The 72,089-nt window shown below is 44.7% G+C and overlaps 1 protein-coding gene across 2 annotated transcripts; it reads right to left on the bottom strand.

The window, feature by feature from the left end:
* Positions 1-12,311: 12,311 nt before the first annotated feature.
* LOC147624470 (double-stranded RNA-binding protein 3-like) lies at positions 12,312-61,356 on the bottom strand. Of its 2 annotated transcripts, XM_086819472.1 has the most exons (6): positions 61,338-61,356; positions 61,164-61,263; positions 61,048-61,085; positions 13,598-13,863; positions 13,255-13,480; positions 12,312-13,074 (listed from the first exon to the last, which is right to left on the bottom strand). In XM_086819472.1, exons 3-6 carry the CDS (start codon positions 61,052-61,054, stop codon positions 12,617-12,619), a joined length of 957 nt encoding a protein of 318 aa, XP_086675598.1. In that variant the 5' UTR covers positions 61,055-61,085; positions 61,164-61,263; positions 61,338-61,356; the 3' UTR covers positions 12,312-12,616. The 2 variants fall into 2 exon arrangements, with proteins under 2 accessions (XP_086675598.1, XP_086675597.1); XM_086819471.1 differs by lacking the exon at positions 61,338-61,356 and having other exon boundaries at positions 61,164-61,324.
* Positions 61,357-72,089: the final 10,733 nt, after the last annotated feature.

Below are 72,089 nucleotides of genomic sequence, written 5' to 3'. Positions count from 1 at the left end.
GAATAATTTTTATGGTATTTAAGTAGAGAAAGAATTGAATTAATTTTGGGTGACAAAAGAGGAATTTTTCACCAGATTTCTGCCTAGAGAATTAGGGTTGATAAATTAAGTGGTAGAAAGAATATCTTTAGATATTTTATGTGGTTAAATCACTAAATTGGTATTTACCCAAAAATAGATTAAATGGAAGAGTATTTCCATTAAAATCCAATATTCTCTAATAAAACCATCTCTTAATCTACTATGGAAAAGAAATAATGAAATTCACAAAGTTGGAATTTCCTTACGATTAGAAGTTCAGTAGATAATTATTTGAAGAAAATCCTTATTAGAAACTAAACCGAATGATTTTAGTTAGACTACGAGAGGGACGGACAGTAAACCTACTTGTCCATCTCTCAATCTGAATCAAGCAAAAACTTCGTGACCAATTCTAGTTCTTAATACAAGGAATAGACTACCATTGAATTAACCTAGTTTTCCCTTGATCGAAATCACCAAGAATCTAGTTGGACAGTCAATCAAATGATGGGTAGAGTACCCTGATGAGAGATCAAGGATTCTCATTATGAAATTGTGGATTAAGGAAAAAGGGTTTTGGGGAACCAATCTCAAACTAGGAATTTTACTTGCATAGAACCTCTGTTTTTATTTAACCACTCCCAAAACATCTGACTTTTGTATTATTTGCCATCCTAACTCTAAACTCAAAAGGTGCACTCACCTTTAGTTTTAAGGCCTCCATAGTCTGCTGCATCATTACACAAACCTAGGCACCACCATCAATGTATACTTTGGGAACTTTAAACTTGTTAACCTAAGCATCCATGTGACAGGCAGATAATCCTTATCTCCTTTAACACGTACTATATTTAGCTAACCTCCTTTCTTCTCCTTTTTGGAAACCCTAGTGTTGACCAGTTTACTCCATGTTCTTTTGAGTTTAGGGCACATCTGCAGTTGGGGCCAAATCAGAGTGCGTCCCTTCTGTTGGAGATCCCTTTCCAAATCATATTCTTCCTCCTAAACCCCTAAGGGAAAATCTTGCATTCCAATCCATCTTCTGGGCTTGCTCTTCCTCTTACCTTCTTTGAACTAGTCCTCCACTTACTTTCCCTTTTTCCTCCTAGATGATCCTACTTCATCTTCACCCGTATGACTTTTTTTGGCTAACATGTCAACTTCTTTATCCATACCAATCAGATTAACCTCACCTGGTCTAGGCCCATTTGCTGGTTGTGGTTGAACCTGAGGTCCCTATGGATTTGAAATCTCCTCTTCCCTTCTAACATCTAGACTTTCCTCCCTCCTAGGTGCTAGAGGATACACATCTCCCATTCTTCTAGGGTAAGGACATTGAGGAGAGATATGACCCCTTTCCATATTCAAACATTGGACATTCATGTTAGGTCCTCCTCTGCCTCTCATTCCTTCTCTATATCCTACCCTAGGGGCATTTCTACCTCCTTGCAACAAACTCAGATTTAAATTCTCCATTTGTTGAGTCAGCTTATTAATACCTTGCATCAATTGATCAGCAGCTACTGGAACTGGAGCAATCCACCCTTCCTCTGTCCTTCTCTCTCCAATCATAGTAGGTCTGTTCTCAGCTACTAGAACCTCCCTTTGTTTCTGAGCCAACCTTTGAAGCTTCCATTCCTTCTCTCTTGCAATCCTAAAAGCTTCATCAAAGGTACCTGGTCTTTTTAACTCTTCCTTCTCCTTCACATAAGCATGAAGGGATTGAATGAACATGTCCTATTCAAGGAGGACAGGTGGGTGCTCTTCTCCTAATGAAGCATCCCATCTTCCCCATAGATTCTAAAAATGATCTACAAATATATCAAACATATCAGATAAACTATGCTTCAATTTTTGTATCTCCTGCCATATAGCATCCGGGCATTCACCTTTCTTATAATGATGAACCAAAGCTCCTTTGACATCCTCATATGCATGGCACTGATGTGGCTGGCCCATCCAAGTCTGGAACCATCTCTTGGCATCCCCTTTCAACAACATGGGCAGCAATGTTAATTTTTCTTCATCTCTATCTTTTCCAAATGTAAAAGCTACCAGCTTCATCCCGACCAAAAGTCTTCTGGGTCCTCATTATAGCATGACCATGGAACATGGGATAAGACATCATTGCAGCCATCTCAACATCTGACACTTCTCAGCTTCTGTCAAGTGTTTGAAGGGTGCCTTGAAAGCCCTCCTCCGTGGAGGCACCAAGACAATGATGTGTCTGGGAGGACCTGCCTTTATAGCCTCGTCCAAAGCACACCACGATGGGGAGGAAACTATCACAATTACCACAACCCAATAGAAACACCACTACAGGGCACCAACACACCCAGCTAACGTCCCCAAGTCCACATCTACCCCAATTGAATACTCTCATACCCTCCCAACCTTCCCTAATCAATCTAGTTGCTTACACAGATTGTCCTCTTAGGTCATCTCGCACTTCATATACCTCTTATCTACCACCCAAGAGCTCCTCCTAACCTCAGCTGACTATTGCCGACCAATAAACTCTCATGACTGCCTCAAACAAGTCAAATACTCACTATTTACCTGCTTCCAAATTTTGATGGATTTCTTGAGTCAAAAAATGGACCCTTCAGTATCCTCTACGATACGTCAGCATCAGTGGACTTTATAGCCACAATCCCTAGACCTTCCTGGTTGTCCTGCCAACCCTCTTCCGACCCTTCTTCAGACTTCCACTTGCTGAGTTCTGCCTCAAAAATATCCCACATAACCCTCTGCCGCCTCAAAAGCCTTTAGCCGAATCAAAAACTTCCCCTAAATGTCCTCCTATGCCCACACCCCCTTAAGTATCTCTTAACTTGAAGGGATATCACACAATCAACTCTTTAACTAACTACAACTAGCCCCCAACTACCTTTGAAGTGATTGTCCTTAACCAATGAACTAATATGACACAACTGATGCACAAGCATCCTCTCCTCTGTGTTAGCTAACACCTCTAGGGTCTCAAAACTCCTTAAACCAAACTAGAATCCAAACTTAGAATCTCTTAGCTCACAACAAGTGTCTCCCTACTGCCACAGAAACCCTGTCAGACTTCAAAGCCTTGTGGCAGCTGGCAACTGTCCTCAAACAAATCTCCAACTGTTAGTTGAGCCTTACAATCACTTCCTCGCAACTCAAACAAGTCAAATCAAGGTCCCTATACCCCCTGCTGATGATTTTGATGTATAGCTGACTATGATAACCCCAACACAGGATAATTGACCCGGCACAAACTTGACACCAGAGTTAGAACTTCACTTATAGCCTTGGCTTTCATAGAACCCCATCCAAACAAGACTGATTGAACCAAATCAAACAGAAGGACTCTCCACTTTCACACAACTTGACCCTCTGTGAATTAAAGAAAACTACGCAAACTCACAACAAAACTTAAGAATTTGGGAATTGAGCAGATAGTACACGGCAACAATAGATCAAGAGAATTGTCACACAAATAAAATCAAAAGAAACCATATATGTATTCCCAAATCCAACAAGATTGACAACAACTATAAGATCTGCAGCAGCAACAGATTGCAGCCTTCAACAATCCAACATAACTAGGAAGTGCTTTGAGCAATCCTTAATCTTATCCAAGTTCCAATAGTATTGCAATCTGAGAGGTTCTGGGACACCACTTTCCACTCAAAACCCTTTGTCTACTCTACAATCCCTACTTTAGACAGATGTAAGTCTCCTCTACAATCCCTCGTCGGCGTCTTCACAAAACAAATATAGCCAACAAGCTTCACAGCAAGTTTCACAACCAAAGCTAGCTCCCTTGTCATTCTCTTCGTCTCAACACACACACTCACAAACAACTTTCCCAAAACATACAAGCTTTCTCTCTTTTTCCACTACTTGCGCTCCATCTCCATGTATACCCTCAACTACCCTACCCAATCTAGTCGGCTATTCGCCATGCAACAGTCCTACAGCAGGTAATAACAACTCGTTTACAAATGTGCAGATATCCATGTAAGAATCCTATATTTCCTAAGGTCCCTAAGCATGTCCATTTTTTCCTTTTTTCTCTTGGGGTTAGGGTAAGCATCTCCATTGAGTATATTCCCTTGGCCACAAAAAATCAACATAAATCTTTTTATTGTAGTAATATGTAAAAATAGTTTCCTTTTAAAAAAACTTCCTTAACCAGACCCCGAAAACCACGTAGCTACCCTACTCACATATAGACCCCTACAGGCGCCAATGAGAACCATCACCCGCCGTATAGCTTTGCTAGCGATATCATCACCTTCATCGTCTCCATAGACTATTGAGCCACCCCAACATCATCCTTGCACCTCAGCACTATCTACCACGGGGTCTTAAATACCCTTGTTACGTGAGATCAATAGATGGAATTAATCTAAATTGCAACTAAGCGATCATAGTCTACTTTGTAGTTTACTAAACGTACATAGTTTACTTCCTAGTTTATTAGACGAATCATAGTTTAGATCAATTCCATCCATTGATCTCACTTGACAAGGTTCTTTAAGATCCGTGGATAGTGCTAAGGATCGTTGCATTCCCACTAGCATCACGAGCCGTACTATCCATTGTTGCATAATCCTTCTCCATTTATTATACAAGCTCATTGTCATGGGTAAGGCCCTACCTCCTCATTTTTGCCAGCTCCACCTTGATTGCCCTTGGCATTTTCGGTCTTGTTAACACCCCTTACACCCCCACTTCTGTGTCATCCCTTTGTTAACACCCCTTACACTCCCACTTCCGTGTCATCCCTTTGTTGAATTTTGTTCTCCATTGTTTCAAAACCTCAGAAGTTGACACCATGCTGGTGATGGTCCTCCCACTCTAACTAGCTACGCTGTAAACCCCACATCTATTTTTTTGCTTCAAGATCTACCCATTGCTTGCTATAAGAATAACAAACAACTTAATATGAAACCCCCACCCGGTAAAACAGTCTAGGGTGCTGTCCTTCTCATGATTACACTTTGCACAGTCCCTACACACCTTGTTCTCACAATGAACCAACTAGGAAATCCATCCCCATCCACCTCAATCTTAATGGATAACATGGAGTGGCCATGAAACCTAGACCTCCATAAGTCACATAACCCTACTCATCCCAAGCACCTTACACTTGCAAACACACTAACTTGCACTATCCTCCACTTTTAGTAGATAGATGTGCCCACTTCCAAGGATGGTGCAACCTCTAGGAAGGGGAGCATCTGGATTTAGAAGGATCACACAAAACAACGCCACCCTCGACCTCGAGCATGTGGTGTACTACCACTTTATTACATCTTGTAAAATGATGAACTAAAACCAAATTTTCAAGATAACATGTACACAAGCATGAGTGTTGCCCACCCACGTACTACCTATCTATGAGAATGGAGTGTTGGTAAATTAGGCGAAATTCGGGCTCCAAATGGGCCCTTTAAGGGCTTTCTCTCTCTTCTTGGAATCTAGGAAAAGTGCAAAGAAATATTATTATATTGGGTTTCTCTTTCTTCTTTTAAAATCTTAATTCACCTTTTTTCATATTTTCTAAAGAGATTCAATGCTTATTTTATTCTAATGTGCTTAAATTCCACGTAGCTATGAGTTAAATTTCATAAATGTGAAAAGCTAGTACTCTATAAAGTAAGAAAATAAGTACGAGAATACTTCTGACATAAGTAACTATATAACTTCAAGTACAACATGGAATACAAAGATGTTGATTGGAAAAGTGGTATTTTTAAAAAAAACTTGAATATATCTTAAAGCAAACTTAGTATTTCGAAAAGTTTTTTTTCCCAGCGCATATAAACACGCTTAAGTTCTATTCTAGTGTATTTTCATGAAATTATAGTAGTTGTTCTTGGGCGAGTTTTCCTCATTCAATAGCTATTCTTCTGGCGTAGCCTCCATTTAAATTTCCCTCCATTCAAAACTTCAATCTCTCAAGTAAGCCTCTAAGCTTTCACCTAAATCTCTCAACAAGTAAGCCTCTAAGCTTTCACTTGAATCTCCTCTTTCACTCCTTTGGCCTTGCCTTCATTTTAATTTCCCTCCATTAAAATCTTCAATATCTCAAGTAAACGTCTAAGCTTTCACCTAAATCTCTCAAGTAAGCCTCTAAGCTTTCACTTGAATCTTCTCTTTCCTCACATACCAATGGTATGGGCCAAAGGCCATGGTTAAGTGTAAAAGAACATTAATAAGTGTAGTATAGAAAGGGACCCAAGTATATAAGCCTATGGACATATTCATATACTAACTTCTAGAATATACAATCTCTCTTGAAGCTAATTACTCAAGGTTTCATGGTGGTATGTCTACCCATGTGTGCATTCCATGAAATGAATGCTAGGATGTGTGCACTCCATCCCCATTGAGTATGTAACTCTTTCTTGCATTGTTATCAAAGCCGTTGCCTTTGATCCATCTTTTTCTTCTTTCTTGCTTTCACTTCTTACAAAAAAATCAAGAATTGGCATGGTTTGTTGATCTTCTTGATTCTCTTGATCTTTCTCAAAATTTTCTTGAAAATCTTTATTCAAGCATGGAAACATTTCAAGTTGGGATGCTAGGAATCGTGGCTATGGTGATCTTGAAATCAAATGGTTAAAAATTGTGCAAGATTGGACAAGTTTGGCCAAATTTTTACCAAATGGGCACCCTGGACATGGGAAAATTGAGAGTGGATTATTTTTTCCTTTACCCAAGCGCATGTGAAACGAGTTCAAAATGGGGGAGATATGGTTGTCGCCTATGTTTATGTGTTGCACTTGTGCGCTTTAGGGTTTTGTAGCTTCTTGCAAACGCTTTGCTAGCCTTGTGGAAAGGTTGTGGGAGGGGAGGGGGGGAATGAGCAAAAACAATGACTTGAAGAAGTAAAATCTAGTCGATAGCGTTGGTTTTGTGATTGCCTATAGCTTCATGATTCACCCCCAAGACGTGTCACTTGCCTTCTCCATTTTCTTACATGAGATGAATGAATGCATTTCTTGCAATCTTCCTTGAAACCTTGGTTCATGGTATAAATGTTGCATCAAGATTTAGGGTTTTCATGAAGATTAAGTTTTCTCATCACATCGTAATCTTGGATTAAGAACATTAATAATCTATCAACCCAAAAATCATATGCATTATTGATCATATGAACTCCCTCGCAAGTTTGGGGCATATCTTCAAAAATCAAGGTTTACTTTCATCTTTCTCACTAATTATAGCCCCAATCATCATTAATCAAGCTTAATGGAAACATCAATGCATAATCATTTTCACTCATTTGATCAAGAACATAAGTTTCTTCATGGATTTGTGCATGCATTTGATCTCTATCGTGCATATGTGGCATTGAAGGGTTGGTTTTTGCATTGGGAAGTGCATGAAGCTATTGCATGGAGTTTGTGTAAGGAAGGGAGCATCTCATTTGAGAAAAGTAAGCATTGGGAAGTGTATGAAGCTATTGCATGGAGTTTGTGCAAGGAGCATCTCATGTGAGAAAATTAAGCATTGGTAAGTGTACAAGGCAAGTACTTGAGGTTACATCATTGGCAAGAAGACTAACCATTTGGAGTTTACCTTTACAAGCTTCTTCACCAGCATTAATCTCATGTAAACACTTGATGGATACTGATTAATGCATTATTGATCAATGGATCATTGCCAACAAACAAAGCAATGCTTCAAATGCATGATTTTAGGGTTTTGGCAATCTTGATAGTTTTCACACCAAAAGACAAAACCCTAATTCAATCCACTTTTATTGAACCAAAATTGACTTCGTAGTTGAATAATACACTCTTACACCATCCTATAGATCCAAAGGACTCCCAGATTGGATACCGTCTCAGGGGTCAAAAGGGCAAATTAGTACCGATCGACTTTTTACAAAAAAAAAAAGTCAAAATAGAGAGTACTACAGCTTTGACAGGTCAAAGGTGACCGCGTACTTGGATAGTAGGCATCATAAGCTTTCTATACAACTAAAGAAATCCAAAATCGAATATCATTTGACGATTCAACCATTTATATTTTGTTTTCAGCTATGCCGAGGGAAGACCGAGAAAGTTTGTAGAGGTAGTGTAAGATGTCAATGTGGATCAAGTCAATGAAGAACATGACAATGAAAAAACATTTTTTGAGGAAGATACCCAAGTACATTTGGGTGAAGGAAGTCAAATGCATATTGATAATGGCAATGTGGATGCCTATGTGGGTATGACTAGTATGAATCCTTTTGTGAGCATGGACTCGATGATGGTCATGCGGTCTGTGTTAGAAAGCATGATGGAAGGAGTGCATAGTGAAATTAGGAAGGAAATATCATCCCTTAGGAATGACCTCAAAGTTGAGGATATGTATCAAGGTGAAAATACATCTTTTGGGATGTCATCTCAAGCATGACAAACTGGTGGTGTATCTTTTACCAATACAAATGGGTTTGGTCATGCTAACATGTACAATCCACCGTCGTCATCAAAGTTTAAGGGAGGATATGCTTGTCAAGGGCTTTCATCATTGGAAAATCAAGACAAAAGCAAACATGTGTCTTTTGATTTCTCACATATGGATGGCTCTTGGAATAATAGAAGGTCTTCTACAAGGATGCATGGGGATAACAATGATAAAGAGGGATAAATTTAAAGGGGTAAAGGACAAAGTGGTTCTCACCAAGTTCAAAGGAGAATGCACTTCCAATGAACAGTTTGGAGAATGGATCAACAAGATGGATATGTACTTTTAACTTAATCCATGGAGTTAAAGGGCAAAGGTCTATTTTGCAACTCTTCAGCTTTAAGGATATGCTCACACTTGGTGGAGGCACATTTCTTCTCATGGTTATGAGGTCACTAATTGGATAGCTTTTAAAGATGAGATGAGGGATAGATTTACATCAAAATTCCACAACAACAAAGTCATTGGTGCTTGGAATGATTTCGAACAAAGAGGGTTGAGTGAAGGAATACTCACACAAGTTTCTAAAGCTTTCTTTACATGTAGAAGGGATGAGTGAGAAGTACCAAATGATCAAGTACATCAAGGGTTTGAAATCTAGCATTGGTGTGGATGTAAATGCTCAAAGACCTCTATCAGATTCATTCATCTCCTATTGCAGCTATTTGGGTCTTTTAAAAGACCTATGACAAGATAAGGAAGAGCTTTTATTAGAAAGAGATGTGAAAGGATATACATGCGTGTGTCAAAGTGCATGCCTTGTCAACTCAACAAGGATCCAACACATAAGTCTGATCTCCTATTGCAAGGCATTTGGGCCTTTGTAAGACCTATGACAAGATATGAGAGATCTTTTATTGGAAAGGGATGTGGAAGAACATACATGCATATGTGTCAAAGTGCATACCTTGTCAACTCAACAAGGATCCAACACATAAGCCCGTGGTTTGCTTCAATCCTTACTTATTCCCGACGAGGAGAAGTGGACACACATTGCTATGGAATTTACTATGGAACTTTCTCATACAAAGAAGGGATGGGATAGCTTGTATGTAGTGGATAGATTAACAAAGGTGGCACATTTCATCGCTACAAAGAGCAAGTACACGATATCTATGGAGGCAACACAATTTGTGGAGTATGTGTTCAAATTGCATGGTATGCCGGAGCAAATTATTAGTGACTGTGATGTTTAAGTTCATGAGTTTATTTTGGACGACTCTATTTGAGACCATGGGAACCAAGTTGACTCCGAGTAGCGCTTATCATCCTCAGACCGATGGGGTCAAACGCAAAGGGTGAATAAGTGGGTGGAGACTTATTTGAGACACAACATGCTTGGATGATTGATTGCCACTTGCCTAAATTTGCTTACAATAGTACTCATTATGTAAGCATTGGCATCTCACCAGTTAAGGCATTGTATGGATATAAGATTAATATACCAATGCTGATATCAAGCAAGAGGGTATTCATCCAAATGCAAAGGAAGAGGTGGAAAGGATGCAAGCAATATACAATGCAAGACTAACATGAAGAGGTCACAAGAAAGGATAAAGCACTATGAAGATACTCATAGAAGACCATTGGAGTTCAAAGAAGGGGATGATGTGTTTCTAACAATCCCTAAACCAAGATATGGTTTTCTCAAGTTTAACACCAATACCAAATCAGCTCATTGCTATTATGGTCCTTACAAAGTTTTGAAGAGAGTTGGAGAGGTTGCATTGCTTCCATCACTCCAAGATACATGATGTATTTTATGTATGAGAGCATATTATGCAATTCTAGGTGTATGGAAGACACTATGTTCTTATGGACAGATTTTGAGCCTCATCAAGGCCATTATATGCTATTGGGGTTACATTCCATTTCATGTGCCGAATTTTTATGGTTTCGGGGTCGAAACCAATGGTAAGGGATGGTTTGCAACATAGTTACTAATGTCATGTAAAAAATGATATGGATCAAAGGCCATCATCGTGTAAAAGGACATTAATAAGTGTAGTGTAGAAAGTGACCCAAGTATATACGCCTATGGATAGATTCATTTACTAGCTTTTGGAATATGCAATATCTCTTGAAGCTAATTTTTCAAGATTCCATGGTGGTATGTCTATCCATGTGTGCATTCCATGAAATAAATGCTAGGATATGTGCACTCCATCCCCATTGAGTGCGACTCTTTCTTGCATGCTTGGACATGGCGGCGCTATTGGTCATGCTCATGGTGGTCACCTCCCGGTGGTGCGTTTAGTCATTCTAATGGCCTAGGTTATACTTTGATTTCTCATATGGTATCAAAGCTCTGACTTGCGGCCTTGGCGACCCTCGCTTTTATCTTTCAATGGCTCGAATGGAAGAAGCAATTCTCGAGCATAAAATAGATGGAAGATATGTTGGATTATCCCCTATGATGGAAGTCGAAAAGCCATATATAAGAAAGATGTACCCTATCATAGCATATCCCCTAACAAGTACTTTTGAGACACTGGGAGAGGGGAGTCCAAGCGAGGGTTTATTGCAATGCCCAAAGCGGAGGAGGATGGTCATGCTCACATTGACTGCCTCTTGGTTGTGTTGCCTAGTCATCTTGATGGCCTATGTTGTACACAGACATGGCAGTGCTATTGTGACTTTCAATATTATTGCATTTTTAAATTAAAGATTTTTATTTTCATGATGCCATGTGGCACGATCACATCACCCCAATCAAACTCGAGCTTGGTTTTGCAAGTGACAAGTAAATATCTATAAGCCATCCTTTTGACGGGGTGTACATTGACATCCAACTTCCCTCCAACAAAGATAGTATACATAAGTGTGGTTTAACAGGCTTACCTAGCAGGTCTAGAAATAGCACAAATGGAAGGAAGATAATTGCAAGACGTGCTATGCTACTCCGAGTCGCTCATTGCACACATGGGTCCTTTATCCAAGGAAATATATCACATCATGTAGGTTCATCCTATCTTAAAACTGCTAATCTATTGCTACATTATGCATTGCGAATGATGCGACGTCAACTCCAAACATCAGAGTTGGTGAATGAATCTACAAGAAATTTTCCCAAGAAAAAGGGGAAGCTTTTTTTTTTTTGGGGGGGGGGGGGGCGCACACCATTAAAAACATGAAAGATTGGTTCCAACACTTTCAGCAGGCCAAAAACTGAGTACAACTTTGCCTTGATCTAGGTTTTGGTTCTGTAGTTTCTATGTGAAAACAGAGCTTTGTACATTTGACATTGGCAAAGGAAATGAAGTTCTGTTTTTCTCTCTTCGGACCACATGAGTTCCTTGGAGTTATTCTCTTCTTAGTCACCTGATGCTAAAAAATGCACTTGTAGCTTAGACTTACACAGGCCTCATTAGATTGTGTCCCATTTTTCTATTTATCTTTGGTCATCGAATTACAAGATCACTGCTTTGCTAGTTCCAGATTCTGGATAGTGAGACCAAGTACAATCTTAGGTAAGCAGCTTCTTATATCACCTACCACTCTATCTGCACTTGCTTCCTGACACATTGTGGTAATTTTCTTTCAGGGGTTGATGGCTGCAAGCCCAAATGTGAGTAAATTAGGAACACCTACTAGCAAGCGGTTTAGAGACTGTAAGATTAACCTGTTTACAGACACATCACAACTACAAAAAAAGGGAGGGTTTACAAACAAAGGCTGTTGAGAGCCAAACTGGTATAGAGTAAGTAAAGATGTTAGCAGTATGAACAAAACAGAAGGCTAGATGAATCCATAAATCACACCTCAACTGCAAGAGCCCAAAAACATCAAGAAAACCCACAAACCAACAACATGCACAACACATACTTTTGAGAAACACGTGATCAAGAAACTGTCTCCAAAGGGTTGGCTTAATAGAGATCTCCCAAGACTATGCTCTCGGTAGGGACTTAGAAAAAGCATACTTCGGCATCAAATGCCCTTTTATAAGGACTACAATCAAAACAGTAGAAGCAAAAGCGAAACAGACGTAGCCATGAACCAGTGTCCTCGATTATAGTCTCTCCAAGGTAGCATTCTCGCAGAAAACTCAAGTTTTAATACTCGGTCAGTTGTCAATTTGGGGATTGGGAACAAAGATGAGCTTGTCAGGTCCAACATAGAAAGGGCATTCTAACTAAGCTGAAGTTTATTGTCCTTGGGCATGTGGAGACTGCACAGGCTGTTCGCTGTGGTTTGGACTCGATGGAATCTTTGAGTTCTCAACAGTAGACGGTTCTGCATTTGAACATGGCAGCTCCTGTTCAGGGCGTTTTGGCGTTGCCGTGGTGATCCCTGGAATCTCAGCACTGCCTGCTGTCAGTAAGGAAGCAGATCCATTTGTCTGTTCCAGATTATCCACTTGCCCATTGGCAGGATCAGCTTCATTGGCTAGTTGTTGGACGTCTCCATTGGCAAACTCCCCGACCTTTTCAGAGTTCAACTTCAGCTTTCTTCTGTGTTTTTTGTTTCCTTGCGGACCATTACGCTTTTTCTTGCGCTTGGTTCCAGATTTTGACTTTGCAGACGATCTAATTGATGCTGAAGGGGTACCATGTTGGCTCACAGAAGGGAGCTGATTCTCAAAAGCCTGCAAAGGGGACCCACCTGCATGCACCCACTGAAGGTATAGCTCGCTGGATGCAACCCTTCACAATGATCTACTATCTATTTATAACCTAAAAATTTTGCAGAATTTATGCCAAATCAATTTAATAGCGTACTCCTGCTAATAGGGAGAATATCTTAGCAAGCACGCAGCTCTTGGACGTGGGGTCGGACACAAACCTGGATCTGAAAAAATTGCTATCAAAGCAGTCTTTGCAGCCTTTATCTCTGCTTCTTTCTTGCTTTTGCAAGCCCCTCCTTTGTAGTGTACACCTGCAATCTCTACCGTAGCACTGAATGACGGCGAGTGTGTTTCACCGGACTTCACTAGATTGTAGACTGGCAAAGGCAACTTGCATTTCTGTGCATACTCCTGTAGAAGATTCTTGCAAAGTCCAGACTCATGCTGCATTCCAAATTACTAACTCAGATAAACATCAAAAAATATAGTGTCCAAATAAATACACGAGACTCAGAATCACACATAAATGAAGCACTCTACGTGAGGGGCAAAAAAAAGCACCAAAGGGCCAGGAAAGGCGGTGCTTGTGTCTGGTTTGGTTGCCAAAGCTGCCAACGCCACCTCTGCAGCTGCATGCTCTGCTTTCTTCAGATTCCCAAAGAATGCCGGTGATTCGTAGATTTCGCCTTGCACAGTTACCAAAGCTTTAAATTGTGGCTCATGTGAAGGTCCCTCCTTCGTGATATTATAAACTGGTGCTGGCAAACCAGCTTTTTGAGCGTATTCCTGAAGCTGACTTTTGAACATTGGAAGCTCCTTCGCAAATCCTAATGTAACAAAGGATCTCTCTCTCTCTCTCTCTCTCTCTCTCTCTCTCTCTCTCTCTCTCTCTCTGTGTGTGTGTGTGTGCGCACGCGCGCGTAAGTGCAGTGAGCTCAACAGCTGAGGCCTACTAGGCCAAGGCAACCCTCCACAAGATCTGCAAGATACTCGAAAGGTGCAGGGATGCTCCACCACAGTGTATGATATAGAGATTATATAAGGTCATAGATGTTGGGCCTACACATTGACTGCCCCTCCCTCCCTCAGCCAAGGCCTACTAGGCCAAGGCAACCCTCCACGAGACAGCTCGAGATCTGCAAGATACTCCAAAAGTGCAGGGATGCTCCACGACAAAGTGTATGATATAGAGATTATATAAGGTCATAGATGTTGGGCCTACACATTGACTGCCCCTCCCCTCCTCAGACAGTGGACATGTACCCAAGAGCTATTTTTCCTACCACACCACATGTCTCAGCCACTACAGGACTACTTTTCCACTTTGTGACATCGTCCTTGCAGTATGGACCTTTCATATAATAGTTTATCTAGGTACGTAGTGTTGGGATTCCGGGCTCAATAGGTGTAAACACCCCCTATGTGTGCAGATAAGAAAGTGTGCCATGTGTCATCAGTTCAATGTGTGTGTTTGATTGATATGGGTAAAAAGATAAGGCTTCAAGCTTACAAAAGCATGTACTTGGTGAAGGTTCAACATATCAATCAAATCATCATCGAGTCGTGCAATCTAGCTCACTCTACAGCTTTGTCCTCTCTCTCTCTCTCTCTCTCTCTCTCTCTTCTCACGAGGGTGGAGCATTGAGCAAATGCTTTCCCCCCCCTCAACCACCCCCCCCCCCCCCCCCCCCCCCCGCGCAATGTCCCCCGTTAGTTGAACTACCTCTTATGTCCAACATCGAGTCAATCAAGATGGCGCTCCAACAAATCTCCCCACAGCCTTTGTGAAAATGTCTACACAATTCTTTGTTGTCGGGCATAGACAAGCTCCACCTCTCCATTCATCATAAGCTCACGCACGTAATGATATTGTATCTCGATGTGCTTCGTTCGAGCATTTCTTGGCAATCACCATGCAACTCTTATTGTCGCAAAGCAACACTGTCGTTGTAATGTGCATGACATGGACATGCTAATCTCCTTGCTAATCCCTGAAGGGCAACAGATAAAAAGGACCAGATTATGGAGCTACAGCAGTTAGCATAGGCAAGGAAGGCTTTGTGGAGGGACCAAGTTCCTGTTGGCCAGCATATGAGAGGTTAAAGAGAGGAAGTCGGCAGCATGGGAATTATTTGTGTCCAAGGACCTGGCCAACAGCAGGTTGGCCAATCCACAAGTGCTCCAAGGGCCTATAAATAGCAAAAAGCTGGACTCATTGTAGGAATTCAGTCCCCTAGGGATTGAGTCAATAGCCTAGGACACTCGAGTCAAGACAAGCTTTTATGGGGCAACCAATGGCTTGCCAAAGTTGTACACCTTTTTGTACTATATTGCTATACTAAAAACTCAGCTATCTCTCTCTTCTCTCTCCATCTCTTGCTTGCGTTTTGCATCAGCATGTTCTAGGAAGGTGTTTGGGGCTGAAAGAAGACTCCTAGAGCTTCCACATGCGACATTGGTATCAGAGCTTCAAGTTGCTTCTAAGATACTGTTGCTGCTTAAGTCCCACCCACCCTTACTGCATCGCACATGGATGAAACCATCACACGTGTCTTGATCTTTTGGTGGTGTGGTGACCACGCAACATTGTATCAGTATCAAGTTTAGCAATGCTAAACACTAATCGTGTCCTAGATGAAGGTGCGCAATCCAAGGAGAGTAACACAAGACATGGGAGAAGTTCCCAAGAGGTTGGTTGGTGGTGCTCCACAAGACCCAAGGGGAACGGCAATCCTGTGAGTCGGATGCCACTTGGGCATACCAGGAAAGGCTTTCAAGCAACGGTTCCAAGGGAGGATGATCCTCCAAGGAGTGGAGTGAGAGTGCTAGACTCAATACTCGGGAAAAGAAGACCAAAGAAAGTGTTTAGGGACAAGGCAAGAAGGCAAGGAGACAAAGTGGGGCAAATGCACATATCTTCATCAAATTTGGAGTAGAATAGGAGAACACGATAGAGTTTTCAGCAAAAAGGTTGCCATGAAGGGAAGGATGACAGGTTTGCAAGTCCATGAGGAGACAAGGGGATGATGACAGTCATCCAGGTCAAAAGTTGGAATCCCGTCATCAAGTTTAGCAGAAGTGGATGTCATGTGTATGACATGGACATGCTAATCTCCTTGCTAATCCCTAAAGGGCAACAGATAAAAAGACCAAATTATGGAGCTACAGCAACTAGCATAGGCATGGAAGGCTTTGTGGAGGGACCAAGTTCCTGTCGGCCAGCATATTGTCAGAATATGCAGCGGAAATGATGACCAAATCTGGGAACACAAGAGCAAAAACGCAGGCAGAAAAAACAGCACAAAAAGAGAGAGATGTAGGCGTGTAACTCTGCTCTGATATACACAAGAAGATCCCGAATATGATACAAATGAGGTATGGGGGCTGAGGACCTATATATACTCCCCTAGAGGGCAGTCGGCCAGCATAAGAGAAGCCCACGACTGATAAAAGAAGTCCACGACTGCATAAATGCAGTCGGCCAGCTCTCTGGTGCCAAAACCTGATCAAAACCAGTCGGCCAGCAGTAAGAGTGCCCACGACTGATAAACATCCAGTCGGCCAGCACTGTACTGCTCCTGGCACCCTCTGGCAGCCCTCCCAAGCCTCAGAAAAATGGGAAAAAAATAGGGGAAAAATACGGAGTGTGGGGAAAAATGGGAAAACACCTCATAAGGGCGGGCACACCCACAACAAAGGCCCTGGTGTATAAAACTAGACAGGAGATGACTTCTAACACCCCCTCTCAGCTCCTGGCTGTGTGACCAACCACTGGGAGCTGGGGTGCCGCCTGAGCAAATCGTGAGAGCGACTTCGTGAAGAGGTCCACCGTACTGTCCTCCGTCGAACAGAACTCCAGCAAGATGTCATCAGCAACAATCTGTTCACGAACAAAGTGCCTCTGGATGACCAAGGGTTCCTCCAGTGGAAGCCCAAACCTGCAATGTAACCTCCTCATGCTCCGTAAAACTGCTCCTGGGCCATAAGTAGATCTCCTCGTGTCCGGATCTCCTCCCCAAACCGAGTCACTCCAACCGTGGAGTCGGACTCCATCCAACAATCCCCCTCCTGTGTACAAGAGTCCATGATCCTTCGCATGCTGCAGAAACCACAGGAAACGCAATCCTGCCTCACAAAGAGACATCTGCAACGAAGAGCTCAACAACCTCATCAGGAAGCTCCCGTCCAATCCGGTGTCCATCAACCAGATCAATGAACCATACAGCTTCTGAATCACAGAGACATCACACTGCTCACAAGGATCAACACCTGTTACGGTGCACAAGCAAGTCCTGGAAACCTTCTGAAGACCACGCAAGGCCTTCTGAAACCTGTCAACCACCCCCTCTGAATCCGGAACCACAAAGCCTGGAGAAACCACCTCCTTCTGCAAGTAATCACCTGTCACCTGCCTGGCTTTCCGAGAGGTCCCCGTGGAAAGAACATCCTCAGCCTGGAGAACTTCCTGCTGAAGAGCCTGCAGCTTGTTAATATGCTCCCGCATCGTCGCCGACTTTGCAGGGCTCATAACCCGCATCTGTACTTCCAAGGAAATCCTCTTCATGGGCGATACCCTGTTGTACAGAGAAGCCAAATGCTGCCATATACCTCTGGCCAGCGTCATGTGCTTTACATGATTGATTACCTGTGGTGTGCAGTTGAGGAAAATAAACGAACGGACCCTGGCGTTGACGCGATCCCACATCTGCGTCTGGGCCTCCCGGTCCTTTCGGGTTGACGGTAACTCCCCTTCCTCTACTTCCGGCCGTGGAACACCAACAACGACGAAATCGGCGAGATCGTAGGACTCCAGAACGGATTCCATCATCACCTTCCATATGCCGTAGTTGCTCCCGTCCAACTGACGGTCCACCGGGAACGTGGGGAGTGTCAGGATCTTCACATGTCTCTCGGCCATCTCAAACAGATCTGCCATCGCGGGGATGTACTCTGAAAAGGGTGGGTGGGTGGGAACAAAGAAGAACTGATACCTGCAAGTGGCTGTCCAGCAAATCAGCCCGCCTTCCTCTTGCTTCTCCTCTTCCCGAACAGTCCAAAACAGTCCACCAATCAGCCACAAAACAGCCCCCCTCTTGCTCACACAAATCCCAAGACCTATCTAGAGCCTAGGCTCTGATACCATGTCAGAATATGCAGCGGAAATGATGACCAAATCTGGGAACACAAGAGCAAAAACGCAGGCAGAAAAAACAGCACAAAAAGAGAGAGATGTAGGCGTGTAACTCTGCTCTGATATACACAAGAAGATCCCGAATATGATACAAATGAGGTATGGGGGCTGAGGACCTATATATACTCCCCTAGAGGGCAGTCGGCCAGCATAAGAGAAGCCCACGACTGATAAAAGAAGTCCACGACTGCATAAATGCAGTCGGCCAGCTATCTGGTGCCAAAACCTGATCAAAACCAGTCGGCCAGCAGTAAGAGTGCCCACGACTGATAAACATCCAGTCGGCCAGCACTGTACTGCTCCTGGCACCCTCTGGCAGCCCTCCCAAGCCTCAGAAAAATGGGAAAAAAATAGGGGAAAAATACGGAGTGTGGGGAAAAATGGGAAAACACCTCATAAGGGCGGGCACACCCACAACAAAGGCCCTGGTGTATAAAACTAGACAGGAGATGACTTCTAACACATATGACAGGTTAATCAAAGGACATCGACAGCATGGGAGTTATTTGTGTCCAAGGACCAATGTACCATCAAACTTGTACTTGGCCTTCCAAACCAATTTGGTGCCAATAACCTTTCATTTTGTAGGATGATCCACAAGATCCCAAGTGTGGTTTCTCAAAATTGAGTCGTATTCTAACTCCATGGCCCCCCTTCACCTCGGATCTACCAATGCTTCCTCCAAGCTGGCTGGCTACTATACTTTCATTATCTCATCCATCAAAGACCATCAGACTTGTACTTGGCTTTCCAAACCAATTTGGTGCCAATAACCTTTCATTTTGCAGGATGATCCACAAGGTCCCAAGTATGGTTTCTCAAAATTGAGTCATATTCTGACTCCATGGCACACCCCTCCAGTTCGGATCTACCAATGCTTCGTGGTTCCTGTACTTTCATTATCTCAGCCATCAAGGTCATATTGACAATGTGAGCAGAGGCCCTCATGTGCTTCTCTATTCTCTTGGATCTACGAACAACTACTAGCTATTCTATGATATCCTAAGGAGCTTTCCCATCCAAAAGCTGCTTCACCCGTTTAGGATATGGCCCCTTCTATGGTGTCGCAAGCTTCTCGTCTTCATCATCTAATTAATCCACCTCTTGTGGAGTTGGTACTGTCATCACTGGTGGTTCTGTCTGTTAGGCTACTTCGTCATTGAAGGAATATATATATATATATATATATATATATATATATATATATATATATATATATATATATATATATATATATATATATATATATATATATATATATATATATATATACACCTAGATGAATCCAAGAACATGCCCAAATTCACCTTATAAGAATGTGCAATTTATAACCTCATGGTAGTCATCCACAAGACAATAAACCATCAACTTCATCATGCATAGTATGGACTGGATACTACGACATTCCCACTAACGTCATCAATGCCCAATAGTGGGTGTAGAACTTGGTATCAATATATGCTCCCACACCCCCCCCCCTGCACACACATACACACACTTAAGAGCATACATTCATACAAAGGTCCGTATACTGAGTTTCTGTTAGAGCTCCGGAGCTACAGGACAGACTCAGCCATAGCCTAGCACTAATGATCATAACAAATAGAAAGAATTATTACAACAAAAAGGTAGTTGATAGGGCATATGCACCACTAAAGATAGAAATAATTAACACAATATCAATCGGTTGCAACTTGGACGAAAACTTGACAATGTGAAATTTGCATGTCCACTAATATAACATAAAGATATACCTAGATGAGTCTAGAACATGCCCAAATTCAGTGCAATTTATAACCTCATGGTAGTGATCCACAAGACAATAAACCATCAACTCCATCATGCATAGTATGGACTGGATACTACAACATTCCCACTAACGTCATCAGTGCCCAATAGTGGGTGTAGAACTTGGTATCAATACATGCTCCCACACACACCCCCACGTGCACACACACACACACACACACACACACGTAAGAGCATACATTCATACAAAGGTCTGTGTATTGAGTTTCTGTCATTTAAGGATAGTGTGGATGGAGCCTTCTCCTACACCTCTATCACTAGTGGTTCTATCTGTTGAGCTACTTCTTTGTTGAAGAGTAGTGTGGACAGACCCTTCTCCTCCACTTGATGAGGCTATTCCTCAAACACCACATCACAGCTAACAATTATCTTCTTTGCCTCTGGGTCATATAGTCGGTAACCATTTGACTTCTTATTGTACCCCAAGAAGATACACTTCCTATCATAGTCACAGGGGACGGCGGGGACGGAGCCTAGGAACGCTGGGACGCCGAAACGGGACGGCGCAGGGATGGGGACGGACGGGGACGGACGGACGTCCCCCGACGGGCGTTTCAAACAGGGGACGGCGCAGGGACGGGGGACGGCTGTCGGGGACGGCCTGTGCGGGGACGGCAGAGAGCCGTTGCGCCTGCGCCTGCGCTCGTTTCTAGCCGTTGCGCCTGCCTGCCTTCGTAGCCGTTTATGGCTGTTGGGCCTGGGCTCTTCTAGCCGTTTATGGCTGTTGGGCCTTGGCCCTCTCTCTCTCTCTTGCCCTTGAGGCTTTCCTCTCTCTCTCTTGCCTATCTATATAAGAGCCCACCTCTACAAGGCTACAAGCGCACACAAGTTCATTGCTCATTGCTGCTTTCAAGGCTCAAGCTTCTTGAATCTTCTCTCTTCCAACTTCCAAGTTCCAAGCTCTAGGGCCTAGGCTCTCACCTCTCCCTCAAGCCTCTTGAGTCTTGACTCTTCCAACTTCCAAGCCTCTAGGCTCTCTCTCTCTCTCTCTCTCTCTCTCTCTCTCTCATTCCTCAAGTCTCTCTCTCTCTCTCTCTCTCTCTCTCTCTCTCTCTCTCTCATTCCTCAAGGCTCAAGAGTCAAGCCATCTTCAACCATGGCATCCTCCTCACGTGCCGGGGCTTCTCGTAGAAGGACAACGGGATGGACATGGTGGGAGGAGGTAAACTACACCACATCCGTTCATGGAGGCGGTTCTCGGCCATGGGTATGCAAGCTTTGCCCGTACCGGCGACAGGTGGCGCCGACAAAGTGCGAGCCCACCTCTTGCATGAGAGTGGGCATGAGGTGAGGTTTTGCACGAATGTCACGCCCGAGAAGAGACGGGAACTTCTTGACAAGCTTAGCGTTACGAAGCGGTCGAAGCGACAAGAAGGACACCACGAGTGGCCGTGGATCCTGCGATGATGGGGAGAGGAACTCAAGCCTCTACCATGGAGTCATGTGGTGGATCGGGATCATGCACACCATCACCTTCGCCATCAAGTCAGAATGTTACTCCATCCACGACACCGGCACCCTCCATCTCCACGGCCTCTCAATCATTATGTGGCCCATGGCGACAATCTACACTTGGGGAGAATTGGAACCCCAAGTTGAAGGAGGAGGTGGATATGGCGGTGGCCCGCTTCTTCTTCCACGACCACATTGCCTTTCAAGCGGCTAGGTAAGTGCAATCGATCATTGCCAATTCATCATTCATGTTTTCATCATCCTAGTCCCCTTCTCATTAGAATATTACTTTCTTGAATAGGTCGGAATACTTCAAGGTAATGGTTAAGAAGATTGGGGAGTATGGCTCAACCTATATGCCCCCCTCATCCGAGAGCTTGCGCACTACATTGCTCGACAAGGAGAAGCGCATTGTAGAGCAAGCGGCCGACAACACAAAGCGGCAATGGGAGAGGAACGGAGTCTCCCTAATTGTGGATGGATGGAGTGACACCCGCAAGAGGAGTATTCACGGCATGGTTGCATATTCCCGTGGAGAGATGTACTTCATCTCATCTCATGATGCATCCGGCACTGGGAAGAGCGCGGATGTGCTTGCGGCGGAGTGGGCTACCACCATGGAGATCGTTGGCCCCGAGCATGTAGTGGGCTTTGTTGCGGATGGGGAGCCTTCCAATAGGGCGGCGGGAGCTATTCTCCAAAGTATGTATGGACATGTCACGATGTCCTTTTGTATGGCTCATTGCCTAAACAACCTCCTCAAGGACATCGGGGCATTACCATGGATCAGCCCGCTCATTGAGGAGGCCAACACCATGGTCTCCTTTGTCCTCAACCACCAAAGACTTCAATATGAGTTCAACAAGAGGTCCTGTCTCTCTCTCCTCAAATATTCCGACACCCGGTTTGCCTACAACTTTCTCATGTTGGGCCAGTTGAAGGATTGTAGTGGTGCTTTGAGGGGGCTTTTCCTTAGCGACGAGTTTGTCGCCATGCAAGAGTCCCATACAAACACTGGCCAAGAGTGTAGGCTACGGGCGGATGATGCCTCTTGGTGGGAGCGTGTGAAGACCACAGATGCTATGGTGAGGCCCATAGTCCACCTGTTGAGGATTGTAGACGCTATGCAGCCATGCATAGGCAAGGTCTACGAGGCCATGGATCGCATGATAGAGAAGTTGAAAGACTTCGTGCCTGACGAAGACAGATACGAGGAGATCCATGCCTTGTGTCTAGGAAGGTGGAATTCCTACTACTCTCCATTGCATGCAGCAGCTTATGTGGTGGACCCTGAATTCCAAGGCAACAAGCAGGAGAGCGACCGAGAGGTGAGCGCTGGATGGAGGATCATCTTGGATCGTCTTGTGCCTGATGCATCGGTTAGGCGCAAGATCAGGGACCAGCTTTCGATGTACATGTCATTTCATGGCTCTTATGGCTGTCATGATGCACAGGTTGACCGCTCCAAAGTTGGTGCTACTCTATGGTGGGAGGACTTTGGTTCAGATGGACCGGAGCTGCAACAGCTTGCCATCTGCATACTTAGCCAGGCCGTCAGCTCCTCTTGCTTGGAGCAACTTTGGAGTACCTACAGCCACATTGCCTCTAGGAAGAGGAACCGACTCGGGGTAGAGCGTGCCAATGACCTTGTCTTCGTCAGCGCGAACTTGTGAATGCTTTGCAAGAGCGTGACCAAGAAGGCAGATTCCTTCACCGAGTGGGAGATGAGTCAACAAGAAGAGCAACGGGAGGATGAGGTGCAGGAGCAGCATGCCAGTGAGGATGAGACTGAGGATGAGCTTGATGCTTCTTTGGTAGCCGCACAAGCTACCCATGACCATGAGGCGAGCACTTCACGTGGATGATCATTCATGGATCATGATTCATGGGCCTTACTACTTAGCTCTAGCCTCTAGCCTCTAGTCTTCAGTACTTTTTTGTCATTGACTCATTTGAGTCCGTCCTTGTATTTTGCCTCCTTAAGGCTTAGTCCTGACTCTTGAGTCATGACTCATTTTGTATCTACTTAATGATTAATATGACTCAAAATCTTACCATTTTAGTGTAAATTTGTGCTCATTTTGATGTACTTCCAAAGTAGAATAAGTGCAGAGTAGAAAAATTTAAAAAAAAAGGTATTTTTTGAGTGCCGTTCCCTCCCCCGTCCCCGTTCCCTACTTATGGCCGTCCCCCGTCCCGTCCCCCGTCACCGTCCCCCGTCCCTTGTGACTATGCTTCCTATTCTTGGAATCCCGCTTGGTTCTGGATGAGTATGAAACATACACAAACAATCACAACCGAATGTCCTGAATTATGCAATTGAGGGTTTCTTACTAAATAAGCTTCTTGAGGTGTCATACACTTCACTGCCTTTGTGTAACTCCTGTTAAGGATATGCATAGTAGTGTTAACTGCCTTGGCCCAAGAAGAATTATGTTATCCTTTGCCTTTGTGTATACTTTACGTCATCCCCATAACTGTGCGATTCTTGCGCTCTGCAACACCATTTGTTGTTGAGTACAAGCAACCGTCAAACCTCTCTTGATCTCATGCTCCTTGCAGTATATGCATTAGATTCACCTGATGTGAATTCTCCTCCTCGATCTATTGGAAACTTCTTTAGCCTCTTTCATGTCTCATTCTCTACCAAGCTATGCCATATTTTGAATTTTCCGAAAGCTTCAGCCTTATCCCAAAGAAAATACACCCACATCTTGCTACTAAAGTCATCGATCAGCAACAAGAAGTAGGAAGAACCACCCAATGCAGTGGTTGGCATTTTACCACATAGATCTGTATGTGTAAGCTCTAGAGAAGTCTTTGCACGATTATTGCTTTCTTGTGGAAATGCATGCTGATGCTACTTGTCCATCTTACAAGCTTTACACACATCTGACATCTTTGATAAAGCTGGTAAATGTTCTACAATCCCAAACCTTTGCATCTCTTTTAAGACTACAAAGCTCAAGTGCCAAATCTCTAATGCCATAGCTTGCTTGTCCCAACGTCGCTCAGGCTGTAAAAACCGACAGCTCATACAAGTTGTTGCACCGGATTCCTCTCCCAACGACATCACCACTGGCATCTACGATGACTCCTAAAAGACTAAGAGAACCTTCAAGTCACGGTCAGCTATGACCGCAACTAACAATAGATTCCTCTTGATGTCTGGCACTTAAAGGACATCGAGCAACTTCGTAGTATCACCATTGCTAGAAACAAAAGAAATGGCACTTGAACCCATGGTTGGGCATTTGACATCATTCTCGACCGCTACCAAGATGAACTCCCCCACAAGCTTGACCAGCCCTTTTGACTGATTATACGTTGGGATGCTCCACTGATTATTCAGGAACCATCGGATGCTAAGGAACGTTCTATAAACAGCTCCAATTCCACTTCAGCATTGTTCCCGGACTCCTTCAAAGTGTCATTCTTCTCATTTGCTTCCTTCGGTCTACATGATTTGACCACATGATCAAGCTTGTCGTAGTAGAAACACTTTGACTTTGATTTCTTCTTCTCAGAAGCATTGGGGTTACCAGAGCCCATCCCCTTGCCTTTCTTTGCATTTGCAGGAAATGTAGCATCACTACTATCTCTGGCTTTGAAACGAATCTCCTCCTCCACCAACATTGCACCGAACTCCTCAAAAGTAAGAGCACTTGCGTGTTCAATGAGGTCACTAAACTATCATACTTCGAGGGCATTACTCTGATGCACCTATGTGCAAGTTCCTCACTGATCTTAGTGAACCCACCGCCGCCACCTAATCTTGCAAACTCTTTATCCGCGATATGAACTGCTTTGCTACTTCTCCCTCAGAATCGCTTTCTACTACAAGCTGATTCTCAAGGTTTTGAGTCCTTGTCTCATACTAGTTCTTTAGAACTTGCCATGCTTCAAAGTCATCACCGAATCAGTGACGCTCGTGACGATGGCACATGGCATATTTGCATTCCTTCGCCTCCATGGCAACGCGAGAGCAAGATCTGGCGATATGGTCTGTAGTCAATTTATTGGATCGGAAGTAGGGCCCGGCTTTGCATCAGCCCCTATTGCAATTTCCCAAAACTCAAATGAATCAAGAATAGATATAATCTTGAACTTCCAGAGAGTGTCATTAGTCCCATTCAACCATAGTCACAGGGGACGGGAGCTTGGGACGCGGGGACGCCGTCCCGGGACGCAGTAGCAACGGGGACGGAAGGGGACAGACGAACGTCCCCTAGAGGCGTCCCTCACAAGGGACGGGGGATGAGGACGGTTACTGGCCGGGGACACTATGGGGGACGGCAAAGAGCAGGGGTGCTCTCCAACGGTCGGTTTTCTAGCCGTTTTTCGATCGTTTATGTGGCCGTTTGGGGACGTCGTCTCCTCTTGCCTTGACCCTTGGCCCTTGCCTCTTCTCTTGAGTCTTGCCAAGTTGCCTATCTATATAAGAACAAGCACACACACACCTTCAAGCCTTCAAGCCTTCAACTTTCAAGTCTCTTGAGTCTTTGGCACTTTGCTTATTGCTCAAGCTTCAAGCGGCAAGCCACACTCTAGTGACTAGTCTCTAGTATCTACTCTCTCTAGTCCCTTTCCCTCGAGCCTCTTCCAACTTCCAAGCCAAGGCTCAACCACTCTAGTCTCTAGAGTCTCGACTCTACTCTCTACTATCTAATCTCTCTCCCTCAAGCCTCTTCCAACTTCCAAGCCTCTAGGCTCTCACACAAGCACTCTAGCCTCTAGTCTCTCTCCCTCAAGCCTCTCTCCCTCTCTCAAGCCATCTTCAACCATGGCATCCTCCTCACGTGCCGCGGCTTCCTGTAGAAGGACGACAGGATGGACATCGTGGGAGGAGGTTGACTACACCCCATCCGCTCATGGAGGCGGTTCTCGGCCATGGACATGCAAGCTTTGCCCGTACCAGCGAACGGGTGGCGCCGACAAAGTGCGAGCCCACCTCTTGCATGAGAGTGGGCATGAGGTGCGGTTTTGCACGAATGTCATGCCCGAAAAGAGACAAGAACTTCTTGACAAGCTTGCCGTCTATGAGACAGTCGAAGCAACAAGAAGGACACCACGAGTGGCCGTGGATCCCGCAACCATGGGGAGAGGAACTCAAGCCTCTACGATGGAGTCATGTGGTGGATCGAGATCATGCATGCCATCACCTTCACCATCGAGTCGGAATGTTGCTCCATCCATGACGTCGGCACCCTCCATCTCCGCGGCCTCTCAACCCCTGCGGTGTATGTTGAGCAATCTCCAAGCTTTGAGGTTTCGGGATCAAAGGGGATGGTTTACAAGTTACGGAAGGTCTTGTATGTTCTTAAGCAGGCTCCCAGGGCTTGGAAACAGAAGATTGATTCCTTCTTTCTACGGAAAGGTTTTTTAAGCTCAGTTGCATATCCTAACTTGTATCTCTTTCGAGAACGCAATATGGTCACGTTGATTATCCTTTATGTGGATTATCTTATTCTCACTGGCAGTCATGTGGAGCACATAGCTGTGATGAAGGCTGCCTTGTCAAAGGAGTTTGAGATGACCGACTTTTGGAGATTTGGCAAACCCAGAGGGGGTTCTTTGTTTCTCAGCAACATATATTCATAAGTTGCTGGAGACCTTTGGGATGGAGAACTGCAAGCCTATTTCTTCACCGATGGACCCGAATACCAAACTTACAGTTAATGATCCTTGTGAGCAAGTTGATGCCTCCTTGTATTGGAAGCTTGTTGGTTTATTGATTTGGTTGCTGAACACCAGATTGGACTTGACTTTTCCACTGGGGTTGTTGAGCTCATTTATGCAGAGACCTTTGAAGACTCATTAGGACGTAGGATTGCGGATCTTGCGGTATCTGCAGGGTACAAAGGATCTCGGACTCTTCTATGACACTAGAGGGGAAACGAAGGATTAAGTCAGACTCCAAGGTTGGAGCAACTCAGATTGGGGAATAGATCCAGACACGAGGAGATCTACATCAAGCTACAGATTTACCCTTGGCTTAGGAGCTATTTCTTGGAGCAGCAAGAGGCAACCAACTATTGCCTTGTCTTCTACTGAGGCAGAGTATCGGGCTGCTTGTGAGTGGTGTGGCTGCGGAGGTTACTTAGCGAGATTGGGTTTCCACAAAAGGAACCCACGGTCATCCACTATGATAACCAGAGCTGTATAGCTATTTCTCGGAACCCGGTCTTCCACGCTCGGACCAAGCACATAGAGATACAATATCACTTTGTTCGTGAGAAGATTTTGGCTGGCGACATCTTGCTTGTTTATTGTTCAATGGAGAACAATACGACTGACTTCTTCAGGAAGTCTCTAGCTCAGGCGATGCTAGGCAGCACTCCAGCTCACTGGATTGGTTCCACATCCAGGAACTGAGAGGGGGTGTTAGCAGTCATCTCCTGTATGTACCATATTACTCAGTAGGGAGTGAGGGCCTCTGTTGTGGGTGTGCGTGCCCGAGTTAGGAGTAGTCTCCATTTTTCCTCATCTTTCCATTGTTTTCCCAATTTTTTGCTAGTCGCAGGGGACTTCTTGTGCTAGCTAACTGATCTAGTCCTGGCCAACTTGTTTTATTCAATCGTGGACATGATTGTAGCCTGTCAATTGTTTTTGGACTGGCCGACTAGCAACATAGGGTGGTATAAATACCACCCTTGCCCCCCACTTGTCATTGTACCAGGTCTTGTGTATATAGCAGAGTTTATACAGCTTCTCTCTCTCTCTACACGTCTGCGTTTTCTTTCTCACAAAAATTGTCTCATTTTCCGTTGTGCATTCCGGCACATCATCCCCTTGTTGTAACTTGCGGCACTGCCCGGGGGACTAGGGCCTTTGACACACTTGTTGATACCATCAATGCATTTCAAAACACTTAAACATGGCCACAACCTTAACACATATCCATCATCACTTTGCATAAGACATAAAAGCTGGACAAAACATCCACAAATGCTGAAAATGGATCTTGCACATGTGACACCACATAGAGGCCGGAATGGGCCGACCCCCCCCCCCCCCTTGGAGTATTTTATTACCCAAGGAGAATAATATCATGTCCAAGCTTTGAGGGCCTTACTCTCCCCACGGGAGATGCCGGATTATCCATAAACAAATGCCATAACACAGCCCAACATGAGCCTACCAAGCCGGAACACAGGCTGTAGAAATGCCAAGCCAACAATATAATCCATATACCTCCGTGTGGGTACTGATTCTTCCCCAAAAACCACGGGTCTTCATGCAATAGAGTTGGTACAGCAAGTACAACTCTCCATTCAGCCGGTACAGTAGGTACAATGGCTGGTACAACGAGTACAATGGCTGGTACAATAGGTATAGTGGTTGGTACAACCGGTACGGTGGCTGGTACAGCAAGTACAGCAAGTACAAATGCTAGTACAGCATGTACAGTGACTAGTGCAGCATGTACAGTTGCTGGTACATCAACTACAAAAGCTGGTACAGTCGATACAATGGGTGGTACAACAAGTACAAGGACTGGTACAGCCAGTACAATGGTTGGTACAGTAGGTACAAAGGCTGGTACAGCAAGTACAGTGGCTAGAAATCATAATAAATGATTAAATACCCTTGCCTTCAGTATTTCTTCGCGATGGAAGCCTCCAAAACAGTCCCCAACAGCCGGTATTCTTCATGGGCAGCCTTCAAGAGAGAGAGAAAGAGAGTAGCCATATTAGGGAAGCCTTCAACGATGGTAGAGGCTAGTGTGTAGCATGAGAGCCTCTATTAATGAAGAGAGAGGACTCCAATTTATAGATTTGGGCCTCCCATGAGCTAAAATGGCAAGAGAAGGCTACAATGACAAGTGGAGAGCCACACAATAGCTGAAGTGACAAGTGTGAGGCCACTTGTCTCACTTTGATCCACTTTATAACAAGTGTCAGGCCACTTGTCAATGAGATAATCATATACCAATGAAAATCACGAACCAGGTGCTAAGACACTTAAATAAGTGCCATGCACAACAAACTAGTGCCTCACACAGAAACATGTGCTATGCACACAAACTGGTGCCATTCAAGAGGACAAACCATGGTGATAGAAAAGCTGGTTCTCCATAGTTCTGGCAATCCTTTCTCCCAATCCCAAAGGTTCCCATGTTCTCCCATACAATCCCAACTCTGATCAACAAGCATGGTGTGGAAACAATGAAACACTCACTCCACAATCGCAACACGAATCCACGTGTATGGTGGAGTATTCATTGAATTGCCCTCTCACAATCCCAACATGAATCCACATGCATGGTGAGATGAACAATGAACCTCTTTTGTGTTTCTTGTTTGGAGATATTGAAAGCAGGTAGGTATATACATGTGTTTCTCTCTCTCTCTCTCTCTCTCTCTCTCTCTCTCTCTCTCTCTCTCTCTCTCTCTCCCCCCTGTGTTTTCACTTTCCCATCTTTCGCTGTTCATTCCTTCACTTTGTAATGCAAACCCTAAGGTTTCTACTGACTCTACATGCATGAATGATTCTCTCCAAGTGGATTAAGGGACTTGACTGACTGACTGACAGACACTCTAAGACTGAGGAATGACCTACGTAGCTCGTGCCTAACATATCTTGGACTGAGGATTACAATGGGACCATGGCGTACGACAATATCAAATCCTAAAGGGTCCTACTACTGTACAATGAAGCACTGATGATGAGCCATCTTGTCACCATGCACTACAGTGTAGAGTGCATGTGACATTTCTTCTATTTATCTACAGCTCAATACCTGGTGCCTTTTCTTGAGCCAACTTCAAGATCCCTATTCCCAAGCTTTCATCCATCTGTCCATGTGTCTAGGCATGAATTCCATCATGTGAAAAGAGCTAGGAGGTCCAAATAGTTATAGAAACTCTCCATCAACCTCATTAACAAAGCAAGCCGCTCATCATCGTTAACATCATCGTCAAAAGTCCTAAATCACTCATCTCAAAGGTGAGAGCTAAATCTGATCGGAGCTATTCAATCTTGTCAAGATGTGAGCCATTGATCAATAAAACATCAACATATAAGACAATCAAGCAGAGCAAAGCATCTTGAGCAAAGATGTAGACATTGTTGTCTGCAAAGCATCTCTAGAATCCAAGGAAAAATAAAGAATGCATCAATCTTATCATACCACGCCTTGGGAGCCTGTTTCAAACCATGAAGGGCTTTGTGCAATCTGTATACCTTACCCTCATGTCCGGAAACCTGAAAACCTTGAGGTTGTTCAACATACACCTCCTCATGTAAGTCAACATTAAGAAAGGGAAAGTTGACATCATTTGGTAAACCAGCCAGTGCTCATGAGCAAAAAGAGCAAGGACTGTTCAAATGGTGGTGTATCTAGCTTCAAGAGCAAAAGTTTTATCATAATCCACACCCTCAATCTAAGAGTACCCCTCCGCAACCAATCTGGCTTTATGTTTGTCCAAAGATCCATCAACATGAAACTTGGTCTTAAAGACCCACTTGACCCCAATGACATGTCGATGCAGAGGCCAGTCCACAAGCTCCCATGTACAATTCCTCTCAATGGAATCAATCTCGGCCTCCGTGGCTGCTTGCCACTCAAAAAAAGCAAGAGCCTCTTTAGCTGTAGTACGCCCATATAACTATATCATTGTACTCATCAGGGCGAGGTTACAAGAATGACGAAGCTGTTGTAATCTCCAATCCCGTGTCAAAGATTGTGTTGAAGAATCAACAAGGTGTTGAAGTTCCATATCGGAGAGATGAGAATCACGAACGGTGATTTCCAGTCATTGTGGAACCTTGGGCGCAATCCTCCGTTGCACATGAGTAGGAGGAGAAGCCAGGGAAGGAGGGGGTGGAGAGGCAGGGGATAAAGAAGTTGATTGTGGAGAAGTTGGTGGTGGAGTTGGGGTGGCCGAGGAAGAAGAAAGGACCTTGATGGTCAGCTCGGGATGAGAGCGAGAATCATCTGATGAGGGTTCAACAAAGTGAACATCGCGAGAAATCACCAAGGACCGCGACTCCAGATCCCATAATCTGTAAGCTTTGGAATGAGAGTTAGTGGTGGGGGTCCGAGGTAGAGACAGACTCAGCCTAAACATCGACTCTACTATTTCCCAGGAGTGGTTGACCCTTGTTCGAGACCCGAGAACCCCCCCCCCCCCTCTCGAGTGACTTACTAGGCATGATATTCTCTTGGCAATCCATGGCACAGAATCACCAAGGACCGCGACTCCAGATCCCAAAATCTGTAAGCTTTGGAATGAGAGTTAGTGGTGGGGGTCCGAGGTAGAGACAGACTCAACCTAAACATCGACTCTACTATTTCCCAGGAGTGGTTGACCCCTATTCGAGACCCGAGAACAACCCCCCCCCCCCCCTCCGAGTGACTTACTAGGCATGATATTCTCTTGGCAATCCATGGCACAGATGAGAGCTGTGCTTTGCTCACTTTTCTATTGGACCCCATGGTAGATTAGAGAGAGAGCCTCCTCTGGATGTATCCAAGGAATTTGCGCTTCTTAGACTTGGGATCACATTTGGATCTGTCAGAATCAAGGATATAAACATAGGCATCACACCCAAAAACCTTGAAATGAGAGACGGAGGGTTTCTATCCAGTAAAAGCCTCCTCTGGAGTCATATGAGAAACCGCCTTTGTAGGTATGTAAACTGGATTCCCTCTATTGTCAAAAGTGCACAGCGGAAAGCGTGAGACATAGGTAGAGAGAGAGAGAGAGAAAACGAATCTGCATAATGATGAAGAAGCAATGATACAAACACCCGTGTGCAAGGGGTGGTCCCCGTAAGTGAGGGAATGATGAGCAACTCCCCTGAGGGAGGACCGGGGCTTCCAAGTGATGGGAGAAGAATTAGGGTTTCATGTGGAAGACATACACAGAGAAGAAGGGAGAGAGAGAGAGAGAGACATATGTGGAGATAAGTCAACTCATCAAGTGTGAGTGCGTGACTCCCCTATCACACATGTATATTTGCTCAAGTACACATAGTGCACTTAGTACATTAAAAGTACTAAGTGTACTATGTACTATAAAACTTATGGGCTAGTACACACTATAAGGGTGGGCATAATGCCTTTACCCCAACAACCTCCCACTTAAAGGCAAAGTGCCCTTAAGTAAAGGAAAAGAAAAAAAAAACAGCATGTACATGATAATATACAAGGCCATATCAAGGCTGAAACTGGCCTCATCCAATGCCCATCAAGTGTCTGCAATGAGCAAACCGCTCTGGAGGCAAACTCTTTTTCAATAGATCAGCCGGGTTGTCATCCGTATGAATCTTGACAAGCTGAATTTGCTTGTTCTCTATCACCTCTCTGATGAAGTGATACTTCACATCCACATGCTTCGTCTTTGCATGAAAGACAGGGTTCTTTGCCAACTGGATGGCACTCTGACTGTCACAATGCAACAATGGAATATCCCCTGTATAACCCAAATCAACCACTAACCGAGATAGCCATAATGCCTCCTTGCAAGCCTCTGTGGCTGCAATATACTCGGCCTCTGTAGTAGATAAGGCAGTGCACTTCTGCATCCTGGATATCCATGACACAGCACCTCCTGTGAATGTAAACACATAACCGGTAGTAGACTTCCGGTTATCTGGATGACCGGCATAATCCGAATCCGTGTAACCATGCACTAATGCATCCTGTTTGCCAAAGCATATGCACATATCCTGTGTGCCCTTCAGGTATCTCATGACACCTTTCACTGCTTCCCAATGCTTCTTGCCAGGTTTGGCCATGTATCTAGAAACCACTCCCACTGCAAATGCAATGTCCGGCCTGGTAGCAACCATGGCATACATGAGACTGCCACAAGCTGAAGCATACGGAATTTTGGCCATATCAGCCCTGTCACTATCCGACTGTGGGCTGTCCATAGCACTGAGTTTCACATATGGAGACAAAGGAGTACTAGTCTTCTTCCCCCCGTCCATATTGAACCTCTGCAAAACTTTGCCAATGTATTCCTTTTGAGACAAATACAACACATGCTGATTTCTGTCCCGAAGTATCCGCATACCCAAAATGTGATTTGCATCACCCAAATCCTTCATATCAAAGGTCTGATGCAGTCTCTTCTTCAAGGCATCCATCTCTTTACGAGATTTCCCGGCAATCAACATATCATCAACATATAAGATGAGGATCAATAGACTGCCATCCAAAGCTTTCTTGGTGTATAAGCAGTGATCTATGTCACTCCTCCTGAAATCCTCGGATTTCATGAATGTATCAAATTTATGATACCATTCCCTTGGTGCCTGTTTGAGCCCATAAAGACTCTCTTTCAGCTTGCATACAAGCTTCTCCTTTCCATTCACTGCATAACCCTCTGGCTGTTGCATATATATCTCCTCATGGAGATCACCGTGAAGAAAAGCAGTCTTCACATCCATCTGAATCAAATCTAGATCATCATGAGCAACCAAAGCTAATACAGCTCTAAGTGTGGTCATTTTGACCACTGGAGAGAAGATCTCATCAAAGTCCACACCATATTCCTGCTTGAAGCCCTTAGCCACTAACCTGGCTTTGTATCTTGGCTTTGCATCAGGTGCAACTTTGAGCCTGTAAACCCACTTGCATGGCAAAACCTTCTTGCCTGTAGGCAAATGCACCAACTTCCATGTTCCATTTTTGTGCAGAGAATCCATCTCTGACTTCATAGCACGCTCCCAAAGAGCCTTGTCTGCCCTCTGTAAAGCCTCCTTATAACATGAGGGCTCCCCACAGTCAGTGAGCATCAAGTAGTCAACCCCTGGAACAAACCTGTCAGGGGCTCTCGAGGGTCTTGTGGACCTCCGTACCCAATGACCATCATTTGCAAGTTGTTGTCCAGCCTGCATATCACCTATTGGTGGCTCCTGTTCCATGCCATAAGGTTGAAAGATCATGCCCGGTATCTCCTCTAACTGTGGGATATCCATAGGGATATCTTCTGCCATCTCTGGCTGTCCATTTGGACCATTTTCAGCACCATTTAAGGGCTGGTTTTGCTGCTGTAATGGCTGATTTACAGCCCTTGGTTGTTGTCCATGATGTCCATCATCATCAAAGATGACTCTGCCATGCTCCGTTGCCTTGCAGGCTCCTTATACATGCATGTTTCATCAAAAATGACATCACTGCTGCGTATAATCTTTCTATTCACTGGATCCCAAAGTCTATACCCCATTTCACCTCTGTCACCATATCCTAGGAATATGCATTTGTGAGACTTAGGATCAAGTTTGGTGCGTATTTCCCTGCGTATGTGCACGTACGCAACGCAACCAAACACTCTCAAGTGCTTGTAGGACGGAGGCTTCCCTGTCCATACATGCTCTGGCACTTTCCCACCAAGCCTCGTGTTAGGTGACCTGTTTATAAGATGAACGGCTGTCATAACAGCTTCAGCCCAAAAGCCATGAGGTAATGCAGCATGTGACAACATAGAACGGACCTTCTCCTGAATGGTCCTGTTCATCCTCTCTGCTGTCCCGTTTTGTGGAGGATCATAAGGAGTAGAGAGCTCCCTCTTGATGCCTTTAGCATCACAAAAGTCCTGAAACTGTTTGGACATATACTCTCCACCATTGTCGGAACGCAAAGCCTTCAGTGTTTTACCAGTTTGATTCTCAACATGAGCAACAAACTTCTCAAACACTGAGAATGTATCACTCTTCAAACGAAGAGGATAAACCCACACCTTGCGTGTGGCATCATCAATAAAAGACAAAATATTTTGCCCCTCCCAAAGAAAGCTGAGGCATCTCATATACATCTGTATGCACAAGCTCTAACTGAGCATCTTTCTGTCCGCTTTTTGATATGTTCCTTCTTGCCACAATAATGGCATTCCAAATCCTTTTTGGAGCGGGACTTGCTCCTTCCCCGTTCTTGGCTTTTACCCCTTTGCTGGGATCTCCCACGTGCATTCATTGCATTGGACTTTCCAACAAAATTGTTCTTCCTGTTCATCTCCTCTTGAAGGAGAGCACCCTCCACATCTGCATATGACAGCATAGCATTTGAATTGCTAGTGGCTGTCCTGAATGTGTCCCAACTCTCTGGCAAAGTGCATAAGAGAAAGGTGGCTTTGAACTCATCGTCCATTGCCAACTTTTGATTGATGACCTGGCTGACAACACCATTAAACTCATTTAGATGGGCTGTCATAGACGCCCCTTCCTTCATTTGAAGACCTATGAGTTTCTTCAACCAATACACTTTGCTTGAGCACTTTGCTGGGCATACAAGTCCTGCAATCTTTGCCACATTCCCCAAGCTGTCTTCTCTTCACGTATGCTGAAAAGTAAAGAGTCTGACATAGACAACATGATGGTAGATCTTGCCAGCTCATCCATATCTTCCCATTCTTCAGCAGTAAGAGAAGCGGGCATTACACCCCTTTCTTTGATAGGCTTGTGCTGCTTCTTCTGGAGCAACACATTATAGCACTGGGTTTGCCAAATATCATAATTCTGTGAGCCTTCAAGTTCTTGATGTGAAGCAATGAAGAGCTCTCACCTGTGGTTGCCATAGCAATATGCAACCTTTGACACAGTCAATGCCTGACTCCCTGCAAGATGTGCAAACACTGCACCAAAAGCACACAAAATGCTCACAGTTGTTCTCCCAAAGTTTATCTCCCACTGCGGAAGCACAAATGCAACTCTACTCCCACTGTATGTGATAAAATCACCAAAATCTGGTTGCTGCAGATTTAGGACAGCACCTTAGATGTGCTCTGTTCCCCTTCCAAAGTACTGTACAGCAGTACTAGGAGCTCACCAATGATGTACCAAATCTGTACCGGCAAGTACAGCAGCTGAAAATGAACCTTTTCCTCACTCAAATCAATGTACAGCCATGCCAAAACTTGTACAAAGTTGTACCAAATCTGTACCAACAAGTACAGCAACAATAAATGCTCTCCTGGCTGTCCAAATGAGTGAAAATCAGACCTTGACAGTCCCCACCACTGCATACAACAGTCCCGTACAGAAATTGGGCAAAAGCCCCTTGACTGCAAGTGGATTTCTGAGGATTCAAGGCATAAAAGTCTTCCCTGCTACTTTGCCAAGCTCAACAAGCATAAAATCTTGAAAAGCCCCTTGATTCAAGATCAATTTCTGATCATACATGGTACATAAACGCACATGAAGGCATCCAGAGTGTTCACAATGCTTCCCCCTGGCGACATATACATCCAATACATAAAAGCCCCTTGATTTACTGACACATTGAGTGCTTGACAGGCATCAACACATTGCCCAAAGCATCAAATGCCAGTGCTTGCATGCAAATCAACCCAATCGGCACAAAAGCCCTTTGATCTGCACTCCAATTTCCTGCAATTTTGCCCCAAATGTGAGATTGCTCACATCATACAGCATGTATGAATGCCCAATGGCACAATTACATCAAAAGCCCCAAATTTTGACATCCAATTTCCTGCAAATTGATCCTGAATGTGACCAATGTCACCCAATGTTGCCAATTTTGCTCAAAAATTGAGCAATTTGGACCTGTACCTGCTCAATTGATGATTGTACCTGCTCAATTGATGAAATCCCAAAAAAAATTTGAAGCAAATACCTCGTACAAATTTCTGATTTCTGATGCAGGAAAAGGGGGAGGGCTTCGTATTTGCTACTGTGCAGGTGGGCAATAGCTGAGCAGCTCTGCAGCGATAAAGGGGAGCTGGTGTCAACGATAGACAAAAAAAAAAAATGGAGGTTGGTTGCGGCGTTTTCGCTATAGGCGCCTCATTTGCTGTGAGCGCTGCTGTTACGCCTTGGAGAAGGTGACGAGGAGCGAAGCGAACTTGCCCAGGGCCAGCGCCCCAAGCATGCGATAGAGCTCCGAGCTTTCCATCGCCCTTCTGCTGCCGCTCATAATTCCCGCGATAGTCTTAGCGTCGATCTGCGCTGCCCGCCGAGCAATGAAGACGCGATGTTACCAGGCCGGTACTACTGTGGAGGCGAGCCTGATTTTGCCAGAAGACGGGAGCAAGCGCACGCCATATCTACGCGAGGACGCCAGTTTTGGGAAGCTGAGGCGAGTTGCGCTATCGAGGTCGGCGACAATGGAACGGAGCCTCTCCCGCACGGCACCCGACTCCTTTATCTGCGCGCGAAACTCGTTGTGCGTGCTCGTGAGACGCCGCTGCCCTTCCTCCTCGTTTGCTGGCTTCTTGCTGCCGCCCGCTATCACGTTTAGGCGAGCTTCGAAGTGGCTACTTCCACAAGGCAGCCATCGCCCTTCTGCGAATCATCTTTTGGGCGTCTATATTTCGAGCCTTTCTGGGCAGCCTGCTTAGTAGGAGTTGCGGAGAGAGCCACGCTTTCCTCTTTGATGGCAGGGCGTTTCTGAAGAAACTCAGCTACAGAGGTGAAACCGGTGGCCCTTGCAGTTGGCGTCAAAATGCCTATGGGCACGCACCCCTGCTTCTTCAAGCAAATGCTGCAGTTGCAACGGCACGGCTCTGATACCAATTGATGGGAGAAGAATTAGGGTTTCATGTGGGAGACATACACAGAGAAGAAGGGAGAGAGAGAGAGAGAGAGACATATGTGGGGATAAGTCAACTCATCAAGTGTGAGTGTGTGACTCCCCTATCACACATGTATATTTGCTCAAGTACACATAGTGCACTTTGTACATTAAAAGTACTAAGTGTACTATGTACTATAAAACTTATGGGCTAGTACACACTATAAGGGTGGGCATAATGCCTTTACCCCAACACCAAGGTATCTACAAGTGAGTAAGAGCCTGGCCTTATATCGCCCCTACTGGAGCTAGTCGATTGGCTCTAGAAAAAGACCCACGACTGGACAAAATAAACATGTGAAAAATGGGTGGGCCAACCCTACAACCAAGGGCCCTTAGTAGAGGGGAAAATATGGTGCTATCCGGGATAAATCTGGGCACCCTTGATACACAACTTGGGCACACTACCAGGAGATGAATAATGCTAACATCTACATGCTGCAAGAACGCCTTCCAATGAATTGCTGCATATATCACTCCACCCATCAACCATTAAAGAGACCCCATATGTGCTCCATTTCTCCTTCACAAGTGCAATGGCTTCATTGATGAATGCTCTCTCTCATTCTCAAGCCATCTCTCTCTCAAGGCATCATAAGAGGGTGGTGTGTAAGCACCACCAAATGCTGCAATTTCAGCCACCATCTCTCTGAAGAATGGTGTGCACGCAACATTAAAAGAGATCCCACAAGAGTAGAAAAAGTATGCTACAACAGCATCAACCTGTGCCTTTCTTTGTGGATGCCATGCTGTGTGAAGAGTGGACTCCCTTGCCTTTCCTTTGGGAGGAGCATGTGTAGGCATATCAAATTAACTTCCACTCTCAAGAGATGATGCAGCATGAAAAGAAATGGGTGGATGGCCAAATGTAGCACTTATATGAGTGTTGTGACAAGCTGAATGCCGAGTTGGAGCACTTATTGCATGCTCCTTGCGCCGAGTATTTGGTGGAGGGGGAAGAAGTGAAGCTTCCTCTTCCATTCTTAGTGCGTCTACTGGAGCAATCTTCTCACATTTACCTATGCGAAACCCTGGCAAGGCAAGCAAATGGACTTCAATCCACATTGGACAGCCACCTCTTTCCAGACCACAATGTCGGCAATGAAATTTTTTTGCCCCACCTCTCTTGGAGTCATATTTATTAACAATATCCAATAGTCACTTTGGGTGAATTCCTTCTCATTCTCTCTCTCTCTCTCAACATGTGGCTGCCTAGATGCCATGAGAGTGACCAAAAAAAAATGCCTGCAAGAATGGGGATAGAAAAGAAAAGGGACAAACACAAAAAAAAGATAAAGGGGAGAATGTGCAGAGGCTATGGAAAGAAAAGGCGAGGATTTGCAGTGCAGAGGGAGTGGAATAAAAAAGGAAAGAAGAGCTGAAAAAAAGAACTCATCTGGGGCTTTTTTTCTTCTTCTTCGCTGCAGAAAGAGCATCAATTTAGGGGTTTTTTTCTCACAGGCACTTATGCGCTGATTTGGGCTTTTTTTTCCCTCCCAATAGCACCCGATTTGGCCTTTTTTTGCCTCACAATAGCCATCGATTTGGGGTTTTTTTTCTCCTCACTAAAGCGGCCATTTTTTGCTTGTGTACGGGCCACACATTTCGAACTTGATTGTGCCAGCCAGTCCATGTTGGGTTTTTTGCTTCTGTACGGGCCACACCTTTCGAAGATTGGCTGTCATGCGATACCAACCCATTTGGGGTTTTTTTTTTTTGCTTAGGACCATGTGTCATGCTAACATGTGCAGTGTTGCAATGAAACGCGTTTCATTCCATCTGAATGAAACGCGTTTCTTTCATGCTGCCTCAGAAAACCTACGTTTTTCAACGTTTTCTATCCAAAGAGCACGTTTTTCGAAAAAACGTCTACAGGCGACTGGGAAATTGATTGAAGGACCTCCTGCCTTGCACAAATCAGCTCCTACCAGCTCCTCCCGCACTTCCGATGTTCCGTGCGCCTGCCAACTCTCAGGTTGGTTGTGCTGATTTGTGCTTTTTTTCTTCGATTTTTTAAAAAAACACAGATTTTGAAATTTGGGGGTTTTCATGCCAGGGTGCCAATCCAGCCCTGCTTTTGTCAAGATGCTTCACACTAAGGATGCCATGTGGGCCCATGTCACTCCCGTATCTAAATATGGTGGTTCAAGCACACAAAAGTGGAAATGCAAATTTTTGCAGGGTTTGCTCAGGAAGGTCCATAATCCGTGTTAAGGCCCATTTCACAGGTTTAACCGGGGAAGGCATTGGTGCATGCAAACTTGTGCTTGCAAACATCAAAGCCGAGCTACAAGAATGGAAAAGATAGCAACTGGCAGGACGCGGTTGTGGGCCTGTGCTTGAGGATATTGGGGTTAGTGAGGATACATGTGAGGTATCAAAGAGAACACGGTTGGGTTCAGAGGAAGATGCACAGAGCCAAGCAGGATTTGGGAGTGCTGGTAGTTCCACTCCCACGCCAACACGCACCCCTTTGCCCGCAGCACCCAAAGTCTCTCTAGAGAGAGCAAGCATTCAAGCAAGCATGCAAAAGCAAGCAATTAAAGATGCAACTAGAGAACTCACTAGGCTTTTCATCCAATGTGCTATCTTTTCACATTGTGCGCACACCACGATGGAAAAAGGCCATGAGGGCAATCACCCGCATTGGATGTGAGTGGGAGGGACCCTCCTATGAGACCTTGCGCACTAAAGAGCTCAGAAGAGAGCAACAAGCAATGGAGGTGGAGATGGAGCCATTAAAAGCCACTTGGAGCAAGTATGGTTGCACATTGTTATGTGACAGGTGGTCAGATATACGCAATAGGAATGTGTACAATATTTTGGTGTCCTGTTGCAAGGGCACTATGTTTTTGCGTGCCATTGATGCATCTATGCCTGGGACACTGGTGACAGGAGCATTTATATGGTCACACCTCCGCAAGGCTATCATGGAGATAAGGCCCACAAAACATAGTGCAAGTGGTCACTGATAATGGTAGCAACTGTGTCTCTATGGGACGAATGCTAGAGGATGAGTTCTCGCAGATTGTATGGACTCCATGTGCATCCCATAGCCTAGACTTGCTCATTGAAGATCTTGCCAAGATTAGGTGGATTGCTGACATCTTTGACATTGCGCGTAGCTTGGTGAAGTTTGTTACCAAGAGGCCCAAGGTCTTGGCAATGTTTCGTGCCAATAGTGACCTTAAGCTTTTGAAGCCCTCACAAACCAGGTTTGCATATATGTTCATTGTGGTTGAGAGGGTAGTGAGAGTCCGACAAGGACTCATGCACACAATGGTTAGTCGAGAGTGGATGAGCTGGGAGGACCATGAGCACCCGAAGGCAGTTGCTTTTGCACACAGAGTGATGCAAGAAGATTGGTGGAAGGAGGCAGAGGCTTTATTGAGAGCTCTTCAACCAATCTATAGTGTTCTTCGCATCACTGACATGGAGGGCAGCACTCTTGGACTCTTGTACGAGTTCATGGACCGGATTGGAGAGGCTTTTAACCGATGCACTCTCTTGGCAGATGAGAGATACTGAACTTCCAACTAGTTGCCTTCTTGTTGTAACTTGTAAGTTGTATCATACTATGATCTATCGTAGCCTGTAGGAGTGAGCTAATAGCTTTGATCATTCATGGCTAATTTTCAAGGTTGAGGAAGTTGCGCTCGCTGAAGTTATCGCTCCCCCCTGCTCGCGCCGCCTGCACGCTCACCCCCCTCCCCGCCCTCGCGTCTACTCCCCCCGCCTCCTCTCCGCCCTCACATCTACTCCCCCCGCCTCTGCCCCTTCTCTTCAGCGCACGCCGCCCCCTGCCCATCTCCTTCGCGCCCCCCTGCTCCCTCCCCTTCCTCCGCGACCCGCCCCCCTCCGCCTTCTCCTCCCCCCCTTTTTTTGCGGTTTTCCTCCGCCCCCCTGCCCCTTCGCCTGCCTCCGCCCTCTCCCCCCCCTCTCCCCTTCGAGTTTCCTCCGCCCCCCCCCTGCCCTTTTGCCGCCTCTGCCTTCCGCCCCTCCCCGCTCCGCCTTTTGTGCAGCTCGGTTCTTGCAGGACACTCCGTTTTCGCTTTGCCTTCGACTAAGCTTCAGACACTGATGGAGGCTCCTCCCACCCCACCTCAGAGGGACTCTTCCACAGCCCCCTCGCCCGCCCCTGAGGATACCCCCATCAGGCTTTCTCTTTCGCCAGAAGAGGAAGCGAGACTCGCCGCAGAGGTGGAACGCCTCCAGGCACATTCCACCATGGGGTTCGCCACTTGGTGGTTCGCATAGTGGCAGACCTAGCACGCGACCCTGGATATGTATGTATACACGAGGTTGCTCTCTAAAGCAGGAGGCAGTCGCCATGGGACATAGCCACTGGCGCCTGATCCGAGATTCTTGCAGCACACCGGGTGGGCAGATTCGTAGCCGCTCGGATGGGGACTATTCTCCATCCAAGCCGCTTGCGAAGGCCCACCGTATGGCTGAGACAGCCTCCACCTCAGCACGTCATCCATGAGGATCATCTCATGGAATGTACAGGGCCTTGGCGGCGCACACTATGTACGTTATCGTGGTTGCTTGAGGCAGGAGCTTCAAAGATGCCTGGTTGGGGGCAGTATTGACATTCTGATGATGCAAGAGCACAATTTGAGTGAGAGCAGGATTCGGAGATATGGTTCTGTGATGCCTGGTAGATGGGACACATTTTGGTCTGCAATAGGGTTTTGGCCCCTTGGGTGGGCAGGGAGGAGTATGTATGGTCATTGCGGATGTATGGCTGGAGGCCATTGTGGATCGCGGGGTTATTGTGCCTGGTAGAGCGCAGTATGTTATTCTGAGGATGCACGATGAGCTCTTTGGCGTGCTCAATGTCTATGCGCCCAACCATGCTAGTGCCACAGCAGAGTTCTGGACCCTTGTTACAGATGCATTGCCCGAGGCCGCACATTGGTGTGTCGGAGGAGACTTCAACATGCTTGAGGACCCGGCCGATAGGGTGGGAGGCAGTCATGTTACAGTGCACGGCACGAAGCTTGCAGCTTGGGAGCGATTTTGCATGACACTGCGGATCACTGATCCATGGCAGCATGAGGCTTTCTCCCGCTCTCAGGACAGTCTTAGTTTTTCTCGGTCGGATCGCCGGCAGGGAGGGACTAATCTATCACGGATTGATCGCTTCTATGTGGGCGACATGTTCGGGGATTGTGGGTGTGGGGGCTCCGTTGGCATTCTCGCTGGCACTTCTTGAGGAGAGGACACAGGAGACCAACTTGCAGTTGAGGATCCCAGAGAGGATACTTACAGATTGCAGTCTTTCTGAGGACATTGAGAGGATATGGCATGATAGCCAGAGCTCTGACCTGGATGCAGCAGGCCAGTGTGCCCAGAGACTCATCAAGCTCAGCTCTTTTTTGCACGCTGTAGCCTTGACACGGCTGGGAGAGACACGAGAGCGGGAGCGTCGCTTGAGACGTAGCCTTGCTTCGCTCCAGCGCCTTCAGGAGCAGCAGCCTACATGTGAGTGGGTGGCGTCCCAGCTGAGCCAGGCATGCTAGGAGGTTAGAGAGGCAAAGGAGCAGAGACATGAGTTCTACTATCATCGCCAAGCCTCACAGTGGACGCAGCTTGGTGATAGATGACTGGGGAGTTCTTTGAGATTACCGGACCCCGCCATGCTCGAGCAGGTGTACGCCAGCTCAGGAGACAGGACGGCTCGTTAGCCACTGAGCCCGAGGAGATTAGAGCCATTGCCACTGAATTCTATAGAGACCTGCTTTCAGCGGAGCCAGCCACGGAAGCACGTGATGCTTGCATACAGACAGTGTGGGCCCATGTGCAAAGGAGGTCGTATGCGCACAGTTCTGGGTGAGCCTCTTTCAGAGGATGAGCTTGTTGAGGCTTTGAGGGTCCTTCCGTGCCATAGTTGCCCTGGGGAGGACGGATTGACGCCTACCTTTTTTATGCGTTATTGGGACATTTTGGGGCCAGGCCTCCGCAGGGGCTTTCAGTATGTTTTGGACACGGGGGTGATGCCACAGAGCTTTTCAGAGGGCTTGATCTTTCTTATCCCCAAGGGGGAGGGAGTGTCTGATGATATTCGACAGTGGAGACCTATTACGATCCTCAATACTGTCTACAAGGTCCTGGCCAAGGCCTTGAGTTTGAGGATCCAGCCCTTCCTTGGGGAACTGATTCATGCTACCCAAACAGGATTTGTCAAGGAGCGCAGTATCCTTGACAACATTTTCACCTTCTGGGAGGCGACGGCCCGAGCTAGATTTCTCGGCGAGGACCTGGTCATGATGCTTCTCGATTTTGAGAAGGCATACGATAGGGTCGATTGGGGTTTCCTAGAGGGCACTATGCTTCGCCTGGGTTTTGAGCCAGTCTAGATTCGAGGAGTGGCGGCTCTTTATTCCACAGCTCGTAGCCAGTGCTGATGGCAGGCGGACGGGGGCCGAGTTTTGAGTTGACGAGATCAGTCCGTCAGGGGTGCCCTCTCGCCCCGTTTCTTTTTCTCTTCTTTGCTGAGGCTATGAGCATGTATCTGACAGCAGCGGAGGTTGGTTTGAGAGGACTCCAGCTCCCAGTTTGACTCAGCAACAACCACCATGCCCACACTTGTGCTGTTCCATTTTCACAGGGCCATGACAGCGATAGACACTGTAGAGGCTGGTTGTTTGCTCTTTTCCGCCTGCCATTTGGTACAATCCTTCTTGGCATGTCCTATGCGGTTCTCTTTGAAGTCTCGTTCCTTCTCATCTGACTAGAGGAATCCTCCTGTAAGGCCCTCCTTGATCTTTTCTTCAATGGTCTTGTCACGATTGTGACTAACTCTCTTAATCTCTCCCTAATTACTCCTTAATCCCTCATTAACTGTAAAGACACATGTGAAGGATCACACCCTTGCACACGGGTCACCATCAAAGGACATGCCTATTCATTACAGACACACCCCTTCACAGGCAGCCATCCCTCAAAGAAAGCATAATAGCTCACTGGTTCGGGGAGTCAACTGTTTGGCAAGTTCCAGAGCGTATATTCTCTATGACTCACAGGAGTAGGTGTCACAAATCCCTATATTCTAGGGACATGCGGATGCGTGTCAGGCCTAGAAACATGCGGATGCATGTATGTATTATACCTGGGCATGTGTATGGATCATATGAGTGGATGCATATGAGTCCAAGGACATGGCAGGACATTTGTGGACTTTCGGGCGGTGCCCGTGTGGATTTCGGCCATGCACACATGGTGTGTTATGATGGCAGGCGGAATATTTTCAAGTACAAGAATGATGATAGGTGGTTCTCCAAGTTTACATGTGCACAATGCATAAATGATGCATGCCATGACTTTATTTTACTTTGCGTGACATTGTCTTGCTGCCTGGACAATGCTTGTTATTTTGGCTTGTGAAGTCCGAGGGACCGGGGACGCCCGGGCACCTTGTGGACACGTGTGTGCACTCCTGCTTGGGCCTAAAACTGTGGGCTTATGGGTTTTGCAGGTGGTAAGTGCGTCCACACTCAATTTACAGCTTATTTCATTTACTACTAAAGTTTATTGGTTTGCAGGTCCACACTCATTAATAAGTGGCCGGACAACTTATAATGCGTTCGCATTTGGTTGGACCAAAATTAATGAAGTCCGGACAGCTTATGGCCATTTCCCATTTGGTTGGACCTAAACTTATACAAACAGGACAAATGGAGCACTATGGGCTGGACACCTACCTGGACACCTTATGGGGACACTTGTCAGCCTGTATGTGAACCCACCAAGCCCCATAGGTGGCACTGGAGAAAGGCGCCTCCTCCGGTCATTGGTAAGCTCCGTGTACATATACAGGACTACCTCGACCATGAGAGCTTTTTAGTGGCTCCTCTTACAGGTTGTGATGTTTTGTTGGGGATGCCCTGGCATCACCGTTTAGAGCCTATTAAGGCTTACAAACATAGAGGCCGTGAGCACTCTATAGATGCTGGTACTACTGGAAGTACCATACCTCTTGTAAGCCATGTACAAATTAATAAGGCAATAAAGAAATCAGCTTGTTCTTACTTGGTTTTTGTACGTGATACCATTGAACATTCTAGTGTTGATGTTAGTACATTAGATCAAGACAAGCTTGACTTTTTGAATGAGTTCAAAGATTGTTTTGCGAATGCTTTGCCAGCAAGGTTGCCACCAGAGAGGCCGGAAGATCATTGCATAGATCTAATTCCCGGTAGCTCTCCACCTAATAGGCCACCATACAGGGTGAGTGCTAGTCAACAAGAAGAGATTATGGCACAGGTGAATGAACTTTTGGAAAAGGGTTTGATTCGGCCTAGTTCCTCGCCATATTGCTCGCCGGTACTTCTTGTTCAAAAGAAGGATGGTACTTACAGGATGTGTGTTGATTACCGTGCCCTCAATAAGATAACCATCAAGAATCGGTTTCCGATTCCGCGCATTGATGACATCTTGGACAAGCTTGAAGGTTCGGCATGTTTCAGCCGAATAGACCTCAAGAGTGGGTATCATCAAGTGAGAGTGGCACCTCAAGATGTACACAAGACTGCATTCAGGACAGCCTTTGGTCTTTATGAGTTTTTGGTGGTGCCTTTTGGCCTTACAAATGCACCCGCTACCTTCAACAGGATGATGGACAGGGTGTTCAGAAAGCATAGAAAGTTCACAGGTATATTCTTTGATGACATTATTGTATTCTCAAAGAATGAAGCCCAACATCGTGAGCACCTGGCTATTGTGTTTAAAGAGCTTAAGGAAAATCAGCTCTACATAAATGCAAAAAAGAGTGAATTCTTCCTCCCAGAAATTCACTATCTTGGTCACATTGTATCAAAGGATGGTGTGCGCATGGATCCCGCAAAGATACAAACCATGCAAGAATGGCCAGAGCTGAAATCAGTCCATGAAGTGAGGAGCTTCCTTGGTTTATGTGCTTACTACAGGAGGTTCGTCAAGCATTTTGCTTTTATTGCCGCTCCGTTACATGACTTAACGAAGAAGAAAGCAATCTTTAAATGGACACAAGAAGAGAAACATGCCTTTCAAAAGTTGAAGAGTGCAATCATCTCGGGACCGGTACTCATTATTCCGGATTTGCACAAACCTTTTGTTGTGGAATGTGATGCAAGTGGGGACTGCATAGGGGCTGTTTTGAACCAAGAAGGACATGCCATTGCCTATGAGAGCAGACGCTTGCAACATGCAGAGCTTCACTTACAGGTTTATGAGAAGGAGTTGTTGGCTGTAATTCATGCCCTTACTATTTGGAAACACTATCTTTTAGGGGCTGATTTTATGGTCAAAACTGATCATCAAAGTTTGAGATACTTTTTGACTCAAAGTAAGCTCTCAGAGAAGCATATGAGATGGGCAAATTTCCTCTCAATGTTTCATTTTCAGATTTTACACACTCCAGGGAAAAAGAATGTGGTGGCAGATGCCTTATCTAGACGACCACAGGTTCATGCTATTACAGTTGCATACCATGAGGACTTATCGGATATGCGTAATACTTATCATATGGATGAGGATTTTGCACATGTATGGGCTGATTTGCAAGAGGGTATTGCTGTCCCATCTTATGTCATAAGAGATGGATATCTCATGATGCAAAATCGTATGTGTGTGGTAAAGAACCTTCGCCATAAGGTTATGGATGAGTGCCATGCTCCTCCATATGCAGGTCATAGAGGCATTTTGGCCACAGCACAAGCTTTGGAGAGGTATTTCTTTTGGCCACATATTCGCAAGGATATTGAAGCATATGTACATGAATGTATGGTATGTCAAAAGGTCAAGTTTGACAGACATAAAGCACCTGGATTGCTTCAGCCTTTGCCTATACCAAATGAACCATGGGAAACCATTTCATTATGGATTTGCCAAGGACGCCACAGGGAAATGATGCTATTTGGACCATTATTGACAGGTTTAGCAAGCAGGCACATTTCATTCCCGTGCGCAAGACAATAAAGCCAGATCATATGGCTAGGATGTTTTTGGCACAGATATTCAAACACCATGGCATGCCTAAATCTATTGTGGGGGATAGAGATCCTAGAACCACAAGTTTATTTTGGCGCGCATTGTTTGACAATATGGGTACAAAGCTGAACTTCTCATCAGCTTACCATCCACAGACAGATGGGCAAAGTGAAATAGCAAATTCAGCCGTCCTCGACTTGCTGAAATCTTATGTATCCGACCGCAAATCGGATTGGGAGAAGTATTTGCCACTTGTGGAGTTTGCCTACAACAATACGGTACATACTTCTACGGGCAAGGCGCCCTTTGAGATTATCTATGGCAAGGTGGTACTACCACCCATCCTTCGTACAAAGGATGAGATTTTTGCGGCAGATGAGTATGTCAGAGACTTGGATACTGTTGCTGAAATTTGAAAAGGCACGCCTTCGGAAGAGGCCAGGAAAAGAGGAAAAGTATCCTAAACTTTCCAACAGGTACTATGGACCTTTTCAGATCTTGGAGAAGATCAATGATGTTGCATTTCGGCTTGTACTCCCAGATCATTGGAACATGCATAATGCTTTTTATGTGAGCCTATTGAGGCCTTATGTGGGACCGACACCGTTTGAGCCGGTTTTCGAAGACCCACCCGAGGTGGATGAGCTGGAAGAAATTCTTCAACCTGAACAGATTGTTTTTCACAAGGAACGAAAGCTTGCGGGAGGCAAACTTGTTCTTAGGTACCTTGTGAAGTTCAAGAATTATTCAGCTTTGGATCCGAAATGGATGGATGAGGCCTACTTCGAGGATTACCCAGATCTTTTGAAGGCCTATCTGGAGGCTTTTCAGTTGCGGTCAACTGATTAGAAGCCGGGGGGATGTCACAAATCCCTATATTCTAGGGACATGCGGATGCGTGTCAGGCCTAGAAACATGCGGATGCATGTATGTATTATACCTGGGCATGTGTATGGATCATATGAGTGGATGCATATGAGTCCAAGGACATGGCAGGACATTTGTGGACTTTCGGGCGGTGCCCGTGTGGATTTCGGCCATGCACACATGGTGTGTTATGATGGCAGGCGGAATATTTTCAAGTACAAGAATGATGATAGGTGGTTCTCCAAGTTTACATGTGCACAATGCATAAATGATGCATGCCATGACTTTATTTTACTTTGCGTGACATTGTCTTGCTGCCTGGACAATGCTTGTTATTTTGGCTTGTGAAGTCTGAGGGACCGGGGACGCCCGGGCACCTTGTGGACACGTGTGTGCACTCCTGCTTGGGCCTAAAACTGTGGGCTTATGGGTTTTGCAGGTGGTAAGTGCGTCCACACTCAATTTACAGCTTATTTCATTTACTACTAAAGTTTATTGGTTTGCAGGTCCACACTCATTAATAAGTGGCCGGACAACTTATAATGCGTTCGCATTTGGTTGGACCAAAATTAATGAAGTCCGGACAGCTTATGGCCATTTCCCATTTGGTTGGACCTAAACTTATACAAACAAGACAAATGGAGCACTATGGGCTGGACACCTACCTGGACACCTTATGGGGACACTTGTCAGCCTGTATGTGAACCCACCAAGCCCCATAGGTGGCACTGGAGAAAGGCGCCTCCTTCAAGAGGTCATTTGGGCTGTTTTATTCATAACTCAACACATTGGAGAGCTGGTTGAAGCTTTGGGAGTTGCTACAGGGCTGGTTGCTTGCTTCCCGGACTCACACAAGCTTGGATATCGATCCCCACACTCTTCTAAAGGGCTGGTTGGTAAATTTCAGACCTGTAATTTCTGGTTATTGCGAGTTTTGGGCTGGTTACAGGTGTCCAAAGTCAACTTGGACAGTACAGGACAGCTCTAGGGACCTCCACAGGGCTGTAGGACCCTTTACAGGTGGATTTCTCGCGATGGAAAGTTGCTGTTTTGGACTGGTTATTGCATAAAACAGGCCGGACAGCAATGGAATATGTGAGCATGGATGTGTCTCAAGGATTCCTGGTGTAACAGGTGTTTAGGGCAAGCATTGGGGACACTTGCTCGCGGAGAACACAGGTTTCTGGATCAGTTTCTCGCGTGGAAACAGGGCCTAAAGATCCATTTACATCTTGTGCAGGGCGGAGTACCTGTGAGGATTGTGAAACTCTTGTGCAGGGCGAATGTACCTGTGAAGAGGCTTGTGCAGGGCGGATGTACCTGTGTAGGGCGGATGTACCTACAGATTCTCTTGTTTGAAATGTATTCATTCATGATGTATTTGGAAGAATCAGGTGCAGGCTGGTGGTGAATCCCCAGGCACCCGTAAACTTGTACTTGCAGACTCTTTTGGTAATATAACCTAAAGGGGGGGGGTCAGCCTATCATCGGCCCCTTTATGTGGTGTACTGTCATTTTCAGCTTTGTGGTTGTAATGCTCAAGTGTTAAGTGCTCAGAATCTTGTTCACATTTATACGATTCCAATACACGCGTCCGCCTCCTGTTACAGTAGGTAGATGTGCCTCTTCAATTGTACCTTTTCGGCCTCTCTTTAAGAAAGGCCCCTGTCTCAATGCAATCATTCAATCTTTTCCTACAGCGTTTGTCTTATGTTCATTAATCAAGTCTTTAATCATGTTAATTAAGCTATAAAAGCTTTACAGTGGTACCAGAGCAAATTTTTTTTTCCCACCTCGCTCCAGCCGGCTACCCATTTGAGAGTCACATGACGAGTAGATGTTTTTTTAAATTTAAAAAAAACAACACAAACAAAAAAAAATGCTAAGGGCCTAAGGTGTAAACTGCCATGCATATATATAAAAAAACCATCCGCGAGCCACAACGTGCGCAACATATTCGTGCCTCTTTCTGCGTGCGCCAGCCTGCAGCCACCTCCTCCTTGACGGCTCCAGCCCGCCTCAGTCTTTCGCCTCGAGTGTGCTTCTTGCTGTCTACACTCGCTGCTTGCACCATCCGCTCCCCTTTGACAACTCTCGTATGATTGACGGCAACCTTCTCCCTGGTGCTTCTACTTCAACAACAGCATCATTTATGGCAACATTTTCTAGGTGTGATTTTTCCATCTTCTTGGGCATTAAAATCTCACATAATGTGGTGCATTAGAATATTGAAAACTCGTCACTTCATTCTTTTGCGTGCTCTCCACTCACAGGAGCCAATATCACTTTCTACGGGTTTAAGAGAACCTCCTAGCACGTGGACTCACATTACCCTCTTCTCCGACGGCTTATGGCAGAGGAAACCTATGAATTCAGTTATTTACAGGATACACCCTCACAGTCCATAGTGCCCTCTCCTACCCGTGTTCCTCCACCGGTCTCTGCCCCTGTTCCAGTGAGTGTGCCCCCCTCTTTACAGCCCACTCATTACCGTGTTCAGATAGCCACACCGACTTCTCACCTCCGAGAGTTCGATGTGTGGGTGATCCGTGTTCGTACTTTCGCACAGGATTTGGATCATTACTGTTTTATACTCAGGCATCATCCTTATATGGGCGCTATCCTTCCCGAGTGCAGCATCATTTTTCATGAATATTGCACCTATTCTGAGAACATTTACCCATCTTCGTTCACGGTGCGCCCTTCTACACCAGATTATACACCTTTGACACCAGCAAATGCCCCTAAACCTGTACCTTCTTCTCCAATAGTAGACTCTCGTGCGAGCCGAGTCCCAAAGGATCGCCCTCATTAAATTGGATGGTCCATAGCCGCTTCACCAGCACGTAGCCTCTCCTCACTGGATTTACAGACACCGCACCCTCCAGCCGATGGTTCTTACTAGAGCCCAACGGCGTCATCAGCAAACAAAAACCCCCCAGAGCCTCGTCACCCTACAACATCTTCTCTCATGGTGGAACCTGTTGACATACCGGCTCCTCCAGAATGGCAGCAAAGTTTGCAACAACTTCAGCGACAGTTCCAACAACAACTGCAGGAGTCCATGGCATCCTTGGCTTCACAGATCCAGCAGCTCCACACGGACCGCCACTCCCACACGAGTTCAGTACCAACAACAGATGCTTCAACAACAGTACCAGCAGACGAAGACGTCATTCCTTCCGAGGTAGAAGGCAACGACCTTGAAACTCTATATCGTCTTTTACAAGCCAGTAAAACAAAGAAATTGGAAATTAAACCCCCTGAATCTTATGGCGATCAGCGCAATAAGCGCATCTTAGACCCCAATGGCTCTACAAATTGCAATTATACTTTGAAACCATGACCCTTTCTGATTCCAAAAAGGTGACTTTTGCGGTATCCCTCCTCAAAGACACTGCTTTATTGTGGTGGCAACGACGACAACACGTCGGAAAATCGCTTACAACATGAGAAAAATTCGAGCGGGTCCTCCGTAAACAGTTCATACCTACCAATGCAGATTTCCAAGCCCGTACTCGCTTACGCCATTTGGACCTCCCAGTTCACCAACTTGATACTAGAGATTAACTCCTTGTCCCCAGCGGACGAACTCCATGCCTTCGTTGAAGGTCTTAACCCCACACTGCGTGTAACTCGCGGCGCCGCCCGAGAGACTAGGGTCTTTGACACACTTGTTGATACCATCAATGCATATCAAAACACTTAAACATGGCCATAGCCTTAACACATCCATCATCACTTTGCATAAAACATAAAAGCTGGACAAAACATCCACAAATGCTGAAAATGGATCTTGCACATGTGACACCACATAGAGGCCAGAATGGGCCGACCCCCCCCCCCCCTGGAGTATTTTATTACCCAAGGAGAATAATATCATGTACAAGCTTTGAGGGCCTTACTCTCCCCACGGGAGATGCCGGATTATCCATATACAAATGCCATAACACAGCCCAACACGAGGCAACCAAGCCGGAACATAGGCTGTAGAAATGCCAAGCCAACAATATAATCCATATACCTCCGTGTGGGTACTGATTCTTCCCCAAAAACCACAGGTCTTCATGCAATAGAGCTGGTACAGCAAGTACAACTCTCCATTCAGCCGGTACAGCAAGTACAATGGCTGGTCTAGCCGATACAATGGCTGGTACAGCAAGTACGATGGTTGGTACAGCAAGTACAAATGCTGGTACAGCATGTACAATGACTAGTACTGCAGCTACAGTGGCTGGTACAGCAAGTACAGAAGCTTCAATATTTCTTCGCGATGGAAGCCTCCAAAACAGTCCCCAACAGCTGGTATTCTTCATGGGCAGCCTGCAAGAGAGAGAGAGAAAGAGAGTAGCCATCATTAGGGCAGCCTGAACGGTGGTAGAGGCTAGTGTGCAACAAGAGAGCCTCCATTAATGAAGAGAGAGGGCTCCAATTTATAGATTTGGGCCTCCCATGAGCTAAAATGGCAAGAGAAGGCTACAATGACAAGTGGAGAGCCACACAATGGTTGGAGTGACAAGTGGCCTCAAGTGACAAGTGTGAGGCCACTTGTCTCACTTTGATCCACTTTCTAACAAGTGTCAGGCCACTTGTCTCACTTTGGTCCACTTTCTTGCCACATGTCCCAATCTAAGAGATGGGTCTTTGCATAAACTTTATCTCTAAAAATATCCCAACTGGTAGACAACTTTGCCAACTCTTGGTATCTGCTCAATTCCAGATGTAATGACGCGAACAGAATTTCCATCGGAGTCGGGCCAAAAATAGCAACTCTCCTAAATTTTAGGAGCGTGGTCCTTTGTATTCTAGGATAATCCCCCATTCCCAAAGCTTGAACTTTCCAAATATTTAGGCATCCTGGAGTCCACCAGACCCCTTTCATACTGGGAAATGTCCAGGCTAGTGACACTGCGTGCCGATGTAATGATGTCGATCTTGCCAATGCCATGCGTTACGCCGAGCGCGTTGCAGACATTAATTCTTGAAATTCGGCCTCTTTCGATCGAGCTAATACCTTTCAGAAAGCCAATGGGTCTCGTATGAACCAAGATAGTCGAAGAGAATCTTCTGGCACTTCTACCTCCCGGCCTAATCCCCAATGGAATAATTCTCAACAACCTCGCCGACCAGAAGGATTGTCCTCTTTTCAATCACGATGTCCTCAGTCCTTCCAACCACGTAACTCGGATCGTGGACGAGACCAAGGACGTGACCAATCTCACAATCCTCGTCCTTCCACTGTCCCTTCTGTACGGGATCAACAAAAGACAGGATTGTGCACAATTTGCAATGGACCTCATTGTTGGTTTGAGTGTCCCAAAAGACCAACCCATCGACAGAATTCTAATGCTGAACCCTCCACTTCCGAGGAGCCCAGTTGCTGACAAAGGAAAGTGTGCCGTTAATCACCATGCGATTGCACATGCTTCGGTGATCACCTCTACCACGACAGCTCAATCTGCCTCTTCACCGTTACCCCAGCAGTCTACTCAGGTTTTGGTTCTTCAAGGTTCTATTTTCAATCACCCCATTCGTGTGCTCATAGACAATGGGTGTTCTCATAATTTTGTGGGAACCACCTTAACCCAAAGATTGAAGATTCGGACTTCTCAAAGTGTTGTTATTTATGAAGTAGAACTTGCCGATGGTTCCACATCCTTGTGTAACACCGTTGCCAAACACCTCTCCTTTTGAATTCAACACTATCATGACAAAGTGGATTTCCAAGTCATGTCTTTGGCACATTATGATATGATTCTTGGTCAAGAATGGTTGTATCAATATCATCCCCTCATCAGTTTCCGAAACCATTCCATACAATTTGCTCAAAATGATAAGCTTGTGGCACTCAAAGGCATCAGAGACCTACACCAACCCTTTCAACTCTTCAAGCAAAACGGTGGGTCCGCAAGAGTGGTTGTTCCTCAACACTTTTAATGGTTTATTCAACCAGCCAACGATCCTCCCGAGGACATGGATACGAAGATGATGTACCTCAAGCAACCTTTCTTTGCTCCATACTTGGATCTTTTTTCTCAGGAGCTTCTCGCGGTTCTCCCACCTCGACGACCAGTTGACCATGCTATTGATCTCCTTCCAGGCAGTGCTCCCTGAAAGAGTGCGCAGAGCGGAAGCAAAAGGACACTAGAGTGTGCTGAATAGAGAGAGAGAGAGAGAGAGAGAGAGAGAGAGAGAGAGAGATGGAGCAACTATGCTGAATATACTAAAGCAAAACAACCCCAAGCAAGAGACACAAGTAGTCTCATAAGTGAGGGAGCAAAAGATATACAAGACAACATGAATAGGTGAGAGGCCAGCCCCACCTATTTATAGGTGGAGAGAGCTGGCCGACTGGAGCTGAGTAGCTGGCCGACTTAGGAAAATACCATACGAGCTGGGAAAAATCCCAAAAAAAATATGTAACATAGGGGTGGCCAGCCCACAATCAAGGGCCATGCAAAAGGGACCAAAAGGACACCAGAAATGGGCAAAAACTGGGGATGAATGTGCTAAAACCCCCTCTCAGCACCAGATGCTGAACATACTCCGAGAAGCCAAAGAAGTCGTCCTCTGTCAAAGACAAAAGAATGCAGCAGCAACAAGTACCAGGAAAGCTCCACAAGCAATCTCCCCAGCAACTCAGCTACAAAAGCAACAGAACAAGCTGCCAAGTACACTACTCTTCTAGAAGAAAACAACCATGTAGGCTGCGTCGTGCCGCTCCAAATATCGATGCCAAACCCAAATGTAAACACAATGCCACAGAAATCCCTAGAAGCCTGTAGCTCCAAGAAGATACCCTCAAAAGGAATAGAGTCCATCTGCTCCAACTCTGTACCAAGTGTAACATGCGTTGCGGAAGCGTGTTCATGATTAACGCTAATCAAAGAAGATAACGCTAATCCTATGTTTAGCAAAGACACAAAAGAGAAGGAGAGAGAGACCTAATCTACTATATATTGCCAAAACATGCTATATATACAATGATCTTGCTGATTCACAGCTTCATGATGCATACCAAAGATCCTTGCAATCCTCTACTTGCAATCGAACAAGAGAAGCTCCTGTTGATCCACCACTGTGTCCTTGCTGCCTTGCAGACTCTGACAAATGGATCCTCTTGATCTTTGAATGATGATTCTAATGAATGCCTAATGATCCTATTTATAGGAAAAAGAAATGAATTCGTAATCAAGTCGGTTTTGCCTATTTTTCCCACAAAACATTGTCCAAACAGTCATATTTTGTGTCCAAACTATGCCCAAAAGGTGTCCCAACCATTGGGCTATGTCTTGGGCACTTCCGGGAGCTTGTAGGGCTGCAAAATCTGCTCTAAATCTACCCCTGAATCTACCCATATATTTGCTAATGAGAATATACATGTCTATGAGCATTGGGATGAACGGATGCACATGACATCCCCTTTTGCTAAGCTTGGAGCACTGGGGTAATCCATACACCTTTGCTCCGATTCCGTTTTGGTCCAATTGAAGATTGCACTTCATATCCATCGACTCAATCCCCAAGCTCTTTGACTTCGTCTTCAAGTTCTCTGGCTTGGTCTTTGGATCTTCTGAAAACCCCTCTGAAACTGTCGAGATGACCTCATCCTTCTCCAAATAGGATTTGGAGAGATCCACCTCCTTGGGAACTATCGGGTTGACCTCATCCTCCTCCAAATAGGATTTGGAAAGATCCACTTGCGCGAGCTGTGGTTCTGGTTTTGGTTTGGCTTCTGGCTCTAGCTTTGGCTTTGGTTCTGGTTCTGGCATGTGCATCCCGGGTAATGGCACCTCCTCGGAAACACCTCTTTCTGTGATCACGTCTCCCGAGAACTCTTGTCTTAGGAGCTCTCTTTTCGTTGGGTAAACGCGCTCGGTCATGGGCTGCTTTACAACCCTAGGTGATTCCTTCTTGGCCTTTGTTGATGCTGCCATGAATTGTGCCCATGTCTCCTTGAGTTGTGTCCATCTTTGCTCGTATAGAAGTGGGTCTTGACGCATCTCTTCTTGAAGCTCTTCTATGAGTTGTTGCCTAAACCTGGCCCCAACGATGATTTGTTCATACTGAGCATAGCGTTCTTGTTCCCTTTTGTATCGTTCATCTTCCTGTCTTCGACGACTCTGCAAAGTCGTGAGAAAGTCATCGTCCATTGCCTCTGAACTCATGATATTATTTTGCTGTTTTTCCTGTTGTAATCAGCCCAAAAACCCTAACTCTAGAGTTCTACATGCTTTCTAAACTCCCTAGGATCATGCTAGGCTGAAAACTAGACTTTCTAGCACTATACTATGCTGAAAATGAGCAAAAAGTTGATGCAAAAATGCAAATTTAACGCAAAAACGCAAACCCTAATCTTGCTCGTAAACCCTAAAACGCAAACCCTAATTTCAGAAACCCTAATTCAGCATGCACCAAATATAAACTAAGAACTGTCCTAGGATGACCTACGCTCTGATACCAATGTAACATGCGTTGCGGAAGCGTGTTCATGATTAACGCTAATCAAAGAAGATAACGCTAATCCTATGTTTAGCAAAGACACAAAAGAGAAGGAGAGAGAGACCTAATCTACTATATATTGCCAAAACATGCTATATATACAATGATCTTGCTGATTCACAGCTTCATGATGCATACCAAAGATCCTTGCAATCCTCTACTTGCAATCGAACAAGAGAAGCTCCTGTTGATCCACCACTGTGTCCTTGCTGCCTTGCAGACTCTGACAAATGGATCCTCTTGATCTTTGAATGATGATTCTAATGAATGCCTAATGATCCTATTTATAGGAAAAAGAAATGAATTCGTAATCAAGTCGGTTTTGCCTATTTTTCCCACAAAACATTGTCCAAACAGTCATATTTTGTGTCCAAACTATGCCCAAAAGGTGTCCCAACCATTGGGCTATGTCTTGGGCACTTCCGGGAGCTTGTAGGGCTGCAAAATCTGCTCTAAATCTACCCCTGAATCTACCCATATATTTGCTAATGAGAATATACATGTCTATGAGCATTGGGATGAACGGATGCACATGACACCAAGAGTAGCCAAATGCTGTACAATAGCATCCTCCTCGAAGATCGGCATCACCATATGTAAGAACTCAACTGCCCCCTCTAAAAACTGATGTCGGAACTCTACAAGCCCAACCAAATCCAAATCCCAATCCTTCAAGCCTTGGAAGTACCACTGTGCCCCAAGCACGGTCACGGACACACCTGACCACAATCCAAAATCCTCACAAAGAGTAAGGGAAATAGGAACATTCACAATAGTGGTAACTGAAGTAGTAGTAGCCTCCTCAATAGCATCATACAACGTAGAAGCAGGCTCCTCCATAGAAGGCAAAGGGACCACAACACATCCTGGTCACTGGTTGACGAAGACAGAGTCGAAGGCGAAGCAATAGGAGACAAATCTCCCTTAGAAGTTGTGAGCAAAGATAGCCCACTGTCTTCCTCAAAAACATTACCAGATATATCATCCTGGCAAGAAGAAGTATGCACAAAAACTGAAGGCAAGGCAACAGGAGAAACAAACTCCTCAAATGCAATGAGCAAAACTAGCCCACTATCCTTCGTTGCAGAAACATCCCCAAAAGAAGTATCCATAAGATCACTAGTTGCATAGCACCCAGAAGCAGAAACCATCTGCCGATCACTGGCATCACCATACAAGTCACAAAGCAACTGCCACACATAGAAAGTAGAAGCATCATCAGAAGCATAGATGGAGTGTCGAAGAACTGAATCCTAACAATTCAGGAAGAGAAAGCCATAGATCTATCCGTCAGTCTTCCTCCATCGACACACATCCTCCGCAGAGGCAAGGTCCGGCAAGCACCGATTCTTGTACGAGAGAAACTCCATCAAACCATACTCCCTGAGAATAGAAGTAAACTGCAACTTCCATGACTGAAAGTTACCACCATCCAATATGTCTGCCTCATCTAGGAAATAACAAGAAAGTGGTACGAAAGCCAAACATGAAGCTGTCATCATTGATCCAACCAATAGGACCAAACCTCGTAAGATTAAAAAAACTGTCCAAATCAGAAAACGTTGATATAGGTCCCTTCCTCCAACCAAAACGTAGCCTTAAGAGGCTAGACAGCACCCGAAACTCCTCCTATAGCAAAAAACGCAGAAGCTTCTGTCGACTATACCTCCAACCTTGAGGCCAACAGAAGAGGGAAGCAAAAAATGCAGATTTGATATAGAGAGAAAAGGCAGCCACACAGGGCCTAGGAATATGCTATAAGAGGAAAAGGCATCAACTAAGACTGTAGCTTGGGCTCTCCTCAAGAAAAAAAACGCACAATCTCAAAAGAAGTGTCCACCACAGGTACCAAGGTGTGCTGCAAACTCCTTAAGCGACTGAGCTTCTATGCCTTGGGCTGAGAGCACAAGTAGGCTGAAAGTATGCACAGGCCTAAGCATACATGCTTGAGTGCTGATGTTGATCTCTGAAATTTCTAACTCAGTGAATGATTTGGGACTAAATTGAACTGACCCTTTTATATGGCCAAGGGAAGCCAGTCAATTGCTTCAAAGGCTGGTCGGCTGGCTGAAAATGCTCATGACTGGCATTAAATGCCAATCGGCTATAGCAATTAAAACCCGACTAGCATAAAATGCTAGTTGGCTGAGATATATGTGTCGGCTGCTGCATCTCCTGGCCGACTGCAATTTGACCTGGCCAACTGGGCCTTAAGATCCTCAAGGGTCTGGCAGACTAGTCAATAAGCAAACCAAGGGGTCTTGACTACCCCTTGCAAGGCTAGCCACCATATGGGCTGCCTTGGGGCTGGTCCCTTCTAACTGTGATGCATCTATATACTCCTAATGCAACTACTACGTGCTCCTTACTGATGAACACTTGTTGAATTCTCCACAGTGGGTTAAGAGGACTAACCTAAGGCTGGGAGACTAACCTACGTAGCTCGTGCCTAACATGTCCTGGACTGGGCTCACAAAGGGGTCACGGCATACGACAAATAAACCCTAAAAGGTACTACTACTGTACATAAATCTTGCTCTGTTGATGAGCCGGTTTGTCACCATGTACCTCAGTGCATGGGTGCACATGACAAGGTGGCACCACAATGTGATGCCACATCATCAAGACTGACATCCATCCTCCATAATTCAGCTTAAGTAAAGGACCCTTAATAAACCTCATTATAATATCGAAGTTCACTCGGGAGTAAGGCCTAGACGTGAAAAATACAACCAGACGAAGTGCAAGCCTTTCATGATTCATAAGTTGATACGTGCACCTCAGACTCCAAGCCAATCCTAGGAACACTCAAACACGGACACACCATGTAGGTTGGCTTTGGGTAGAAGAAACGTTGGGAAAGTGTGTAGATTCCAGAACCCCCTGAGAGCACACGAAGTTGCCTAGAAGTAGGCCAACCAAACTAAAGAGAGATGATCTCTGCAACCATGTTGGTGTTCTCACAAAGTGACCAGGAAACGCCAATAATAATGTCATTCTTACTTTTAGATGGTTAGAACCTGGCTTCCTACTCACCCTTTTCATGAAGCATAGCCACACTCAGTGCGAAGCAGCCCCGACATCCACAGTTTCAACTGCATGACAACTCGCAAAACGTGCATGTATGCTAACCAAGATATAAACAGCTCAAAACATGAAAGAAGGTCTGTAAGGTACCTTCCAACCACAAGCATAAAAAAAATTGGCTATTGCATAGTACACAGCACATTACCAGCATGGGAAATTTTGATTGAAATTTGAGAAAACAAGAATAGTTTTTTTTCACTCTCGATACGCTGGTGCACATGGCTGGAGAATCAAAGGTTCGAGATGGCAAATTGGAAACTTTGTGTGCGCACAGAAAACTGTTCTAAGGGCAGCAGAATCTGCTTCCAGATTTAGGGTTTATCAGGCTTTGTTGCCGGAGTTAAAAGTTAGAAGTTTTTCTGCTGGCTAAGTGCTAAACCGGCCACAAAGCCCAAAGCCAGAAAACCACCAAGATAACCAAATCACTTAAATCCTAATTCTGCCAAACGTTAGTGTAAGCTGCACAGAAGCGAGCCTTATGAACCTTAGGCCTGCTAAACCCTAAACACAGACGACAATTACTAGCAGGTTCACCTAAACCCTAAAATGCAAGGTAAAAATCAGACATTGATGTGCAGAGGAACTAACCTGTCATGAAACCTGGCAAACAACGGAAACGAGGCGCGCTGCAAGAATTCCGAGACGAATTAGTCACCATAGCCAGGGATACCTTAGTAACCACACTGCGTGAAGAGCTAGTGTACCTGAGGGCGCCTGCCTGCGATAACTCAAAATGTAAAGTAGCCCCTTCTAAGGCTGCAGAGTTGATGTCGCATTTCTAACTGATCTCCTGCCTGCTGCGCTCTGCAGAACCCAAGAAAACTCTGGAGACACGGTACTCTCTAAAGTTTATATTAATGAGATGAGATGAGACTTACAAAAAACTTGTGTGTGGTGTCACAAGGCCTTAACATTGGGGACCCCAAGATATCTGATAACCCAACATAATGCAAGCCTACATCATTGCCTCAGTGGTACAACCCCTTGGGGTTTGTTTTTCCAAAGTGTCCCCTTTTTTTTTACCAAATTTTAACAGTGGGCCTAGTCCCAATAGGATTCTCTATAAAAGCAACATAGGTGTAGTCAGTCTGTTTTTCTTTAAGATACCACCTTCTCGTTCTAGGCCCAAAACTGGGCAACCTGATCTTCCAACCTTCAGTGAACCTTACCTGCAAAATATGAGCCATGGGTTAGGTTGCCCCAATATGTTTGAAGATTTCCCTGCTGGTACATGAATGAATCAAAAGATGCTCAACTGCAGTTTCAGCATTAACTAGTCCAACCCCTCTTTTCACATTAATTACAGACCAGCACATACATACACATTTATGCATATCATCTGTCACATCAATACCAACAAAAGATACATTCTGGAAAACAACAGCATTCCTAGTGATCCAAACTTCCCACAAGCAAACGAGCTCTAATGATATTAAACGGTATCACTGCAACTTCATCATTGAAAGCCCATTTCCCAAGGATCTAGTCACCCCAGTAACATTGGACTCCTAAACATTGCTCAACCCACTTTCCAATCTTGCCCCATGGACTTCTGATGGCTAGACAATCCCAAAAAGCATGTTTACCATCTTCCAATGTAGATTTACACCCGGGGCAACATCCTCTATTAAAATTTGTGTGTTACAATTTAGAGCCAATGGGTAAAGCCTGCACACATACTCTCCATAGAAACACCTAAAACTTACTAGGAATCTAACTCTCCCACAACAACTTCCACCCCTTTTTCCAGCTGTTGGAGTTCCAAATCACTCTCCAAATCTTGTTGCAATATTCAACATTGCTCTCTCCTTTCCTCAGCTCAACGTACAGGTCTCTAGTTTTTCCATTTGTCAGCTTAACCCCATTAAACTAAGCCCAATCCTTAATCCAACATGACTCATCAGCAGCAACAGCGAAGCACCATCCACTTTGTATCTGCACAAGCACCTGGGCCATCAAGTCTCTCTCCCTAACAGATAAGCTGAACTCCAAAGTTAACTAGTCCAATTCTTTCCACCCAACCACAGTCCAATCCCAGCAGTTACTCAATCTCCTTAGTCCTTTGTTATTCAGCTTCTTTGCAGAGTTAGTATCCAGCAATGCCAAGGGAGGATTGAATTTATGAGTCCACCAAATCCCCAGGTTGAGCATAGAGTTACCTGTCACTCTACAGCCCCCATCCCAGGCCATAATACTCAGACCATCTTTCCACCTTTTGCATAACATCCTGCAGAGAGGGGAGCTTGTCAGGGGCATATGAGAACAGTTTATCTTTCTAGCCACATACCTTTAGCATGTACTAGTGCCAGTTCTACTAATTCCCTTACCATTACAGAAGACCATGATTCATCCTGATGAAGATATTTGGAAGCCATGCTAACTATGACATACACGTTAAGGACCTGAAGGCGACACTGTAGGATCTCCAAATCGAAAAGGTACTATGTTGGTTAGCCATCAACAAGTCATCCCTCATCTTAATGAGCAGATAATGGATGCCCACGCCATGAGAATAGGATTACACACTGAGATGGAAGTGCTGCTATGACAAGGATGGCCTCCTCCTTCAAATTCTCCCACTCCAAGAAGCCCATCGCCAAAGAGGGTTTCAAATTTCCCATGCTCTATAAGCTTAGGTTACTTCTCTTTAATTGTGGCCCCACAGGTAGAACTCGTCATGCCAGAAGAGGAGGATACATATAGTAAGCTCATGGATAGGGTAGCCCCAGTGGCTAACCTTCCACTGGTTCCTTGGGCCCCTCCACAAACTTTCTCTCTATTTTTTGCCTCACAAACACTCTCTTTATGCTAATACAATATTAACTTAAGTGAGGAACTAAACCAAGGGGATGTAGCACTAATACAACAAAATACTACTCGATATGTTGACCCCACCATTATAATGGCTATACACCTATCCATTTCCTCCTACCCCCAATGAGCTTCCATCCAACTCCATCTCAGAGGAATACAGTCAGAGAGAGCAAAAGAAGGGTAGACATGAACTTTACTAGTATGTGGCACCCCCAATTAGCGTGGCAGTTGAAGAAAACCCTATCAAGTATGGATGAGGAATTAGGATATTGGAGACTAAAATAGGTGTACCTAGGTTCCGAGCCCCCATTTTCCTAAGTCCCTACCATCTACTAAGATAAGAGATCCCCTAAGCTCTTCCCATTTACTCTTTTCCTTCCCCATGAGAATTGCACTCCCTCCCCTTTTATCTGCATGTTCCCCCACCATATTAAAATCCCCAGCAATAATGGAGGGACATTGACAATTTAACCCCATGATCCATTCCCACATTTCCCCAGCAATAATGGAGGGACATTGACAATTTAACCCCATGATCCATTCCCACATTTCCCCTCTTACATTATAATTATGAGCTCCATAAATGTTACCCACAGTTGTTCCTCATCCAACTAGATCTCCACCACTAGTAACCACAATTGAAGGTTTTAGTTTGCTATGGACCAAGGTAAAAACCTCACTATACCCTACAAATGTCCCCCCCCACACACACACGACTTCCCAACACTTGAATCTAACCTTTGTTTGAATCCTAGCCCCAAAGAAATTATGCTCTTGAACTGTGGAAATCTGCATATTCCAATCCTCCACCACAAGTCTCCAAAAGGCATCACCGTTCTCTTTTTTTTTTTGGTTTTTTTTGGGGGGGGGTCTTTTAACCCCTTAACATTCCAAGACATCCCCTTCAACTCTTTATGCAGAAAAGTGGAGGGGCACCATCTCAACTTTCTAACCCTCTTTCTTCCCTTTTTTAGTCTACAATCTATCTTGTGTCTGCTTGAGCATCTCCTCATTCATAATTTGCCAGGCTCTCTCCTCCTACTATTTAAACCCTTCCAAGGAGGAGGTTTCACTCCCTTCCTCCTTTAATAACTTGTATATATGGGAAATGATGTGCTACATTCGTGTGTGAACATGAATTTATTGATTTTTTAGAACAAGCATACAATGCTAGAATAGTAGGAGGACATTATGCTCTCGAAAAAACATCAAGCAAATTGTTAGTCCTACTTGTTACCCAACCTCACCACCTGTTAGCCCTCATTAGAGAGTTTACCTTCCTCCTTAAGGCCACATGCTTGCTGCATTTAGAGAGATCGGGTTTCACAATCCTTTCTTTGATAGTAGAAGCCTCCCCTTTAACATCTTTTGACTCTTTTTGCAACCCTTCCTTTTTAATGGCCTCATTATGTTTTTCCTTCTTGAGATTAGAACAATTCCCATCAATGTATCTAAACTTTCCACATCTAAAACAAGCTCTTGGGAAGGTCCCAAGGAGGAGTTTAATCTCCAGCACACCCAGCTCTCCCAAGTTAACTTCCGAAGACTTGGGAGTATCTTTAAGAGTATTCCAAACAATACAAACCTTGTTTGGAGCTCTAGCTATTGCATTCTCATTAGGAACAAAAAGCGTATGACCAATATTGCTGGCTGATCTCCCCACGTTGAACGAAGCCATGGTGGTAACCAACAAGTTCCACACCCAAAATGGGCCTTTTCCACCTTGTAGAATAAGACATTAAAAAAACCCTTGCCTAAATAGAATACTTTGAAAATCCCTTTACAATGTAGGACTTCCTCCTCAAATCAGTTGATTGATATCTATTCTTCTGGGTGATATTCTCAGACACACGAGAATCACACTACAAGTGGAAAAAAGGCCAACCTGATCCTTATAAAATCAGAGGGAATACTTGCCGTCACTATTATTATGACCCAAGTTGACAACCAGGTTGGTAGGCAGACTAGCGGCGTTAAATCTAATCCTCTCTCTGATCCAATCTAACGCCTCAAATCCTTTCACCTTCTTAGAAGTATCCCAATCCACCTTCCCCATTACCAAAAGCATGCTTCATCTCTGAATCAACAGACCAGTCCCCCTAGTCTTCTTCCATGCAAGTCTGCTCCCAACCATGGCATCCCCAAGGTGAAATCCCCCATGGTGCACACCACCCATACCCCCTTAACTCAGGAGCACACAACTTTGAATGCATGCGCCTGCTGACTTTTCCTCAAAGCTCTCTCAACTCTAGAATCAAAGCTCTCTATTCAGCCAAACATAAAATTTATCCTTTTTTATGGGTATGATGTCTCCCTACAACCTCAATTGCATGTCATCATGCAAAGTGCATCCTTCTACGAACAAGAATAAAGAGAAACCACGTAACTCACCACCAGCCTCATCATTAGGAACGTGTAGTATCGGACCCAAGGAATAAGCAATAGCACCCAAGAAATGGCTTTATCATGAATAAATCGATAGAATTTTCATGGTGTATGTGGAATGTAAAAGGGATTAAGGATAAGAAAAAGAACGCTTCCTTTTGGGGGTTAGTCAAGCAATGGGGTCTTTCGATTATGGCCATCCACTAGGAACATAATCTTTTTGGTAATATCCTTAGACGTGATAGATTCAGGGACTGGGTGATAATGTATGGGGGGGTAAATTTCGGGTATAGTGGTCTTATGACTTTAGTTAAAATTGATCTCAATCCTAGTGTCATAGCTAATCATCCTAATGGCAGGATTCTTGTAGTAGAAATTTTGGTTGGGCAGAAAGAATCTGGCTCAATAATATTTATGGGGCTCATAATCATAAGATCAAGAGTGAGATGTGGAATTGGATTGCCAATATGAATATTTAGGTCCCTTGCATCCTTTTGGGAGATTTCAATATGGTTGAAAGGCTAGTGGGGATAGATGTGGGGAAGTACTATTTTAATGGGTAAAGAAAAAGGAAAATGGGAGGGGATTTGGGATTCGCAGATAGCTGGAACTTAGGGGAATGGAGAGATAACCTTGCGCATACGTATTTTAGCTTGCAATATATCTCTTCTTCCTGCAAAATTGACAGAATTTCCTTCAGCCAACAAGCTTCATGGGTCCCTCACACTCTAAGGGTCTCCATAGATTCCGACATTGTTATTTCTGATCATATGCCTTTGAAATGGAGCTGAGCTGCCCCCACTGAGGGGGAGGAGCTTGAACTCTCTCAGTTTCCCACAAGGAAGCTCATAGTTAATAATCTTCTCCTTAAGGATGACCTATTTGTTGAGTATACAGAGAGGAAGCACATTGAGAGGCTAAAAAGGAGAGGTGTGGCTGAAGGCTCGTGGAGGCAGTTTGCCAATGAGATGCAAGGCATTATTAGAGTTGTAGGCAAACTGAGAGCTGAGTAAAGGAGGAGTGAAAGAAGGATGTGGGTAACTCAATTGGAGAGGCTGCAAATTAAAAGACAGACTAAGAAACTTACTGTAGAGGAGACTAATCTATACTTCAAGTGTCAATCTAGATTAAAAAAGGAAGATGATAGATGTGTTAGAGAGGAGGGAAATTGGGCTAAATGGAAATCCTTCAATAATAAAAGGAAACCAGAAAGCTATCTATTTAAACTTGTTAAAGGGAGGAATGGTAAAGAAGGGAGTATTTTGGATGAGGATGGACAACCTCTGGATAACATTGAAGTAATGGCCAAAAATGGGTAGATTTCTTGGGTTCTACCCTAAGTCTGAAAGAGGACTACTCTCATAGGAGATTCCAAGCAGAAGATAAATTGCTAGAAACTATGTGGACCTTGACAAGGCTAGGTGGTTAGAGAGGGATGTTGATGTTGAGGAGTGTTGGGCTGCTCTCTTGAAATTGGGAAAGGATGAAGCTCCTAGATGTGATGGGATGTTTGTAGAATTCTTTATTGCCTTTTGGCCATCTCTGAAGGATATTGTTGGGGAAATATGCATAAAAGCTTTCAAATCTGGCAGCATGGATAAGGACTTCAAAGAAGGTCTTGTGAAGCTAATTCTAAAGCAAACTGCTTGTAACAGATTTGGACACTGGAGGTCTATCACTCTTTTGACTGTTGTTTATAAGATTTTGGCCAAAGTGATTTCTCTCAGGATTACCCCGGTTATACAAGAAGTTATCTCTAAGAAACAACATGGGTTTATTAAGGGTAGATCAATATATGATAATATCTTTGCAGCCATGCTGGGAAAAGATATCACTCTCAAAACTCAGCAAAAATGTATTATGTTGCAACTGGACTTGGAAAAAGGCCTATGATAGGGTGCATTGGTCCTTTGTGGGTGGCCAGAGTGATGGAGAGGCTTGGGTTTGGGACCAAAATGGCAACATTTATATACACCTTATCTTGGCGTGGGCATTCTAATGTTTTATTGAATGGGAGAGTGGTGGGGGGGGGGGGGTTTGAGGTAAATAGATCTATTAGACAAGGTTGCCCCCTTTCTCCCCTCTTGTTTGCTATTGCCTCCCATCATCCTGTGGTATCTCTTGAAAATGCTTGTAGATGTGGGAGAATTACTGGGTTGAAGCTAAGATACAGTGAGCAACTGATTATACAGTGTTTTTCTAATGATTCTTTGCTGTTCTTGGAAGCTGAGAATAACAATGTGAGACTTGCTTTAGCCACTATACAAGATTTTGTTGTTGCATCTAGCTCCAGGTGTAATATCCAAAAATCCAAAATTATAAGTTTGACTGAAGACAATGATTTTGACTTACAGAAGTGGGGGTGTGAAGTGGTTCAGAAGGGACAAATTGTCAGATTGCTGGGTATCCCCTTTGGAGTTGATGTTACAAATAAACAGATGATAGACTGGGCAGTTAATAGGTTTCTAGAAAAGCTGAGGAAATGGGAGGGGATCGGAGTGTCTTTCCATAATAGGATTGCAATTTGTAATGCTGTGTTGAATGCTTACATAATGTTTTTATGCCCAGTGTTGGATTTTGGAAATTGTCACTGGAAAAGGATAGTGGGATATATTAGAGACTTTCTATGGAGGAATGGCAGAGCTTCCAGAAGGGTTCCAACTTGGTTGGCATGGGATAATTATCTATTCCAAAAGGGGAAGGGGGCATTGGGATATTACATATGCCCACTCATACATTAGCAAGGGTTGCATCAACATATACTTCCTTGGCTTGCTCTAGCTACCCTTATAATACCTCTATGCGTGCCTTTAACCCAACTTCAATGGCCTTTAACTCTTTGTCTTTTTCTTCCAAGCAGTGTTCCAGGGCTTTATGATCATCATTGGTGCATTGGATAGCTTGGCCTCCTAGAGATCCAACACTTGGTTGTGCACCTTAGCTTACAGCTTCACCACTTTTGCTTTGTGCTTTTCCTCGATGCTCTCCACTTGATTTTGCAACTCTGTATTGCATGTCCTTTTCTCCATGCTTTCCTACTTATGGGATTTGAATTGTTGGAGAAGCTCTTGCACTCATTGAGAGAGAGTTGTGTTGGCCTTTATTATTCCTTTTTGCTTTTCCTCCTCATCTTTAGTAAGTTGATCCATATGTGTGCACATTAAATTTTTAGTGACACTCGCATGCCTTTTCAATAAGTGATTGGCAAAGGCTTGCATGTGAAAGTTGTGCTCCATCTCTGCCATTAGTTGCACATTAAATTTTCAATGACACTCGCATGTCTATTCAATAAGCAATTGGCAGAGGCTTGCATGTGAAAGTTGTGCTCCATCATCTGGGCGATATCAGTGTGACTGGTAGGAGTACATGGTCCCTTGTTAGATGTTAGTTATTATAATTATTTGTTAGCATGGAATGTGTCGAGAAAAAAAATAGGTCTTTGTTTTCTAGTCTCATGGCTGTGATTTAGTAGACTATAGAATCACAGCATGACAACCTTAATCACTACAATTGTTCAAAATAGCAAAAACATTACAAAAGGCTTGACAGTGAAGATTAAAGTGTTGGTTTGAAGAATTAAAATCCATGATTGTGTGGGTAATGGTGACATGATACTTCAAATATGACGTGAAATTATGCCATGATTAGTTAGTGTGATTGGTGATGTGGCATTATTGCTATGAACGGTGATGCGGCAATCATGCCATGATTTTTTTGGTGGCCTAATTGGTGATGTGGCACTATGAATGGTGACATGTTACCGTGATTCCTTTAGTGTGATTGGTAATGTGTCAGTGTGATCGATGATGTGTCAATCACATGCCGTGATTCTGTAGACTACAAAATCATGGTTGCCATGGGATGTGATTAACCATGAAATATTTTTTTTGCCATTGGCAATGCGAATGTTTCAGTTAAGTGGTTAATTGAGAGTTTTGACTTGGTAGGTGTGTTGGGATTATGGAGTCATAGTTTTTGGGGCCCATAATTGTGCAGACTTCACAATCACGGTAGCAACCCCATATTATCTAAGTGTGGAAGGGAAGTCATAGAGAAGCGAAGAAAGAGAATCCACTTGTATTGTGTGTTTGGGATTTGAAAACATCATCAAGTGTAAAAGAGAGAATAAATCTTGGAGGTGATTGAGAATCCACTTGTATTGTGTGTTTGGGATTTGAAAACATCATCAAGTGTAAACATCATCAAGTGTAAAAGAGAGAATAAATCTTGGAGGTGATGGAAAACCTACTTGCTTTTGATGAGTTGATGTCTCATAGATGGAAAAAATACACAACAGCAACACAATAAAGATATGATGCAAGGACCATGAGTCCTACTTGATGTTGTTGGTGCTGGTTGAAGAAACGTGGGCACAATAGATGTAGGCGCAGATGAAGAGCTCCAAGACGAAAGTCAAAAAAGATTCAAAAAAATGGCAAAAATAGAAAAAATCACCTATTGAAAGTCAAGGGGAACATGGCAGGCTGCTGGATTAATGCTTTTGATACATGGCACAATCTAATCGATCTTGGGATTCATGCGATGATCACAGCAAAACAGTCAGTGCGTGATCACGTTATTCATTGGCCATGATTTCTAGATAATCTCGTAAAGTGAAAGTGAAAAAAGGTATGTGATTCATTTTTTTCCAGGAACATAACACTCTCAGGGCTTAGAAAAGATGAGTTTCAACCCACTTTTTATGGTGTGATTCTGCAAGTGGGAGAATTGTGGCCGTGATTTCACCAAAATCACGGTGATAGGATGATGAGGATCTGGCCATTAGGGGGTTGAGACTGGGTCCTTATGCACTCTGGGACTAATTTTGGCCCTCTAGGATAATGATGGGAGGAAGTAATGTGACATGATTCTACAGAAGTTGTGTGATTCTACAGAATCACGGTTGGGACTGTGAGTTTGTTAGAGAGGGTGTTAGTTAGTTAGTCCACTAGATCATTGTGTTTCTTTGGCCTAATGCTACATGGGAGAGGCTTAAGCATATATGGATGAAACTCTTGATGTAGAGAGGTTGTGTTGGTGTATCGTTTGCGGCTCCTCTGTGGAACACAACAGCTCTTGCTCCATCCATTGAATTAGCTAGTCCAAAGAATCTGTAGTAGGTTCTGTGGAACACAACAGCTCTTGCTCCATCCATTGAATTAGCCAATCCCTAGAATCCGTAGAGAAGGTTCTTATGTGAATATTCCATTATTGGACATATGGTCTTGTGGGCCTGCTACTACAGCTTTGCCTTTGGGATAGGGAATTGGGTTATTCACCTATTTTACCTTAGTTTCATTGGCATCTCTTGTGACGTCAAGTTGAGAAGGTTCTTGTGGCTTCCCAGTTGCATTTTCAGTGATATAATGACTTCCTTCACCATTTCCACTAAGTCTCAATCATTTTCAGTTGACTTAGTGAGCTCAGGTCTTAGACTTGGTCTTGTCTTGTGGGCACTAATACATGCTTTGTTACTTGATATGGTAGAGTGGTGTGCTTGGTCAGGACCCATTTCCGTCTCCTGTGTCTCTTACCACTTTTCCTAGCAGGTTTGGTCATGGTGGTTGGGGCGATTGGTGGTTGTTGTAAGGAGTTTTTCACAAATGGTTTTGCCACAGGGCTTCATGACTTGGTCATCGATATTTCCCTATTCCCTTCATAGTATTCATGTGACTTCAATAGTCTTTTGGGAACCCAATAATATTGAACATGAGGCTATTAGCTCTTAGAGTTTCGCTGTGGGGTGGGATTTGGGCCTCTGCCTATCACACTTGTTGTTTCCCTCTAAGGTACTTGTGATGCTTCAGGTGCAGGAAGACATAGTAGCATTTTGGACGGTTGTGGTTGCTCAAGTTTGAGATTATGGTTGGACATTATGGTGTTCCATAGAGGCAATGTATATCTGCAGGTCCTAGATGACAAGTGCTCCCAATTGACTTCAAAAATACACAGCAGAGATCCAGCTTCATTCGAGCAAGATTTCCTTTTCTTACCCACTCAGGCATGACAAAAACCTTACATGTCCAAAGATTGTTTCTGGTGGAAACATTAACCTTCAAACATCTAAAAGCTCTTATGGTTCTCGCATGCACACTTTTAACTCTGGTTGATAAGGGCTCTTACTCTAGTTTTTTTAGTTTCACCCGAGTCTCATACGAGAGCAAGTTGTGACTAGTTTGCTACCATTTATGTAGTCTTGCATCTCAATGCCATCAATGGTCTCGACATGAGTTGCACCCTGGAGAGTGAGTTCCACAACTCTGAATGGTCCTAACCCTTGGTATTTCATTTTTTTCTACTTGGAAGAATCCTATACATAAGTACTAGGTCTAGCTCTTTAGATTTCTAGTTTTGGTCAAACCACCATTTGCGTTTGAGTTTCTATACTATAATGTCATGTAGAGCAATTACTCTAGTCTCATCAAGCTTTT

Source organism: Cibotium barometz, chromosome 25, assembly GCF_041138505.1.
Source record: "Cibotium barometz isolate CiBa-2024 chromosome 25, ASM4113850v1, whole genome shotgun sequence".
NCBI lineage: Eukaryota > Viridiplantae > Streptophyta > Polypodiopsida > Cyatheales > Cibotiaceae > Cibotium > Cibotium barometz.
This window is presented reverse-complemented; position numbering and strand designations above follow the sequence as displayed.

Bases quoted from the DNA above. Each gene is read 5' to 3' on its own strand.
- LOC147624470 (XM_086819472.1), bottom strand. The intron at 13,481-13,597 runs GTGCTTTTTTTT...TTTGGAATGCAG, and splicing joins CCGCCTTTCCTGGCCCTTTG to CATGAGTCTGGACTTTGCAA. The intron at 13,075-13,254 runs GTTTGTGTCCGA...GGGTGCATGCAG, and splicing joins AGCAATTTTTTCAGATCCAG to GTGGGTCCCCTTTGCAGGCT.